At 51.2% G+C, this 70,302-nt stretch overlaps 9 non-coding genes across 9 annotated transcripts; 5 read left to right on the top strand and 4 right to left on the bottom strand.

The window, feature by feature from the left end:
* The first annotated feature begins 575 nt into the window (after window positions 1-575).
* LOC120393061 lies at window positions 576-739 on the top strand. Its single transcript, XR_005591890.1, has one exon. It is a non-coding gene; the product is annotated as a U1 spliceosomal RNA (small nuclear RNA).
* Window positions 740-11,135: 10,396 nt separating this feature from the next.
* Window positions 11,136-11,209, top strand: TRNAN-GUU. Its single transcript has one exon. It is a non-coding gene; the product is annotated as a tRNA-Asn (tRNA).
* A 7,930-nt stretch (window positions 11,210-19,139) lies between these two features.
* LOC120393062 lies at window positions 19,140-19,279 on the bottom strand. Its single transcript, XR_005591891.1, has one exon. It is a non-coding gene; the product is annotated as a U4 spliceosomal RNA (small nuclear RNA).
* A 10,930-nt stretch (window positions 19,280-30,209) lies between these two features.
* Window positions 30,210-30,281, bottom strand: TRNAA-UGC. Its single transcript has one exon. It is a non-coding gene; the product is annotated as a tRNA-Ala (tRNA).
* A 16,495-nt stretch (window positions 30,282-46,776) lies between these two features.
* TRNAK-CUU lies at window positions 46,777-46,849 on the bottom strand. Its single transcript has one exon. It is a non-coding gene; the product is annotated as a tRNA-Lys (tRNA).
* Window positions 46,850-49,058: 2,209 nt separating this feature from the next.
* Window positions 49,059-49,140, top strand: TRNAS-UGA. Its single transcript has one exon. It is a non-coding gene; the product is annotated as a tRNA-Ser (tRNA).
* A 3,576-nt stretch (window positions 49,141-52,716) lies between these two features.
* Window positions 52,717-52,790, bottom strand: TRNAT-UGU. The gene has a single exon. It is a non-coding gene; the product is annotated as a tRNA-Thr (tRNA).
* A 12,574-nt stretch (window positions 52,791-65,364) lies between these two features.
* Window positions 65,365-65,438, top strand: TRNAT-UGU. The gene has a single exon. It is a non-coding gene; the product is annotated as a tRNA-Thr (tRNA).
* Window positions 65,439-66,667: 1,229 nt separating this feature from the next.
* Window positions 66,668-66,739, top strand: TRNAE-UUC. The gene has a single exon. It is a non-coding gene; the product is annotated as a tRNA-Glu (tRNA).
* Window positions 66,740-70,302: the final 3,563 nt, after the last annotated feature.

The following is a 70,302-nucleotide window of genomic DNA, read 5'->3' as shown; positions in this document are numbered from 1 at the left end:
AGAGACAAAGAGAGGAGATGGTCCCAGGGTGTGAAAGCAGAATTAGGGGGCAGGGAAAGAAGGACTGTTTGGAAAGGTGGGTTTTTTGCGAGGGGAGGGGAGGTCAGTCCTGTATTGGACCAACTGCCGGTGGGGGGAGAGAGCGAGAGAGAGAGAAGCGACACGCAAGCTGCGCTCTTTCCCCAGCAGCAGGTGGGCCACGTCGTCTCTCTGATGGCCTGGCTTCCCGGGACGGGACCCGGCTACCACTACAGGGCAGGCAAGAGCGGCGGCCTGGGCGGGCAGGGGGAGGGGCCCGAGCGGAGGGGCGGAGCCGCGTGAGCAGGTATGCAGATCTGTGTGCGAGCAGAGCATCGTGGGAGCGGACGCAGGCTGCCAGGCAGGGCCCGACTTTGGCACCGGGAGCTCAGCGTGGAGAAGGGAGGGGCTCTGGGGGATGCGTCGGGGCAGCTGTCGGCAGTGGGGGCCGGTGTGGGCGAGGCCGGCGGTGGGGGGGGGGGGGGCGCGGCGGTCCGCCCCGTGTGTTATAAGTGTGGGGCGAGCGAGGGCGGGCGGCGGCCGGGCAGCAGGAACTCATACTTACCTGGCAGGGGAAATACCATGATCACAAAGGTGGTTTTCCCAGAATGAGGCTCATCCATTGCACTGTGGGTGTGCTGACCCCTGCGATTTCCCCAAATGCGGGAAACTCAACTGCATAATTTGTGGTAGTGGGGGACTGCGTTCGCGCTCTCCCCTGGCGATTGGTTTGAACAACAGACAATCGACAGTGGGCTGTTTAGGCTTAGTGCATTGCAAAGCAGATTCTCAGGAAAGCAATTGTTATTCTGGGCCTTGGGGAGTGCTCTTTTCCACAGGCCCTGTACTTCTAGGTATCTTTGTCACATGGTCCTCCTTGTAAGCAAAGCTCAGCTCTGAAACTTGGGTCTCTCTGCGTTCTTGGCTTTCCCTGGTCTTTTGCAGCTGATCTGCTCTCTAGTCTGTTTTTGGGGGGCTTGGACTGGTGCCTTCCTTGGCTTTAAGGGGAGCTACCTGTCTGCCTGCTCTGCTTCTTTCCCTGCTTGTAGCTTCTTGCCCGGCCCTTCTTCTCGGGCTCTTCCTCCTTTGACGGGAGGACGCCCTGTCCAAAACGCCTGTCCCACCTGGACTCCTCGTCCAACAGACAGCCTCGCCCCCTGCCCTGGGGCCGCGTTGGCTTTCGCTGTCTGTTCCTGTCTCTTGGTGGCCACCCTGTCTGTGCTACGGAGACTAGGCTGTCACAACCCCATGCTGGAGGAGGGCTTTCCGTCGCTTGAGGCCCACCCACCGCCTCCCCAAATGCCCTTTAGCTACGCTGCGGGTTAGGGCGGCGTGGCCGTGTCGCCCAGCAGCGGGTTTTCCCTTTTGCACACCTCTGACGGACGGAGCTGTTTTGACTTAACTGTTCAGCATGCACCGACCCTCGGTCCTGGGCTGCACGGGGAACGTAAATCGGCGCGGCTACATCAGTCCGCGCCTTGGTCGGAAGAATTCTTCCGTCGACCTAGCTCCCGCCTTTCGGGGAGGTGGATGGCCGGCACCAACGAGGAAAACCCTCTCCAGGACCCTTCTCCGGGAACAGTGCCCTTCCGTTTGGGGAGATTATGCTGCTTTAAAAAAGAGAAAGTGTTTAACTGCCTTTCTCTGAGACAAGGTTGACTTTGTATTGCTTCCCTCGTGGCTCCTTATAGCAGTTGTGTTCTGAAATCTTTAGGGTTTGACTTCATTTATGATGAAATCTTGCTGTAACTTTATTCTAATTTTCAGTTAGTAACTAGACCTGAGCTGTTTGGTGTGTTAGTGGAGGATTGTTTAAAAACCTGGGATTCCACTTTCGGCTGCCTTTCCATTCCATTTCCTCTGAAAGCCACCGAAAGCCTCCACTTCCCACATAACTCTCTCAAACCTGCAGTCATCAGGCATACAGAAGATGCTTACAGTTTCATACGAGTCCAGTTCCTTGCTGTTTCCTGTCTAACCACTGCACACATATGGTATCCCCTCCCTACCCGGAGCTGCTTCCTGGCTTTTGCGCTCAGGACAGGAAAACAAGAATGGAGAGGTAAGCTGTGCAGGGAACTCTTCCTCAGCTCGCACTCCACCCCCCAAGGGCCTTTCGAGGTCTTCTACGGACTTCAGGTTTCATTTGATTTCCAAGGTTTATGGGCTCATTAATTAGCCATCTCTCCTAATGCAGGGATCCCACGGGTCAGACCAAAGATTGATGGCCCAAAAGAGCTAAGAAACAGAAATAAAGGTGAGCGCTAGGCGTTACATTCAGATGAGCATCCAGAATCTGAGTGTGCCCTGGCATGTTCAACGCTGCCGAAAAGAAGGAGCTCGTCAGGTCCCTCTGCTAGCACCCAAATCTGGTGGCTAGTCAGTCTGCTGGGAAATAAGGAAAAGGAAATGAATAAAGGAGTCAGGCAATAACAAGGAAATGAAGAGGTTTGTCGAACGGGTTCTGTCTGATTTACCATCTTCCCAGCTACCCGTCCAAGTTAAAGACCTCGCCCAGTATCCTGTCTGCTGACAGCGGCCAATGCCAGGTGCCCCAGAGGGAATGAACAGAACAGGGAATCATCAAGTGCTCCATCCCCTGTCGCCCATGCCCCGCTTCTGGCAAACAGGGATACCTAGCTAGGGATACCGCTGGCAAAGCGCCATAGATGGACCTATCCTCCATGAATTTATCTGGTGCTTTTTTGAACCCTGTTATAGTCTTGGCCTTCACGACATCCTCTGGCAAAGAGTTCCACAGGTTGACTGTGTGGTGCGTGAAGCAAGACTTCCTTTTGTTTGTTTTAAAGCTGCTGCCTATTAATTTGATTTGGTGACCCCTAGTTCGTGTGTTATGAGAAGGAGTAAATAACTCTTCCTTATTTACTTGCTCCATGCCGGTCATGGTTTTATAGACCTCCCTCGTATCCCCCTTTAGTCGTCTCGTTTCCAAGATGAAAAGTCCCAATCTTATGAATCTCTTCTTAGATGGAAGCTGGTCCATATCCCCTCATCATCTTTGTTGTCCGTTTCTGACTCTTTCCCATTCCCATATATCTTTTTTGAGGTTGGGGCGACCGCATCAGCACGCAGTATTCAAGATGTGGGCGTACCATGGATTGATATTGAGGCGATATGATAGTTTCTGTCTTATTACCTGTCCCTTTCTTAATTATTCCCAACGCTCCGCTGCACATTGAGTGGATTTTTTCAGAGAACTATCCACAACGACTTCCAGATCTCTTTCTCGAGTGGTAACAGCTAATTTAGACCCCATCGTTTTACAGGGATAGTTGGGATTATGTTTGCTAATGTGCATTACTTTGCACTTATGAGCACCGACGTTCATCTGCCATTCGGTTGTCCCATCACCCAGTTTTGTGAGATCTCTTTGTGGCTCTTGGCAGTCTGCCTGGGACTTAACTCTCTTGAGCAATTTTGTATCATCTGCAAATTTTGCCACCTCACTGTTTAGCCCTTTCCCCAGATCATTTATGAATAAGTTGAACAGTACTGCTCCCAGTACAGACACCTGGGGATAAGAGAGGGCAGATCCTCTTCTGACACTGGCAGACCAGGTGCTAGCTCATGCCAAGGCCCCTAGGCCTTACTGAAAAGTGACAAATGCATGGCTGGAAACTAGTCTTGCTCACCTGTTTGTTAGTGTTGTTAAAACAGGCATTAGCTTTATAAAAACGTGTTTAGAGTTTATGACAAGCTCGTGAGTTGCTGCATGCATTATTCTCACCTATAATAGCCATAGCCCATGTTGTAAGGTGATATATAAGCATTGGCACTAAACCCCACCACCAATCAGGAGAGAAGCATTACCAAGAGACAGCCCTGACTGAGACCAGAACCGCAGTGGTGCGGGCACATGACTTTTGCAGGACATGCACCAGCTTTGTAACTAACATTTGCTATCTCACTCCATAACACCACACACAGAACAATCTTTTATCTCTAAGAACCAAAATACACTGAAAAAAAATCTAACAGCATAAGCTTATGATGAAGAACTGCATCATTAACAACAATTTTAAAAGATTTAAAACTACCTCTGTTTTTCCACATCAAGAACACCAGCAGGACCATCAACCAAACCAGGACATACAGATTTTTACCTCCCAGCATGTTTGGCTGTTAGGAACCCATACCCCTTATTGGTGAGTACTTTTCAGGCGAGGGTGACGCTCTCAGGCCTCAAATGCCAGGTACAGTTACTCTGTCCTTGATCCAAGATCAACAGGAAAATACACTGGATTACTCCTGCCGCAATAAGAAAGAGACTGGGGATCCCGCAGCAACTGAAATGGCCATTTGGACAGGCAACCCCATCATGCAATCCGGGGTGGGTGTAACCATGCAAATGACATCAGCCCCAAAAGGCCTTGACAACAGATCACCAACAGATGGCAGGGTAGACTTCATACTGACCCTGTTTCAACTAGATTGTGGTAATTAGTGTTTGTCAATAGTACAGACGCCATGGTGGACTCTAGGCTCTGCTTGAGGGATCCTGGCACAGGGGCTGGGGGGAGAAAGGATTGTAGATTCTGACCTGAGCTCTGGAGAGGAGGTAATAATGGAAGGGGGCATTATTGACTCCTTTCCTTCTCAGGGTTCCCTGGGCTGGAATTCTACATTCCACAGGGCCAAATGAGAGGGTGATGCTATGTTGTTAATGAAAACCAGTGCTACAGGTGAGGTTTGAATTCACAATCTCAGCATAGCTCCTCTCAGTACTGCATGCTAACCAACTGTGCCACTGTAGCACCTGTCAATCAGTGTTTTCTGAGACCCCCTAAGCTGATAAAGCCAAGGAGTGGCCCCAAAACATTCTCAGTGGGGTTGAGAGCAGGTAGCAACAAGTGATGGTACTTGGTGGGGTGGATTCTTCTTAAGGGTTCCAGGCCCCATTTGACCCTTTTGTTCTTCCCTGTGTAATAACCGAGCTGGTTAAGACTCAATGGAGAGTCTTGCTGCAGACCAACAGGTCTGAAATCACTGATAACCAGCACTAAGTATTAGTCCTGCTTTGGGACAGTGTCTCTCATGCAAGGAACTGCCCAGTCTGCGCTCGCAGTGAGGCTCCCTCACTAACAGCTGAAATCAGGGAGAGCTGTGTGAAGTGCAGGGCCCCAGGGGTGCCTGAACAGGGGGGAACAACACCCCAGGGCTTTTAAAAATGGGAGGGCTCTGCCTTGCCACTTTGTAATGACCGTAAGGGCGAGTGAGGGGGGGAGGGGTGGAGAGCAGTGAGCGGGAGGAGGGGTCTTGGGGGAAGAGGCAGCGCAGGAGTGGGGCCTTGGGGAGAAGGGAGGGCAGGGGCGTGGCCTCGAGTGGAAGGGGTGGGGCTACTGTTTGGGCTCTGGTGGCTGCTACTTTTAGGCAGGGCCACCCTGGTGGGGCAAGTGGGGCAATTTGCCCAAGGCCCCGGGCCCCGCAGGGGCCCCACAAACTCTGGCCAAGAATCATTTCCCTGGCAGCGCTCCGGGTCTTCGGATGCACTTCTGTGGTGGGTCCTTCAGTGCTGCCGAAGACGCAGAGCAAGTGAAGGACCTGCTGCTACTGAAGACTCGGATGCCGCCCAGTGAGTACAAGCGCCACAGCGGGTGGCTCCTTTTTTTATGTCCGCTCCCCCGCTTTGCCCCAGACCCCCGAATCCTCTGGGCGGCCCTGCTTTTAGGGAGCCTGTTCCGCTCCTGGTGGGACCACAAGACATCCCAGAGCAGAGAGGGTGGCCAGCAGAGCAGTGACTGGGTGGAACGGCAAGTGGCCGGCAATGTGGCCAGACAGCGGAGGGAGAAAGGGGCTTTCCCCCCGGGAGGTGAGAGGTGAACTCTGGGTTTCATTGACCCAGGACAGCAGCTGTGGGTGAGGTGCAGTGAAGGGAGGGGCACATCCAAAGAGCTTCTGGTGTCTGGATTTAGGAGCCCGAGGCAAAAGGCCACTGCCCAGCGCACTGTGGGGCGGGTGTTTTGCTCATAGTGTTGTGTTATGAATCCTGATTGTGGTGTTTTCCCAAGTTAATACAAGGTGATTTTCCTCCTTTTTATTAAAGTTTCTTTTCTGCACTCAGTGGTTGTGAGTGGGGAAAGTATCGCCTCTTGGAGGCACCCAGTGGCCAGGGTTAGTTTCCCCAGGTTACTGGGTGGGGGCTTAAGCAGATTGTGTGTTGTATTGTTGAAGAGGAGCCCCAAGCACCCAAACAGGGAACTGTAACTTCAGCCTTCAGAGTAAGAGCCAGAGGTGCTGCCAGCTGAGCTAGCCAGGCTGCCTAAACATATTAACCCCTTTCACCGCAAGAGCAAATACCGGGTACTTCTGTGCTTCTCAGCAGCTGGGAAAAAGCCTCTTGGTGGAAATAACTCCTGCCCCACTGCCAAAAGGAGCCCCCTGAGTGGGAAGGGTCAGAGGCCCCACTCGGGGGCTGGCCCTGCTTTCCAACCACCTTGTGATGCTGGCCGCAGACCGAATGCTGGTCTGTGGGTGGCCTTCAGTGGGGGGTTGGCATGGCAGGGAGCAGGTTGGCCAGTTGTCTTTGTGGCTGTCTGCTGGCCACGCATAGGCATGGTTCTCCCCTCCTCTTGCCCTGCCCTCAGCTGCTCTGTGGCTTTTAAGCCTTCCCTTGGAGCTGTCAGCACCAGCTGCCTCTGCTGCAGGTGCCCAGAGGAGGAGAGGTGCTGGGCTCCAGCCTGGGACTCTGCCTCCCTCCTGCCTAGCCCTGACTGTGAAGCCTGGCCCTGGAACTCCTTCCTTTAAATGCCATGTGGGCAAGAGGAAAAGTGTGGCAGCTGCAGGGAACAAAGTTGAGGACTTCAGGTGAAGCAGCGAGAAACAACCATATGGTCAAACCACAGGACTCTCTAGCCAGACTGTTAAGTTCTAGGACCCCAACCTATAGCAGCCAGCCCATTGAACCAGCCAGACCAAAGACCTATCTCCAGTGGCCCTCAGTCACCCAGCATGAGGGAAAGAATTCACTCTAGTTCACCCTGAGAGAGGGTAGCCAAGCACATTGAGCTCCAGGGCTTTGCAGCAAGCTAACATATCTCCAGCAGGTCCTACTGAGATTTGAACTCAGATTCCAGAATTCAGAGTCCTGCCAATTACATCGTAGGACCTGCTGCTGTTTCATTTTCTAGACCCCTGTGACTCTCAGCTGGCTGGTTTGCACTCTGCACTTATTGCTTCCCACCAGCGGCTTCCTCTCGCAGGACTTTCTCTCCTCCTCCAGCGACTGTGGTCCTGCTCTACCAGATCCGTGGGTCCTGCCCTGAGACCCCACATCCCCCTGCTTTGTCTCCATTCCCTGCAGGCCACAAAAATGTCAGGGGAGGCCACCCCTCCCTTCACTCGGTGCTCCCGCTCATATCAGCCAGCTGCAGCCTCATCTCCTGGAACTCGGGCAGCTGTTGCTTGATCCGGTTGTACAGTCACACGCTGACTGGCTCCCCTGCCTGGATGCTCTTGTGGAAATCCCACAGGCGATGCTGCAGGACTTGGCACCATTGGTTTCTTAAATGTTGTGGTGTTTGCCCGACTGCCACAACAAAGCCGCCAACTCCTCCCTCACTGACTCCCACCAATCCCCCTGGTTGCCATAGAACCCTCTGATGCTTTCCCGTTCTGCCAACACCATCAGGCCTCCCCCTCTGCTCCTTTATCTTGCAAGCTCTGGATGTTCAGCTTCCAATATCCTCTGCCCTGGGTCAGGGAATTGAAATCCTGATCAACACCAAACAGTCTAGAGGAAGGGAGCCAGTTCCTTCATAGAACTTTCCTTTCACGCCTTAACTGGGGGCCATATACACTAATATAGCCAGAACCAGTGCTACAGAGCACATCGCCCACCAGTAATGCCCTCCCTGGTTGGAGCTCCAGCACCTTCTGTACTCGCACCATGAATGTGAAGAACAAGACTCCAACCCCATCATTCTTCACTGGCCTGGAGGACCAGAGAGATGGGCCCTTCCACCAATCACCCTCTGCCCATCAAGCTACCCTAGAGTTGTTAATGTGCATTTCCTGAACACCCACCATGTCCAAGCCCAGCTGCTCCAAGGCAATGAACATCAAGTGCCTCCTCCTGGGCCCCCAAATCCCTTCCACCTTCCAAATGGCCATTTTCACAGATGCCCCTTCCAGGGCACTGCCCTTGCTCAGCTGCACAGAGGACTTTTCATCCCCAATCCCTGCCCGGCACCCCCTCTGGCACCATTCCTGAGGGCCACCCTGCCTCACTCTCTTCCTGCCATATTGGGTCCACCAATAACTCATGTAGGAGAGACAGCTCCCATCCCTCATTGGAAAAGGTCAGGCCAACAGCACACAGTTGTTTTTTTTTCCTATTGCAGAGCCCAAGCTCAGAGACTCACCTTGGAGTGCAGGCACCCCTGTGCTCCCAGAAGACAAACCACCACTGTACAAAAAGGGATGAAAGGGCCTGCCAAAGTCTGGGATTGACCAAACAACCTTTAGATCTTCAGCCTAATACTCTCCCAAGTGAGCTACTTTGGCAGCTATGTTGCTATATTTTGGCCTGTTGCTTCTCTTTCCGGGAGTTTTTTGCAGCCGTTGCACATAAAAAGGACGTCATTGTGAGTGGCCCATGAAGACAAGACTCGCTTTTGCCTGCCTTGCTCAGCTTGACTTGCTGCCTCACCCGGTTCCTGCCCTAGTGCCCGGGTTGACCTGGTGGTGGAAGGGGACTGGGGGCCAGTGGCACGGGGAGGAAGTTGAGCTGGACCCTGAGCTAGACTAGACCCTGGCAGTGAGAGTCTGGCCACCACTTGCTGCCCCACCCTATTGTCCTGGCTTCCCCCACTGGGCGTCATGTCGGGAGGGAAGTGGGGCTTCTGCCTCCCCTCCCCGATTTTCACACCGCAGAGGAGTGCGAACAGGAAAACGAACGGCTGCTCCACATCCCCACTGGAGGAACCCGACGCCCTTAGCTGTGGGGAGTAAGAAGTGGCTGTTGGCTGACAGGGTCTGTCCCCGAGGAGCTGGAGCAGCAGCTGCCGCCTCCCCCTCGGCTCCAGGCTGTGGGAAATGCTCATTGCCTGGCTGCATGGGCAGCTGCTGCTCCATGCTCTGGAGAGCGTCTGTATTGCTCTGTCAACCCCCCGTCTTCACTGAGCCAGTCTGGTAAGGTCCCAAGTGCCCCCTCCGGCCTGGCAGCTGAGAGTCTGTGCAGACATCAGCCCCCCTGCCAGCCCTACAGACAGCAGCAGCACCAGCCCCCCAGCACCACAGGGGCACTCAATGCACTTCCTGTGGGGAAATGGCTCCCATGGAGTCGCTGACTTGGCTCCTTTCGCACTCTAGAGAGAGGAGCAGAACCAGGGCAATGGCTGATCTATAGGGCACCAGGTGAGTAGCAGACGGTTCAGGTGCTGAGAGTTTGCCTGACCCCTCAGGGACACAGTGTGAGGGGGTGTCCCAGGCATCTCTATGAAAGGAGCAGAACAGGATTTACTTGGGGTGGGAAGAGAATTGAGAGTGTCTCGGGGGGTTGTACAGAGGTATTGCCCCGGTGAGAGACTGGCTAAAACACAGGCCTCATTGTGAGCAAGATTCCAACCTGCACAGGGGAACCCTATTGGATTTTGACTCCAACACCTTAATCACTCAGCCATCAGCACAGTAATGCCCTAATGCCAGAGAATCACAATGCCCAGGTGTGAAGTCATCTGAACTACAGAATTCCCACAGCAAACCTGGCCCCCAAAGCACAGGGGGGATTGGGGGCTCATTCTCTTTGCTTAGCCATGTGCAGTCGCACAGCAGGATGCGGCTGGTGGGACAGGGATACTGAATGCTCAAGGGTCAGACCCAGGAAGGTTGAAGCTGCATAAGCTTCTTGCCCTGCAGACAGCCTGCTCAGAGAAAGGAAACTCCCGCAGAATCCGGACTGGCTGTGTATAGCGCACTTCCACCGCATTGCCCAGCGCCCCAGCGACAAGCCAGAGCTGTGGTCTGGGAGTGAGAGGCACAGGCAGAGCGCTGACTGGTAGCTCAGGGCTGGGATAGCAGGGGCTGCGGGCAGGGAGTCAGGGGCACCGGCAGAGCATTTAATTGAACCGATTTAAATCTCAGGTTTGATCATTCCTGGGACTGGACCTGGCTAGGACTCTCGGGCATCACTGAAGTGTTCTTGAAATCAGGTTCCAGCTTTGTCCGGCCCCCTCCTTTTCTGAGCTGGGCTGCAGCCCCTGACGCAGCCGCCCGCCCGCCTGCCGCGCAGAGCGGGCCCAGCAGAGGCCCCAGCAGGGACCGGGCGGCACTTCGGCAAGGGTCCCTGGTGGGGCTGGCGGCCGGGCTCTCAGCGCAGAAGAGCCCGGGCTGGCCAGGGGAGTGCACCAGGCAGGGGTAGGGGCCAGACTGGAGGGCTGGAGCCGCGTGAGCAAGTGTGCAAGCAGAGCATCGTGGGAGAGGAAGCAGGAGTAATCCAGTGTATTTTCCTGTTTAGTTTGCATCAAGGACAGAGTAACTGTACCTGACATTTGAGGCCTGAAAGCTTCACCCTCACCTGAAAAGTACTCACCATTAAGGGGTCTGGGTTCCAAACAGCAAAATGTTGTGGGAGTTAGAAATTGATGTATGTTTTGTTCTTGCATTTGCTATTCCTGGTGTGTAAAGACAGAGGCATTTTTAATTTTTTTAGAATTCTTGTTAATGCTGCAGTGTTGAAATCACTTGCCCTAAGCTTATGCCATGCAATCTCTTTCATGGTATATTTTGGCCCTGAAAGGTAAAAGGCTGCTCTGGGGGTAGTGTTATGAAGTGAGGTAGCAAATGTTTGTTGCAGAGATGGTGCGTGTGCCACAAAAGTTATTCCCCCCCCCTGACCCTGCTCTGGTTCCAGAGTCCAGGATTTGCAGAAACCCACCCACTGACCTGTGACTAACAATCTCGCCCTGCTAACTGTTCCAGCAAAACAGGCCAAAGAAAGTGTATGCGAGCGCTGTACCACAGCCCCGTTGCTCCTTTCGGTTCCTTCCCACAGAACTTTCCCTCCATACCAGTCCAGTTCCTTGCTGTTGCTTGGCTAACCACTGCATGCATGTGCTATACCGTACCCTGAGCTGAGCTTTTGTGCTCAATGCAGGCGTGTCTCTGTGGCGCAATGGGTCAGCGCGTTCGGCTGTTAACCGAAAGGATGGTGGTTCAAGCCCACCCAGGGACGATGCTAAGCCCGTGCTACTTCCTTGCTTCCCTGAGGCCTGTGGGGGAGCCTCAAAGGTCCCATTTTGCTGCCTCTTGGCCTCAGTGCTTTCAGCTGGTGGTCCAAAGAGCGGGCTGGATGCCATTCAGAAACCCATCTGCCAGCAGCCGTGCCGGAGGCTCAGGCTTAATCCTCAAAGCCGAGCACAAAAACTTTCAGCCGGGAACATTTCGCTCCCTTCCCGCCTCCGCCCAAGCGGCAAGGGAGAAGCGGAGGAGACAGGCCGGCTCAAAGACACCTCCCTCCCACTTCCCTGTACGCTGTGCAAAGCTCTTGGCCTGCCTCATGCCTCGTCAGGAAAGCGCGGCCATGCGGCCCAAGCCTGAGTCACGTCCGCGGCCTGGCCCGCCCCGGCTGACGGCCGCGCAGAGCCACGCGAGTCAATGGCAGGTCGAGTCGGGAGCCTCGGCTCTTTCCCCTGACAGCCACACACACAGCGCTGCCTAGCGCCCCCAGAGCCTCCCTCGTGTTCTCCCGCAGCAGCCGCCTGCCGGGGTGGTGGGAAAAGGGGACCAGGAAGCACTGCACCCTCATTCCAGGACAGGAGGCCCTCCCCACACCTAGGCCTGCCTCTTGCCTTCAGCCCAGGCAGCCAGAGGTGCTGGGGAACTCCCTGGCAGGCCGCTTCGCCTCAGCCACCTCTTGCCTCATGGCCTAGGCTCTTGGTGCTCTGCTGGTCACCCGCTCGCTTGAAGGCCCAGAGGGAAAAGAAACAAGCGCATGCGTAGCAGAGGATGGTTTCGATCCATCGACCTCTGGGTTATAGGCCCAGCACACTCCCGCTGCACCACTCTGCTGGCTCTTCACACCCTCCCCCTGCCACCTAGCCGCCACTATCCGGATTAGTGCCTTACACGCTCTCGTGCTGGGAGGCAGATGCGCAGGCTGCTAGGCAGCTGCCCTGGTCACAGGATTTTACAGCTTCTACAGGGTAAAAAGGATCTATTTGGGGTTTGGACCCCATTGGGAGCTGGGTAGCTGAGTGCCGGAGACGGGAGCACTTCTTAAACTGTTTTCAGTTAAGCTTTCAAGCTTGTGAGGGACGAGGTTCAGCCTTGGACCCGTGTCTGCAGCAGGCAAGCGCGTCTGGCTCAATCGCCCCCCCGCTGTATTAGCAGACTAAAACACGCAGCGAACGCACACGCCTTGCAAAGGAACGGGAGCCGGGATCTCGAACAAAAGTCAACATTTTATTAAGATAACGTTCAAAGAAAAAAAAAGTGTACAGTACAGAGTTTCAGCGTAGAATTTCTGGTGCTCAGGGAACAACGTACAGCTTACCCAAGGGGTGCAAAGTTCGGTTTAAGATCGGGTGGCATAAGGAATACATAATCTACAATAGCCCTGACTGGGGGGTAAAAGGTTAACGTACAGATACTGAGTTAGGAGGGTATGTTGTCCATATGAGGGCTACGTTCGGGTGTGGAATATAACGAGCGGTTACGATGATGAGGATGGATTGACCCGCGTTTGGTGAGTTTTAACGTTCGGTGTTTTGGAATCTTTGCCACAATCTAGTTGAAGCAGGGTCAGTATGAAGTCTGCCCTGCCATCTGTTGGTGATGTGTTGTCAAGGCCTTTTGGGGCTGATGTCATTTGCATGGTTACACCCACCCCGGATTGCATGATGGGAGTGCTTGTCCAAATGGTCATTTCAGCTGCTGCGATATCCCCAGTCTGTTATTGAGGCAGGAGTAATCCAGTGTATTTTCCTGTTGATTTTGGATCAAGGACAGAGTAACTGTACCTGGCATTTGAGGCCTGAGAGCGTCACCCTCTCCTGAAAAGTACTCACCATTTAGGGGTATGGGTTCCTAACGGCTGCTCGTGGAGGGAGGTAGAAATGGATATTTGTTGGTGTCTTGCAGGTGCTGCTGATGTCCTTTCTGCTGTCCCTGGTGTGGAAAGACAGAGGCAGAGGTGGTTTTGAATCTCTTCAAATTGTTGTTAGTGCTGCAGTTGCTCACCCTAAGCTTATGCCGTTAGGTCTCTTTCATGGTGTATTTTGGTCCTGAGAGCTAAAAGGTGTGTTGTTAGGGAGTGAGGTAGCAAACGTTAGTTGCAGAGGTGGTGCATGTGCCACAGAAGTCGTGTGCCCCCCCTGCCCCCGCTCCTGTCCAAGAGTCCAGTATTTCCATAAACCCACCCACTGACCTGTGACTAACAATCTCGCTCTGCTAACTCTTCCAGCAAAACTTTTCTACCAGGTTCTTATGCAGCGGTATATTTCTACCAACTTTAGCTTTTAAGTACCATCAAAGACAACCTGTTTAAGTATAACTAAAATTCCTGCTTCTGCATTGAAGATTTTCAGTGTATGCTATAACACATTATTTAAAAAAGAGTAATAATTAATTCTATTTTTAAACTAAAGAGAAGAAAACCATAAGATATGTGTTTAGAGATTGCTAAAGAATCCCATGGTGCAAAACACAAATATTGATTTTCAATCTCTTTTAACTTGCTATTGTTTGGAACCCATGTGTCTTGTCTAAAGATTTTTATGTTGGTTTGGGTGAGTTCTGAAATCAAGAACTGCTAAGTACCGTTCTACTGTTCTTGATTCATGTCACCAGGATTACTACACTTAATTACTCTTGCCCTAATAAGAAAGAGTTTGGAGTTCCCACAGCAGCCAAAATCACCATTTGGACAAGCACCCCCATCATGCAATGCGGGGTGGGTATGACCATGCACATCAGCAACTAAATGCCTTTGCATCACATCACCAACAGATGGCAGGGTATAGTTCATTCTGACCCTGCTTACACCCTCCCCCCCAGCCAAGAATTGGTGGTCCTGATACATCACACTCCCTGTTATACCAACTCATTGGTATTGAATGCTGAAGTTATGGCTAGCAAAAGTAGCCACCCATCTCTGCCCTGTAGCATCCAGCTTAGCCCTTGTTAACACAGAAGTCAGTGGATTGTTCTCTGTCCATAGCTGAAACTGAGCACCGGACAAGTAGTCTGGAAATTTCTCAGTGATGTCCCATTTCAAGGCCAAGAACTGCAGCTGGTGGATGGGATAGCGAGTTTCGCTATCAGACAGTCCTCAGTTGGCAAAGGCCATAGATTTACATTTACCTTCCACTTCCTGGTAGGCGAGTGCTCCCAGACCCTCCAAACTGGCATCAGCATGCAGGATAAACCGTTCGTTTGGGTCAGCAAGGACTAGGACTGGCACATGAACCAAGCAAATAATGATTTCCCATAAAGCCCTGTCACATCTCTCATCCCACCATGTCCCCAATGGAGAGGAGAGGAGCCCCTCCCCTGTCCCAGGCCAGGCACACCAGATCTGTGCGGGGAGGTGTCCATGGCCCAGCCCAGGCGTGCTGGAGCTGCTGGGGAGAGAAGATCCTTCCTCAGCCCAAGCCCACCAGAGTTGATGTTGCAGTGGGGGAGAGGTATCTCTCATCTGGTTTTTAGATGCTCTGATGAGAGGGAGCAGGAGAAAGATTTTTCTTCTCCTTGCATTTCAAACCCTTCACCCCCCCCCAACCACTTTCTGCTCTAGCCTGATCTCTCTCTCATGTCTTCAGGGCCATCATTAGCCATAAGCAGCTGCCTAGGGCACCACTAGGTCTGGGGGCACCGCTCTGCTGGGAGCCCGGACAGATGGGAAGCAGTGGAGCATGTAAGAGCAGGGCTGCTGGGTCCTAGAGAGAGCCGAATGCAGCACAGTCTGAGGGAGGGGATTGGCTGCTGGGGTCTCTGGGAAGGGGCGGGGGTAGGGGTTGGGGAAGGAGCTCACCTGTGAGTGTGACTCTTTCCCCCCGGCTGAGGTGAGGTGAGGCAGGCTCTGCAGCTCTGGAACCAGTGTCCTTTGTTGTCCCCCATAACATCCATTCTTCTCCCACCCTGCCCCATGGAGCACCCCCTCCTTTCTCCCTCCTCCCCAGGAGGATCCCTCTCTCTCTCCTCCCTCCCCTCCGTCAGGGCTGGGTTGGGTGAGGTGCTGGGGGGTAGGTGTGGGGGAGGAGGCTGGCTGGCTGCCTGCTGAGGAATGACAGTGAAAGTAACTCACTTCCTGGGCAGTGAGCCAGGATTGGAATGTCACACAGGGCTGGGCTGGGGTTAGCCAGATGTGTGAAAAATCAGGACAGGGGGTTGGGGTAGGGTGAGCAGATATCCCTATTTTATAGGACCAGGCCCAATTTTGGGGTCTTTTTCTTATATAGGCTCCTTTTACCCCCCACCCCCACCCCCTGTCCTGATTTTTCACACTTGCTGTCTGGTCACTCTGGGTGGGGGTAATTGGTGCCTATATAAGACAAAGCCCCAAATATCGGGACTGGCCCTATAAAATCAGGACATCTGGATCTGGTCACCCTAGCTGGGGAGCGCCTCCCCCCGGGCTGGCAGCTGCCAGCGATCCATCTCATCCGGGGGGGAGCTGCACAGGGCAGGATGAGCTGCTGTGGCTTCATGGGTGACCTGTCCCTGAGATCAGATGCTGGGCTAACTTCACCATGGTCCGTAAGGCTGGTGGTGGTGCCCATTGGCGTGTGATTGGACCTGAGGGTTTGCTGCTGCTGTTGCCACTCTGCACCCCAAGAGGTGGATTTTGGGGTCTACTGCAGCTGTTGGACCAGCAGGCTGGGGGGTGAGCCAAGCATGAAAGCAGTGCTGTGTTGCCATTTAGATTGTCATTTAACAACTTTGTTTGCCAAAAATTCTTGCTAACCATCCTGAATCCAATTTCAATATTTAAAGAAAAAAAATCAATATCTTAGCCAAAAACAGAAAATTAAGTTGTTGACAATTATTAGTGACAGGTTTGGTTTGAGGCAGGGAGTAGGCCAGTTTTCATCAGAGAAACAAAAAATGTCGACTGACTTTCCTATAGCCTGTTACTCCTGATAAGAGCCCTCCAACAACTGTAATATGCTCATCTCCTTACTAGCGTATAAAGCAGGGGTCGGCAACCTACGGCACACGCACCAAAGGTGGCAGGTGAGCTGATTTTTGATGGTACGCAGCGGCAGGCTGAGCGGCTCAGCCCATCACTGCTCTGGGGTCCCGGCTGCTGCCCTATTGCCAGCTGGGATACCGGCCGCCGGCCCCACTCAGCACCTGCTGCTGGCCTGGGGACCCCCAAGGAACCCCAGGCTGGCAGCGGGCTGAGCAGGCCGGCTGAACCACTCAACCTGCTGTCAGCCTGGGGTTCCATTCACTCAGCCGGCAGCGGGCTGAGTGGGCTGGTGGCGGGCTGAGCAGGGCCGGTGGGGGGTTGAGTGGCTCAGTCTGCGGCCAGTCTGGGGTGCCGGCAGCACTCAGCCTGCTGCTACTCCGGGGTTCCGGCTGCCAGCCCCTTGCCAGTCAGGAGCCCAGCCGCCGGCCCCTGTCTGCCTCCTGCCAGCCTGGGTGAGCAGAATCCCAGGCTGGTAGCGGGCTGAGGGGGGTTGGCGGCCGGGATCCTGGCTGGCAGGAGTTGGTGGTCAGAACCCCAGACCAGCAGCGGGCTGAGCGGGTCTGGGGTTTCATTTACTCAGCTGGCAGTGGCCTGAGCAGGACCGGTGGCCGGGACCTCAGATAATAACAATAGTTTATTTATATAATATAGAGATAGAGAGAGACCTTCTACAAACGTTAAAATGTATTACTGGCACGAGAAACCTTAAATTACAGTGAACTTGGCACACCACTTCTGAAAGGTTGCCGACCCCTGGTGTAGACTGACCATATGTTGTACTAAGATTCTCCTGCTTTTTTTTTTTATCCTGTGAGTCAGTATAGCCTTTGCCAGCCCAGAAGTTGGGCAGCCAATGTTTTACGTTTTCACAATGTTTTCTCCAACTTTCATAAAGTAATTACATAGTTAATATGAGTTAAAAAGGCCAGGGACACTTCCTTGTGAAGAATCTGTACAGCAGATCATGCTAGAGCTGTGAAAATGTCAATTTTTGATGGAACTTTAGAGGCAGTGATTTATCATGTATTTTATCATGTGAATGTGCTGCTATTGCTAATGTCTTTCCAAACAAAAATAAGGCACAATAGGACTTCTGTAACATTTCTGTGCTACCTTAATCTAGATGAGATGATTCTGTGCTGACTTCATTTTGTTCACTTTGTCCTTTACCTAGCAGTAAAACTAGGGTTATATTTTTCCACTATTTGGAGACCCAGCTTATTAAACTGATTTTGCAGCCAAAAAAGCCAGAAAGATTGCTTTTAATTAAAACAAATCTTTGTTTCAATACCTCTTCATATAAATTTCCAATAAAATTTTGACAAAATTGAAAAAATTATACTATTTGCATCATTCTGTCAAATCAGAATTTTTTCTATAGTGCTACTTCTTTAGTGCCAGTGCATCAGCATTACATTGTGCTTCATTAAGTTAAACTGGTTTTAATAACGTGAATGTGGCAAGTTTTCCAATACTGTATGCTTATATTTGTGTTGCTAAGAGCAGATCAGGCACAGGGGCACCAGTTTCATAATCTCACCTAGGGCACCATAAATCCTAAGGACGGCCCTGCATGCCTCAATTCTCTTTTTCCTGGCCTTGTTCCAGAGCCCTCACAGCCCAATTCTCTGCCCTAACGTTGAGCCCTCTACTGCACCCTGAACCTCTCATTCCAACCCCACCCCAAAGCCTGCACCCCCCAGAGCCAGTGCTCTCACCCCCTGCACTCCAACTCTCTGTCCCATGCAGCCTGATTTAGGGTGTACTAATAATATTAATTTGGAAAATATGATGAAAATTTAATTTATTAGCTTACATTTAATTTAATTTAATTGAGTTATAAAGTTACAGTTGCATTACTGCTATTCAAAAGATACATATGGCATTATATGCAACAAAGTTTTGGTTAATATACTCACACCCTTCCTTGATAACCTGGTGGTAAGAGACACGGGACCAGCCTTGCAGTTCAGGTTTCTCAATTCTTGAGTGAAAGATGCAGTGCTTAGAAAAAGCTAATGTTACTTTGGGTTTACTTGAATAAGTTAAACTTAAAATCAAATCCTAATAAACAAAGAATAAAAACTTAGGGAAACCGAGCTTAGCCGAATTACTCTGAAACTTAAAGTTTAAGAACAAGTACAGCCTACTGATAGTAGATAGAGAGAGTGAAGGAAGTTAGTCAGAATGATAGAGCGACGTGCTCTAGCGAGGTGGGTTACCTCTTTTATAGGGCACAAGTGCCGGAAATCCTTCCTCCTATGCCCAAATTTCTTTCCTTACCCACAAAACGTTAGGGTACGCTTACTTCATAGGCTAGTATGTTAGTGCGTGTTGATGACATGTACATATGCACATAAGTTCCCTTGTGGTGTATGTATTAATTCTGTGGGTACAACACTGAAAAACCCCTTATGCCATTCTCCATTGTCGATTGGTCTAGGTAAAGGTCTTAGACAGGCGTGGGTACTTCTCTCTTTAATTAACAAGATAAAGGTCAATTTTCCTTTCTGAGTAAAAGGTCACACTATAGAGATGCTCACTTTGCCTTAGCTTAACATACAGGATATGGCCTGTAGGTCCTCTTAAGTCATATGCCCCAGTCCCCTAGTCATTTTTATTGCCCTCTGCTGGTCTTTCTCCAGTTTGTGCACATCCCTTCTCATGTGGGTCCCAACCCCAAAAGTCCTCACGTTTCACCCCAATGGCTCCAAAATGTACATAGGGTGCTGCCATGGTCAAGTCACTCTCGAGCTCTCCAGTGGAGCCTGCTAGCAGAGAACAAGATGAAAATTAGCCAGGACGTTGCTTAGTCAATTCCCTCTGCTCCCAGCAGGTGGTATCGGAAACCTCCAAGATCACACACTTCCCTTTCTCTCATCAGCTTCAGGCCCCAGGGTTACAAATGTACAAACCAGTTGAGATTCTCCCCTGGGCTCAGGGTGTGGGGCTGCTCTGAGGGGATGGACTTGCACATTTGGGATATTAGTGCAAAGATACAATTTCAGTTTCTCATAGAGAAAACTGAGGGCATTGGGAGAAGTTTTCAACTAGCAATAATCACGCCTCGGATTAACCTCATTGGCTATGATACTGCCACTTCTTATTTAGTGAAAGGAAAACTGCAGTGACAGCCTGGTTACTGAGATGCAAAACACTTTCCTCCTGGGAGAAACAAGAAGTTAGAATTAGAAATTTACATAGTTTGTTCCAATGTTGGCACAGGTTTAATTTTGCTTCTGTGTAGGTTTGTTTCAGGCTGTGACTGTTTTGGTTTATTGGGTTGTTTTGTTTTTTTTAATTGGAATGGAGCTTTTAATTGACATTTTCTGGATTCGAATGGCTGACCTGCAACACCAGTTTTGACATAGTTCTGCATATTTTATACAGATTTGGCCAGTATTCAAGGATGTGATTCCTTTATGGGAGGTTTTAGTGGTCAGGCTTATTTATTTTATGTTATTTTCTCATCCTGCTGTAGCACACCTTTTTGATAAAATGTTGAAATTATTAATTTATGGCATTTGTTAGTTTTTATTTTTAAAAACAAAGTTTTTCTTAATGTTTGGGTTTTAAATTAAGCATTGTTTTTTGTTTCAATTTTTCATTTAGGTTTTTGTTGTTGATGGGATCTTTAAGAACTTTGGATTTAAATAATATTTTTATCTCAAGGTTCCAAAGACTCAGACAAGGTTTTCATCTCGAGGCCAAAAGACCAAAAACATCAAGACACTTGATCATGTCCTTGGATAGACCAAGAGACGACTCACACTTGATCTGAGCTCATAGTATTAAAATTTGGACAGATTTAGATTATTAAAGTAAACCCTGTTTACTATTTTATTTTAATAAAGGTTGTATTGCTCCCATAAAGGATGGAGCCTGCCCCCCAATTTTTTTTTTGTCTAGCCCATCTCAGTCCCCCACCAAACGAGAAGAGTCTGATGCCACCTGCTGGTCACTGGGTGTCACTGCTGCTCCATGGGAAACACAATCTGTGCTTTACTGTGACCGGTCCCTGGGTGTCACTGCTCCTAGAAGGCAGACACACGCTGTGCATTACGCCACCTGGCCACTGGGTGTCACTGCTGTATCAAGGGAAACACCTTCTGTGTGTTACCCTGAATGACCACGAGGTGTCACTGCTGCTCCAAGGGAAACATGCTCTGTGTGTTACCCTGATTAGCCACTGGGTGTCACTGCTGCGCCAAGGGAGACATAAGAACGGCCAGACTGGTTCAGACGCAAAGTCCATCTCGCCCAGTATCCTCCTGTCTCCTGCCAGCGGCCAGTGCCAGGGGCCCCAGAGGGAATGAACAGAGCAGGGAATCATCCAGTGATCCACCCCCTGCCGCCCATTCCCAGCTTCTGGCAAACAGAGGCTACAGGCACCATCCCTGCCCAGCCTGGCTAATAGCCACTGATGGACCTGTCCTCTGTTCATTTATCTAGTTCCTTTTTTGAACCCTGTAATAGTCTTGGCCTTCACGACATCCTCTGGCAAGGAGTTCCACAGGTTAACTATGCAACTGCCCTGAGTTTACCCTCCTCACATACCCCGGGTTGTATCTGGAAAAGAGGATGAGGCTGAGGAGAGCCATGATGTGTCTGTCACTGGCTGGTGCCTCAGTTTCCTCTAGGCAGCAGTGCTGCAGGCTCCTTTGGTCAGTTCCCATGCAGCTGTGTCGGGGGAAGGGGGAGTAGAGGCTCATGCCCCCCCCAGCCCCGCACCCCTCCCCCAGCAGCTGGGGAATCCAGGCCAAATGTAACCCTGGTAGCTGGGCCGGGATTAGCCTGGGACGGGGTAGGGCTGGGGAGGAATTGCGGGGGGGACAGATGCACCCGCTGTGAGGGGAGATCCTCCCATTCCCTGCCAACCCCCCTCACTCCTTGCAGCACGGCGCCCCCTAGCACTTCCTTCTCTGTCGTGGGGGTGTCTGCTGCCTGCTTCTCCCTTAGCATCGTCTCTCCCCTGGGGCACTGCTGTCACCCATCCTGTGGAAACAGGCAGGCCCTGGTGTGCCCCATGGTGCTGCCCTGCAATTGGGGAGGCAGCTGTTGGATGGAATATGGGGGTGGGCAAGGCTGGGGACCAGGACTCTTGGGTTCTCCCCCCAACTCTGGGAAGGGAGGGGGGTTAGTGGGTAGAGTGAGTGAGGGAGGGGCAGGGCTGGGATCCAGGGCTCCTGCTTTTTCTGCTTTTCTCCACCTCCTGCAGCTGCCTCGGTCCTTTCAGTGCGTTTCCTGCTCCAAATTCATTTGCTGACTTGTGCAACCCACCCCAGAGGTGGCTGCATCTCAGTGTTGGGTGAGGCACCCTTGGCTGCATCACCTCCTAACCGCATGTCTCTCTCCCTGCAGGTGACCCTGCAGCTCTCGGCAAACATCCGCAAGATCATGGGGCGCTTTGAGCATTGGGCAGGCAGGGGCCAGGCACCCAGCCCCCCCCCCGAGAATGGAACCCAGCCCCCCCTACTTTTTACAGGGATTAAAGAGTGGCAAAGGGGGGCAAATCAGAGGAGGGGGGTGGCCAGGGTCCGAGCAGGGGGTGGAAATTGACTGGTGGGGGGGTCAAGCAGCTGGAGGCAGAGTTAGGAGAGGGGCTGAAGGGCAGTCAGGGAGGGGGGAAGGAGCCGGAGTTCAGCCCAGGGGGAGGCGCTGCCAGAGGGTTAAACCCCAGCACAGGCAGGGGCAGAGGGGTAACAGTTACCCCGGGGGGCTGAGACTCCAGTGTTTGCAAAAACAGCCGGGGGGGGAGCAAAGGGGCTTTTCTATTTCCCCTCCCACAGGCAGCACCTCTCAGCATGGGCTTCCCAGGGCTGGGCTCTTAAAGGCACAGGCATCCCACTGCCTAGACACTGCAGCTCCTCTCTGATGTAACCTACTGAGGTGCTGCAGTAGGAGACTCAATTCAGTGAAACCGGGCATTCCCTATACGCCCCCCAGCCAGGGGGCTGTGCACCCCCTCCCCCGAATTTCCCCAACACCCCCCAGTGGTCAGGTAGTTACATGCAGCGCTGCCAATGTTGTCACTGGTTGCAAATCTGAATGGAAATTGAAACGTTAACACACAGTTTAAAAGCAGCTCCAACGTATGACAAATACTTGTACCTGAGAAAGTAAAATAGGTTTGAAAAGTCTGGACAAAGCCGGGTTCCTCACCCAGCTGTTGTGTTTGCTGACAATGTCGGTGCATTGGCTTCGGCAATGTTGGCCAACCTCAGAATTTCAAATGATGATTTGGAAGCAAGGTGTGGATGACTCTCCCCTGACAGCTAGTGATGAGCCAGGGTTGGGGGAGGCTTTGGGACCAGACTGTATTTACATGAACTCACCTCCTCTGCCAAGGTGTCCAGCAGATAGAGCTGGGCCACCTCTGCTCTAGGTGCCCAGAGGAGGAGAGAAGGTGTGTGGGGCTCCAGCCTGGGAATCTTCCTCCCTCCTGCCAAGCCCTGACTATCAGTCCCAGCCCTGACCCTCCTTTCTTCAAGCGCCATGTGGGCCCCAGGAAAAGTGTGGTAGGAAGCACCAGGGCCAAACTTGTGGGCATCAGGTGAAGCAGCAAGAATCCCAACCATCAGCATGGCAAGTTCTAGAGCCCCAACCCATTGTGGCCACCGCAGCCAGAGACCTGGCTCCAGGAGGTGTGAGTCACCCAGCAGGAGGGGGGAGACTGGCTCTTGCACAACTGGAGACAGGGAAGTTGAGCACTGGGAGCTCCAGGGCTTTACCACAAGGTCCCACTGAGATTTGGACTCAGACTGCAGGATTCAGAGTCCTGAGTGCTGCCCGTTACACCATGGGACCAGCTTGTGCTGTTTTCTCTGCACAACAGAGACCCTCACGGGGCCGGCTTGTGTAAGGGGGCTCTTGGCCCTTTACTAAAACTTAGTGTGTGTGGGGGGGGCAGGGTTGGTTGGCTAGTTCCCAGCACCAATAGAAGGGGGAAGGGCCACTGGGAAATCAGGCCCCTGAGACTGACAGTCCCCTGGGCAATGGGGAGAGGCCAAAGCTCCAAGTTAGCCGCACTGACAGGCCAGGCAGTGTAATGAGGGAGTCACCAGGCCAGGGGGTCCCATCCTCCGTGGGAGCTGGAACTGCCTGGGCCAGAGTGGGGCAGAGCTAAGGAGAGAGCAGGAGCCCGAGAAGAGCCGGGGAGCAGAGCTGCACAGGTGTAGTGCCAGAAACTGCTCCGTGTAGGACTTTGCTACCTGCAGCAGTTACTGAGACCTGAGGTTGTTCTTATTTGCTGACTTGTCCTAATTTGCTAAAACTTGACAGTGGTGGGCGATGGAAGCATAAAGGCTTCGTCCTCCAAACGACCCTGCCTGGTGCCCATCTGTATCTATTACCTCTTAATACCGGATTGTAAAAAATAGAGTGAGGTCATTTAAACATCATTTATTTTGCAGCTTCATATGTAGTTGTATTTTAGAGCTTGGCTGTAGACAATGGACTGTGTGATGTGGTCTGGGTGAAAGCTGGAGGCATGTAGGTAAGCATAGCGGTCAGTATGTTTCCGGTATAGGGTGGTGTTTATGTGACCATCGCTTATTAGCACAGTAGTGTCCAGGAAGTGGATCTCTTGTGTGGACTGGTCCAGGTTTATGTTGATGGTGGGATGGAAATTGTTGAAATCATGGTGGAATTTCTCAAGGGTTTTCTTTTCCATGGGTCCAGATGATGAAGATGTCATCAGTGTAGCGCAAGTAGAGTAAGGGCATTAGAGGATGAAAGCTGAGGAAGCGTTGTTCTAAGTCAGCCATAAAAATGTGGGCATACTGTGGGACCATGCGGGTACCCATAGCAGTGCCCCTGACTTGAAGGTATACATTGTCCCCAAATCTGGAATAGTTGTGGGTGAGGACAAAGTCACAAAGTTCAGCCACCAGGTTTGCCGTGACATTATCGGGGATACTGTTCCTGACGGCTTGTAGTCCATCTTTGTGTGGAACGTTGGTGTAGAGGCCTTCCACATCCATAGTGGCCAGGATGGTGTTTTCTGGAAGATCACCAATGGATTGTAGTTTCCTCAGGAAGTCAGTGGTGTCTCGAAGATAGCTGGGAGTGCTGGTAGTGCAGGGCCTGAGGAGGGAGTCTACACAGCCAGACAATCCTGCTGTCAGGGTGCCATTGCCTGAAATGATGGGGCATCCAGGATTTCTACGTTTATGGATCTTGGATAGCAGATAGAATACCCCTGCTGCTTTTTTGGCCTGCTGCTTCTCTGTCTGGGAGGTTTTTTCAGCCCTGGCACACAAAAAGGGTATCATTGCGAGCGCCCACGAAGGCGAGATGAATTTTTGCCTGCCATGCTCAGCTTGACTTGCTTCCTCACCCCATTCCTGCCTTAGATCCTGGGTCGCCTGGTGGCTGAAGATGGTCCATTGTCTCTAGCGGTGCCAGAGCCTGACACAGTGCCCCGGGAAGCCTTTGCTTTGCACATGCCGGCCATGCACATTTGCAAATACTTTAAAGATCCTGTCAGTAAGTTCTGGGGACAGTTGCTCACCTTCAGAGGAAGCTCCCTAAAATTGGCCTGTCTCACCCAGTGGTACATTGACCTCTGTTCAGACTGAGCCGAAAGGTGGGGGGGCCTCCCTGCTGTGGCTGCCGCTGCTGTGAGGGTGGCCACTGTTGCGGATGAAGCCATCCTGGAAGCACCTTCCACCTAGCCACCCACTGAAAATCCTGTAGGATGTAAGGTGGGAATAGAAGAACACAGGGGGGGGCAGGGGGCTTCCTAATCTCCTCCCCCTTCCGCCACTATCGGCCATCCCATACCCGGTGCTGCACCCAGTGGGGTAAAAAAAATACGGCCATATCGGAAGAGTCAGTTGGGTTCTTTATGGTTGTCCCCTCATTCTCCTCGGGCCTGACCTGCCCTCCAGCTCAGCCACCCACTGAAAATTGAAACACAAAACAGTAGAGCCGTACAAGGCTTCAAAGCCCACCAGGCCCAACCACCATTTCTAATACAGCAGAAAAGCCGCACTTCTCCTGACTAGCTGGGGACGTCCTATAGCCCCACAAGAAGTGGAAGGCCATCGTGTTCGGTCTCAGCAGCATTCGTGGAGCAGGGGGAAACACATGGCTGAGGTTAATGACAAGGTCCCCTTCCGCCACCGGCTGAGCCACTCCTCACAGGCCAGCAACCATTTCTCCCAGTTCGCGTTCCCCACCTCGTCCCCAGCCGAATGCTAGAAGGCCCAGCCATCAACCTGCCCACTCTTGTAGCCCTCCTCTTCCGCCCTGACTGATAGGGGGGAGTATTGAGCCTCCCTCCCTTAGGCCCTTCAGCATCCCTGGGGAACACCAACGCCGCCCAAGTGACTTTGGGCCAGTAGGTCAACCAATAGGGCTGCCTCCTAGGCCAGGCTGCAGCCCAGCTTCAGGACTCAGAGGAAATGGAGCTCGCATCCCTCCCTACAGGACTCCAGGCACGGCCAGGCTTCTGGATCAAACGTCCCCTCTTGTGCTCAAGTCACAACAGCTAGCGGGTGAAAGACAGGCTTTCATGGCCTTGGAGAAAGCAAGATCGAGCCTTGGAAGACCCAGCAGGGTTTGTGGCACAGGAATTGTCCTCAGATCCCACTGAGACTTCAGCTCAGATTGCAGGATTCAAAGTCCCGAGTGCTGCCCTTACACCATGGGACCAATAGGAAACCCCCAGACCTCTGCTGAGCTCTGGTGTGGATGACCCTGTGGGGGCAGCCCTGCATTTGCTCACCAAGTTGTCATGGAGCAGTTTGCTGCAGCTCCCAGAGGCCTTTCTTAAACCAGCCTGAGAGGCCAGTGGGCATGTGAGGAAGTTGCCCCTTCAGTCCCAGGCAGTACATGGCCCTTCCTAGTGAAAAGCCAAGTACTGGGGAAAAAAAGGTCAAATAACACCCTGGAGAGATGCCTTCTTCCATTTTGAGGGGAATGGTTCCTGCTTCACCTGACCAGGGACTTGAACCCTGGACCCTCAGATTAAAAGTCCAATGCTCTGCCAACTGAGCTAGCCAGGCTCACATATGAAAAAAGCAAATTTCGTGCAGATGAGAAACTCGTCATGAAAATGAGGGCAGGAAACAATACAGAAAACCTGCTACTCTCGCTCTCTTAGCAGTCCTAGCCCCAGCCTGCTCCTCCATCCGGCACCCTAAGGCCTTATTCTTTTTTCAGTTAAATATCAAATCCCTGAGAAAACACAGTTATACAAAGCAAAACGAAATCACAAACAGAAATGTCATTGGAAATACAGAAATAAAAAAGGAAAATGCAATTCCCATCACTTTATCGTGTCGGGGCCATTCCTGTATCGAGAGCACCCGCGAAGGTCCCTGTGTGCTTACGAGAAACCTGGAGGAACTCATACCACAGCCTGAACATGAAACTCAACTGCTGCCAGGTGCCGCAGTAAAACCCTTTCCCTGCTGTGACGTTGCACTCTATAGGATTTTATGAAAGTATGCTAATGAGTGTGACTATAAAGTGACTGGACTGTGCTTCATGCAAAAGGTCTCTTGTAGGGTATCATTACAAAGCTTATAATCTACTGTGTGTGTTCATCCTATTTGTATGAACCGATCATTCTTGGATCTGAAACTAGAAATATGAACTATAACTCTGAGGTCCTGTTGTAATGATGCAAAGTGTGGGCCATTAATAGTGGTTTGGACTCTTGATGGCTCCTATTAACCAGGACAATTGACTGGAGATGGCTCTGTCCTGCACCATCTGTGAGTCAGGCCAGGAAGAATGAAGGCTTGGGGGTCTCACAGGACATGTGACCATGTCCCCTCGTACAGGAATCCATCTTAAACCTGGGGCTCTTCCCCAAGAGAGAGACAAAGAATTCCTGCCTTGTACCAAAGCTGTATAAGGGGGTGGAACTGAACAAACATGGCTGCAGTCATGAGACATCCCCCAGCTACCACCTGAGCTGGAACACGGACTATACGAGGTGAAAAGATTGGGCCCAGACATAAAATAAGTCTAGTCTGCAAAAGAAGCTTATTGAAAGATCTCTGAGGGTGAGATTTGATCTGTATTGAGTTTCATACTGTATTAGGCTTGGACTTGCATGTTTTTGTTTTATTTTGCTCTGTGAAAAATACAAGGTCCATAGAGAAGGAAAAGAAAATGCCCTAGAAAAGTCTGTGTGTGTGTGTGTGTCTGTGTGTGTTAGATGGGTGGGAGGGTGTCTAGAAACCACTCTCCTCTAGTTTCTTTTCTTTGGTTTCCTGTAGAAAATCTGAAGCAGGGAGCAAAAACCACTGCCTTCTCTGAGGCTTGAACTCAGGACCTTTAGATTATGCAACTGACACGCTGCCAACTGCACTAAGGAGGCTTGGAAAACTTTTAGGCTCAGTGTATATAGGACCCTCCTACAGCAGTGACTGGGGCAGGGAAGGAGCCAGAGATCTGCTGGAAGAAGCAGGGAGCTCTGGTGACCAGAGACTTTTCATGGCAGCTTTCACAGCAGCAAAGAAATCAATTCAGGCTGCCAGTGAACAATCTACTGGAACTAATGGCAGCACAGGGGGGATGTTTCCAAGCTGTGCACCTACTTCCATATTTTAGAACTTACTCTCCTTTTCCTAGTAGGGCACTTTCCATGGGAATTAAGCAAAGCAAGTTGGGGAAACTACACAGGTAATAAAAACCAGTGCTCCAAATAAGGCTTGAATTCATAATCCCAGCAGTAGCCCCCTCTGCGCTAACCAGTTGCACCAGTGCAGGTGCTTCTCAGGCCTTGGCTACACTTGCAAATTTGCAGCGCTGCAGCAGGGTGTGAAAACACACCCTCTCCAGCGCTGCAAATTGCGGCGCTGCAAAGCGCCAGTGTGGTCAAAGCCCCAGCGCTGGGAGCGCGGCTCCCAGCGCTGTACGTTATTCCCCACAGGGAGGTGGAGTACGGACAGCGCTGGGAGAGCTCTCTCCCAGCGCTGGCGCTTTGACTACACTTAGCGCTTCAAAGCGCTGCCGCGGCAGTGCTTTGAAGTGCAAGTGTAGCCAAAGCCTTAGGCAAAGCTGGGAAGCAGGCAGTTATCAGTCTCTGTGATTCACACCTTTGCCTGGTAATTGAAAGGCTGATGCATCAAACCTAACTCAAGATGCGGCTTTTCAGCCATGAGACTCCAGGACATTTTGACAGAAAGAAAATCTCTGTTTTGGTTTAGTCCCATTTGACTCCTTCTGCTCGTCTTCTCCCCCTCCCTCCAGTCTCTTTCCTTCCCCACTGGGGCCGTACAGAGAGGAGCCCCAGTCAGTCTCTGTCACAGAGTCTGTATCCCATAAAGGGAGGGAGGGAGGGAGGGGTTGCTCCAAAACATTGATAATGGGGAGGGGAGGGGTGTCTGTGATTAGGAGGAGAAAGGATGGAGAATTAACAGTGGGGCCCAGAGAGATTCCCCCAGATTGGGGAGATCCCCTGCTGCCCCCATCAGCCAGCTGTGGGAAGAACAACTTGGGATTGCTTGGGGAAGCCACCTTTAAAAACACAAGTGTAACATGCTAGTTACATTTTAATAAGACCAAAGCCTCCTCAATCCCAGGGTCACGATCACTAGAATGATTTTGCCTTGATATTTTACCAGCCGCAGACACAAAGCGAGTCAAATTACAGTTTCCGGTCGGAGTCAGTGCACACACAAGAATCCGGAGGCTTTTAATTCCTTAGGTTCTGCTGCCATTTCATTTCTGTCCTGTTCCAAGATTTATCATTGTGCAAAGCAACGTTAGGCCCTTGGGAGTGTCCCCCTCAGTGCTGCCTGCCACCCTTGGGCAATTTAAAAGGGCCTGGGGACCCCCGCCACCATCACCAGCAGCACAAGGGGACTAAGGCAGTTTCCTGCCCACCCTCACTCCATGTGGCACACCACTCCCGGAAATGGCTGGCACGTCCCTGGTGTGGGGGAGGTCTCCGTGTGCTGCCCCGCCCTGAGTGCCAACTCTGCCAACTGTGGCAATGGGAGCTGCAAGGGTGAAGTCTGCGGGCAGCCATGCACAGAGACTCCCCTGGCCCTCCCGCTTAGGGGCTGCTGCCAGAGGAGGGTGCAGGTTGCTTTTGGGAGATGCCCAAGGTAAATGCTGCACCCCTCACCCTCTCCTGCACCCCCAACCCCAACCCAGACCCCACACCTGCACCCAAACTCCCTCCAAGAGCTTGCCCCCTGCACACCCTCCTGCAGCACAACCCCCTGACTGAGTCCAGACCCTGCACCCAAACTCTCCCAGAGCCCAGCCCCTCTCCCTCCCACACCCAAACTCCCTCCCAGAGCCTTAGGCAGGTGTGTGTGTGGGGGGGTGGGGCAGGACTTGGTCCCATTCTGGGCACCACCAAAAATTGTACAAACCTGCCGCCCCGTCCAGCCCAACCTTCTGCTGATGCACCTCAGCCCACACCCGTGCAGGGTTTGAAGCTTCCATTGCTTAAATTCCAGGACACTGAGGGATTTCAGCTCCCCTTTGCCCAGCGGGAACTTTCACCCCACTCCCAGCCAGGTTCTTGTCCATGGGATCACTGTAGGGGGCCTGGGTCCCTCGGTGTCTTTTCTCTCTCTGTGACAGGCCAGGGTGCAATAACTGGGGCATCTGAGCACCCAGGACCTTCTGTGGGGCTGCCATTCCCCTTCCCCTTCTGTGGTCTCGGCTGTCATTGACTCCAGCCTTTTTTCTATCCATCGTCAGCACCATCCCAAGCCAGCTGCACTCGCCTCAGAAAGACAGTGTCCCCTGGTGGGTGTAAATCACTAACCTCTCTCCTCTCTGAGCACTGACTGCCCCTCTGTTTCCTTGCCTCTCAGTCTGTGCAGATGGGACCTTTCCCTCCAGCGCTGGAGGATTCGCCCTTCTCATCTACCCTTGTCCCAAGCAGCACAGCGGGTGGGAATCTTAAATGTACCAAGGTGACTTAGGAGCAGAAACCACCCCCCAGACCTTCCATGCAATTGGCACTTGCCCCTTAGTGAGCAGGATTGAAACTGGTGCAGGGAGACTGGTGGGCCACATCTCCTCTGGGCATGAGCAAAGCACCAGGGTGAAAAAATGAACTTGGAGATGCTGGGGATTGAACCCAGGACCTCATACATGCAAAGCATGTGCTCTACCACTGAGCTACGTCCCCAGAGGGTTTAGGTGGGCTATGGGTTACTCTCAGAGCCCTCCTGTTTCCACTGCATCCAGTGACCTATAAGCTTCACGAGAAGCCCATTCCCCTCTCTGAGGGCCAATCCTGCTCTCCTGGAGGTTAATTGTTCATAGGGGTCACTTTGCAGCAGGGCCAGATTCGATGTGTGGGGCAGAGAGAGTTTGTGCCCTGGACTCAGGGTGCAGAGATACGCTCAGCCCTCTCCCCTGCATTGGGTGGGGGGGTGCTGCCACCCCGTGCTGCAAGGTCATGGTGGGGGACGCTGTGAGCAGCTCAACACCTCACCCTGGCGGCAGAAGTGGGGTGGGGAGCTCCAGGTGTTTCCACCTGCCTGTGAAGTCCAGCTTTCCCCAGCACATTCACTGTGGTGCAATTGGGTCACTGTTTCCATGGCTGAACAGCAAAGAATCATTCCCAGTTTCCCTTCTATCGACAGCAGGATTAGCCTGTGTCAGTGGTTAATGAGGTGGATCTTGTGGTAGATTGTTATTCATTCCCCACCTTGACAATTCACACCGTCCCTTTCCTACTCAAATCCCCAGCACCTCGGTGATCCTGGTAGCAGGGGTTGGGTCCTGAGATTTTCAGGGTCCTTTTTCCCCTCCACCTGGAGTGAACTCAGCTTTTCCCCCATCCCAGACAATCCATGAAATAACAACAGGGGCATAAAGAAAGAGGGGAGGGAACATCTCACGGCCAGGGCTGGATGTGCCCAGGGCCCCCTGCTTGTCCATTGTTTCCATGGAATTTGGCCCCCTGCTTTGCACAAGGGACAGAGAAAGATCTTGCTGTTCCTGTGTCTGTGCAAGGAAAATTGTGCTTCCCTAGGAAAGAGAGGCGGGAAATGGCCCCATGGTGGGACAATATCCTCAGGATTAAGACCTAAGGACTCAGGCTGAGAACTGATAGAACTGCACTCATCTGGGATTTAACAAATTGTCTTCCATGGAGCAGGGCCAGATCCAGCGTTTTTGCCGCCCCAAGCAGAGGGGGAAAAAAAAAGCTGCAATCAGCAGCAAGCCCTTCCCTCCAAGAGGGCCAAACTGCTGCTGAAGCCTCCCCTTTCCATTGGTCGCCCCAGGCACCTACTTGCTGCTGTGGTGCCTGAAGTCAGCCCTGCCATGGAGACAGTGGGAAGATGGGGGAATCAGGAAAATACCATGGATTCATTTACATTGAAGCGCCAGGACACAAGGATGCGAGCAGCCCTGAGTGTGCAGAAGCGAGTGGCCATAGCCCTCTGGAAACTTGCCACGCCAGACAGCTACCGGTCAGTAGCGAACCACTTTGGCGTGGGCAAATCTACCGTGGGGGTTGCTGTCATTCAAGTAGCCCACGCAATCGTGGAGCAACTGCTCTCAAAGGTAGTGACTGTCGGAAATGTCCAGGTCATCATAGATGGCTTCGCCGCGATGGGATTCCCAAACTGCGGTGGGGCTATAGATGGGACTCACATCCCTATCCTGGCACCAGCCCACCAGGCCAGCGAGTACATTAACCGAAAGAGCTACTTTTCAATGGTGCTGCAAGCTGTGGTGGACCATAGGGGACGTTTTACCAACATCAACGTCGGGTGGGCGGGCAAGGTTCATGACGCGCGTGTGTTCAGGAACTCTGGTCTGTTTAGACGCCTCCAGGCAGGCACTTTCTTCCCGGACCACAAAATAACGGTTGGGGATGTGCAGATGCCTACAGTGATCCTCGGGGACCCGGCCTACCCGCTAATGCCCTGGCTCATGAAGCCCTATACAGGCGCCTTGGACAGTGAAAAGGAACTCTTCAACTACCGGCTGAGCAAGTGCAGAATGGTGGTAGAGTGTGCTTTCGGACGTCTCAAGGGGAGATGGCGGACCTTACTGACTCGCTCGGACATCAGCGAAAAGAATATCCCCATAGTTATTGCTGCTTGCTGTGTGCTCCACAATCTCTGTGAGAGCAAGGGCGAGACCTTTTTGGCTGCTTGGGAGGTTGAGGCAAATCGCCTGGCTGCTGTTTACGATCAGCCAGACACCCGTGCTGAGAGAATATCCCAGCGGGAAGCGATATGCATCAGGGAGGCTTTGAAAGCGAGTTTCCTAGCAGAGCAGGGTAACCTGTGACTGTCCACTTGATTTTAAGAGAGCCTGATCATAAACCAAGTTTCCCCCACTTCCGAAGGACGTTTTAAAACTAAGGACATGTTTTAGTAATTAATAATAAATCTTTCGTTGACTTTGCATTTCTCTTTCTTCGTTGAAACATGGAAGCATTCTGTGCTGGTTAAGGTGTGCACTGATGGGTGGGTTTGCAGGAAGGGGCGAGGGGTGCCGTCTTTGGATAGGGGTTAACATGACGGCTGTGGGTTTGGGCGTTGGAAGGGGTGAGGGGTGTGGGGGAAGGGTGAGTATCTGCCCCTGGATGAGGTCTCTTTTTGGGGCTCAGGGCACCGGGGAGGATCGTGACTACGGTCCAAGTGCATGTGAAGGGAAGCCTGCCTTTACATTCGGGGATGGCAGGCACCAGGACCCTGCACAAGCATACACATCAAGGAAAGACCCGGGGCAGCATACACCACACAGACTGTCCCTGGTGCCTAGTGACTGCAGTCTGTGTGTGCCCTGCAGTTGACCCTGCAGCCAAGTCTGTAGCATGGCACTGTGGGCTATGTAGTGAAATTAAAATCCCCCCCCACACACACACAGAACAACAGAAAGTCTTCTGACACCAGAAACGTGACGGAAACAGTCAGTAACACCAAACCGCTTTTAATAATGTAGTACACAGTGGGGGGTTTGAACTTGGAGTTGGGACTGGTTGATGCTGTAAGGAAAGAGCTTGTACAAATTTACAGCGCGAGAGTTGTCTCGAACATTATCTGTGTGCTGCGCTGCAGGGACAGTTCTCACGGCCCCTACCGCCCCTCCGTCTTGTCACTTTGGGTGAGGGGGGGACAGGACTTCTTGGCGTTGGAGGGCGGTTGCAGATGCACTGCAGGGGGGCTCTCTCCTCCTGACTGCGGTCTTGCAGAACATCTACAAGGCGCCGGAGCGTGTCCGTTTGCTCCCTCATTAGACCAAGCAGCGTTTGAGTCGCCTGCTGGTCTTCCTGCCGCCACCTATCCTCCCGTTCCAGGTGTGTGCGATGCTGCTGACACAGGCTCTCCCTCGACTGTCTCTGCTCTGCCGCCTCCGCTCTGGAGCTGGCCATCAGTTCCTGGAACATGTCGTCCCTTGTCTTTTTCTTTCGGCGTCTAATCTGAGCCAGCCTCTGCGAGGGGGATGGCGGGGCAGTCCGGGAAGGAGCCGAAGCTGTGTGATGCGAAAAAGTAGGTGATTTCCTTGAACAAATACATGTTTGCCAACAGTAAACACAGTCTAGTCAGTTTCAGTTAAGAAGACCAAACAGGGAACCAAGTCTCAGGAGATCTCGGAACTAGTCCGAGATTTCGGAATACGCTCTCATTGGCGGCGATTGCACTGGATAGCGCACAAGCGAGGAGAGACAGCTGCATCCCTCTGCACAAAGTCCTGGTAAGCCTTACAGTACAGAGTGCTTATCAGTTAGTGCTTAGCTGTGCTCTCCTGCTGGAGGCAATGTGCAAAGCAGAAAAGATGAGCGTTATGCGGCACCTCCCGCCAGTGAACGGGAAAGACCCCTGTATGCGTTTCCTCTGTGGCCTGCAACACGTGGCTGTTAAGCGAGGGTCATTCTTATGCAAAGTAAAACTCTGTTAAGCGAGGGTCATTCTTATGCAAAGTAAAACTCTGTTAAGCGAGGGTCATTCTTATGCAAAGTAAAAGTCTACCATGCACAATAGTAACAGTACACTAATTCCACTAATTAGATGCAGCACTTCCACAACGACATCACCCTGAGGCGTGTCAGGCGCACACAGAGAGAGCGGATGCTAACAGAAGCCCTGCACAGACCAGGACCATACGCTGCCATGCTCGTAGAGGCGATGGTCCCCCTTTACCTGAGGATGGCCTGGCGCGGAAGAGTGTGCTTCAACGGAGCACCCAACAAGGCACCTCTACCACGGAACCTCCTGCTGAGGCTTTTCCAGCTGCTCTCTGAGAGCTTTTTTGAACTGTCCCCAGAGGACTATTGCTCCATTCCTATCTGTGTAAACCTGCTGTTTGTATAGTTTCATATTTAAAATTTTTTATATAGTATTTCTATTTTTATATATATCCCTGTTTCTTAAAAAAATAAATGTTTCCCTGTTTGTAGCACTTACCGCCTGATCCTTCCCCTGATTCCGAGTCCGGGTTAATGGGCGGGGACGGTTGGTAGGGGATCTCTGTGAGGGTGATGAAGAGATCCTGGCTGTCAGGGAAAGCGGGAGTGGGTTCGATGTCGCCTGCGCCGTCCTCAAAAGACCCTTCCTCATCTTCCCCATCGGCGAACAGGGAGGGGGAACTGTCCCGGTACACTATTCCGTCCTCGGAGTTCACCGTCACTGGTGGGGCAGTGGTGGCAGACCCACCTAGAATGGCATGCAGTGCCTCGTAGAAGCGGCATGTCTGGGGCTGGGCTCCGGAGCGTCCGTTTGCCGCTCTGACTTTTTGATACCCTTGTCTTAGGTCCTTCACTTTCACGCGGCACTGCATCGCATCCCGGCTGTATCCTTTGTCTTTCATGGCTTTAGAGACCTTCTCGAAGGTCTTCGCGTTCCGCTTGTTGGAGCGCAGCTCCGAGAGCACAGACTCCTCGCCCCACACAGCGATCAGATCCTGGACTTCCCGGTCAGTCCATGCTGGGGACCTCTTTCTAGTCTGGGATTGCCCGGACTCCTCTGCTGGAGAGCTCTGCATCGTTGCAGGTGCTGCGGAGCTCGCCCCGATGTGCAACCAGAACGTCAGATTCAAACCTCCCAGACAGGAAAATGAATTCAAATTTTCACGGGTCATTTCCTGTGTGGCTGGCCAGAGAATCCAAGCTCGGACTGCTGTCCAGAGCGTCAACAGAGTGGTGCACTGAGGGATAGCTCCCGGAGCTGCTAAGTTCGATTAGCATCCACACCAAGCCTAATTCGAGCTAGCAAGTGCGAATTTAGCGTTACTCCACCTGCCGGGGTGGAGTACCAAATTCGAACTAAAGAGCCCTCTAGTTCGAATTAAATGGCTTCCTGGTGTGGACGGTTGAGCAGTTAGTTCGAATTAACGCTGATAAATTCGAATTAAAGTCCTAGTGTAGACCAAGCCTTAGGCTACTTTCTATCCACTTTCTGAAACTGCTCCATTGTCCATTCCCTGAGGGGCTAGGAGCAGAAAGTGCAGGAATCCCTGTACTCAGGGTCACAACCTGAGTCCAACCCAAGCCACTGAAACAAACTCAAATCATGCTTCCTCCAGTAGAGAGACACAAAAAACCCCATGAGGAACAATCCTCCTCTGCCTTCATTTAACCCATTGCAACCCTCTCAGCAGCCGACTCTTGCAGGAAGGACACTGAGCTGATAGGAGCTCTGGCATAGAGACCAAGGGAGGAGTGTTGCTCCCCCTGAGTGTGAGCTGATCACATTCTGATTCCATGTAACGGGGCTCTGAGCTTTGCCATCTTGTGAGTTCTGAGTGCTGACCCCCCTGGACCCTTCTGCTGGGAGCATGGTGATTGCACAACAGCTGCAAGCCCTTTTCCCGTCTCCTTGTCCTCCTCGGCTTCCCCAGATCTTCCCCACAAATGGTTCTATCAGGCGCTGGAGGGATCTAAGGACCTGCAGGTTTCCCTCACCCACCTCTTAAGGCAAATAGCAATTCCCTTCTCTGACACTCCTGGGCCTGGGCTTCTTTTGAGTTTTTCCTCAGGGGACCTGATTCCCTGTGAAAATGTGTGGGGGGGGAACTGGCTTGTCTACCCCCTCTCTGGGAGCTGAGAAGCTTTTTCAGACTCTACCCCACTAGATGAGTCCAACAGCACCTCCCACTGGTGGGAGAATCCTAAATGCCACCCTCCCCGCTGGTTACTCTGACCAGATGATGGCGACAGCATGTTAAATCAACCCCAGCTCTCTGGGCTAGAGAGCAGCATCTAACCAGCCTTGTGACAGCTCCGGTTTGCTCGCTGGAGACATAATGAACCAGGAAAGAAGGCAAATGTCAGACAGGGAACCTCAGCTCCGCAAATAAATGCCCTCAGGGCTCCTTCTACACTGCGACTGGGCACTTGACTGACTTCAAATCCGGCCAGCCCAGTTGGTAGAGCATGAGACTCTTAATCCTGCCATCATGAGTTTAAGCCCCATATTGGGCAGCAGCAACAGCTCTTAGGTGTCACTGTTATGTTTATAGTCACAGCCCAAAATGAAATAAATTCTCTGTCCGCTCTACAATCTAAGGCAGATCTGGTTCCTTCCTCTCTGAGCTTCAGTAAAACATGAAGTAAGAACAAATAGAATTTTCTCCTCTTCCATTCTACCCCAGGCAAGAAGAGGGGATAATAACCATTTAATGGATTACTGCAGAGAGAAAAGTTTGGTCTTTATAAATAGGACAATGATCAATTGTTCTCCATGTCCACTGACGGTAGGACAAGAAGTAATGGGCTTAATCTGCAGCCAGGGAGTTTCTCGTTAGATGTTGGGAACAGCTTTCTAACTCTGAGTGTAGTTAAGCTCTGGAATAGGCTCCCAAGGGTGTCTGTGGAGTCTCTGTCCTCGGAGGTTTTTAAGAACAGGTTGAACAAACCTCTGTCAAGGATACTCTGCATATACTTGGTCCCATAGACAACCTGCTCTGGCTCTGGTTCCCTCCTTCTGCTCCCTGCCTGGGCCGGCTGCTGTGGACACTTGACCCCACATGGCCCTGACACATCGTCTCTGCTTGGCCCTGCCTCAGCAGACAGGGCTGGATTTCATGACCTCTCCAGGGCCCTTGCAGCCGTACAGCTCTGTAATTCGATGCCATTGCAATATAATATAAACAACAACAAACGTGGAAACACCCCAATCTAACAATTCAGTGTGAACTGACATTCCACAGCACAAAGTGACAACATGTAGGAGTGCAAAGCCTGACAATTCAGCACCATGCAAAAGAAGGCCCCAAGGGGCAAAATGACACACTGCAAAAGAGTTCAGCTCAAACCAACGCAACACAAGGCAGTGCAAAAAACCATACAACAAGAAACAATGCGTCAGAGTGCAAAGTGACACTGTGCAAAACAGCTCAGCGTGGAACAACGACACAGCACAAACCCACACAACAGAATCCTATAGAAAGGTAGAGCAGGGAGGGACCCGGAGAGTCAGGACCAAATCTCCCTTAGGCCACCCCTGATGGTGTTTGAAGAACAGGGAAACAAAGGGCACCATGAACTTATGTTTTTTTGGATGAGTCAAGAAAAGGGAGTAGCATTGTCCCCCTCGGTCAGCCCCTGTTCAATTCCAGATCAGAAAGCAAAACTCTTCTGCAAGAATATCCAAAAAATGTTGTGTTTCACTTCACTTCATAAGTACAGTTGTGTGGCAATTAAATGATGACCCTAAAGTTTCATAAAAGTGTGGGAAATACGGACGTATCTGAGAAAATGGCTTGGAATGAAGGAAGACAAAAATTGATCGGTCGAGGGAACAGGCCCTGTTTCCCTCTGGTTTGGAGCTTCTCTCACAACAACTACCGGAATAGAAAAGCTAAGCAAATGTGGTTCTATTGTTCCAAAGGAGATTGAAGTGAGGCCATTGTCTCCGGAGAGAATTCAATGGTAATGTCAGGAGTAGGATGTGAAACCACATCTCTATGCAGAGACCAGAACACCCAAGGAACTGGAAAAAAAAGAGTTTTAAAACTAGCACTTTAGACCAGTCCACCATCCTGATACTACAAAGAATGTGACTTATCAACCCTAGTTTTCATTAATAGTTGATGGACTCTTTAGGGAGGTCGAGATGGCACATCTCTTTCAACCCCTAGAGACCTTCTACAGCACAGCTGATTTTTAGACACACTCACCCAGACCTAAAGTTGCACGTTTCCTGGAGCTCCATGACTTCTGTGGTAATCTCCCTGCTCGCGTCTTAAGTGAACAAAAGATGAGTGCTGGCATTCTGAGACAGTAATGGAGAACCTCAAAATCCTGCCCTGTGGGCCAGACAGTTAAGCAACCAGCACCCACAACCCCTACCATGATAGCATCCTGTCTGGCAACAACTCACTTACCAACAGCTGGGGCGTGAAATCCCCATTTCTTTGTTGTTCTGTCACTGTAGTCCCCACTTTCCTATTGCTTGTCTGTATAATCTCTGTCTGGTTCTGTGACTGTTTCTGTCTGCTGTATAATTAAATTGTTGGGTGTAAACCAATTAAGGTGGTGAGGTATAATTGATTAGATAATCATGTTACAGTATGTTAAGATTGGTTAGTTACATTTCAGTAAAATGATTGGTTAGGGTATAGCTAAGCAGAACTCAAGTTTTACTATATAGTCTGCAGTCAATTAGGAAGTAAGGAGGGGAATGGGAATGGGAATGGGAAATTAGAATTATGTTTTGCTCAGGGCCGGCTCCAGACCCCAGCGTGCCAAGCACACGCTTGGGGCGGCATCCCGCGGGAGGGCGGCAGGCGGCTCTGGTGGACCTCCCGCAGGCATGCCTGCGGAGGGGCCGCTGGTCCCGCAGCTCAGATGGAGCATCCGCAGGCATGCCTGTGGGAGGTCCACTGGAGCCGCGGGACTGGAGACCGCCAGAGCACCCCCAGCGGCGTGCCGCCCTCCTTGGGGCGGCGGAAATCCTAGAGCCCCCCTGGTTTTGCTAAGGGGGGGAATAGGAACAGGGAAGGGGAACAGGACACAGGCAAGCCTCTGTGGTGTCAGAGCTGGGAAGGGGGACACCGAGGAAGGAAATTGGAATCATTGCTTGCTGGAAGTTTACCCCAATAAACATTGAATTGTTTGCAACTTTGAGCTTCCTGCATTGCTGCTCTCTGGTCACATGAGAAGGACCAGGAAATGGGAAGGTGATGGGATAAACCCTCTAACAAGTACGTCTTTCAGTGTGTGAAAAACCCCAGAACCAGTATAATTAAGCTGACCTAAGCCGTGGTTAGATAGTGCTAAATGAAAGAAAAGATTGTTCTGCCAATGTAGCTACTACAGGGATGCAAAACCCCTCCAATCACTGTAACAACTGTCTACTCCACAGTGCTACAGCAGTATTTTAACTGTAGCCGGCCTCACAGTGAGACAAGATCTGGCTCCATGGATGCTCAGGCACTAACAGCATACTAATGCCTCCATAGTTGGCAGGATGCAAACCTGTGTGGGGAGACCCCAATTGATTTCTAGTCTACTGCCTTAACCACTCAGCCACAACTACTTGATGTACAAGTGCTTTACTACACAATGTTTCTGTTCTCACAGAATTGTCACTTCAAATAGCTCAGACCAGCTTCCCCAGCACACTCACGGCTGTGCATTAGTGTAAGTGTGTCCTTGGCTGAACAGCAAGAGCTCCTGCCCATTTCCCTTCCAGCTGGAGCAGGATTAGAGTGTGTTTGTGGTTAACAACATTGCTATAGATTGTTGTTCATTCCCCACTCTGACAATTCAGACAGTCCCTTTCCTATTCGAATCTCCACCATATCATTCCAATAGCCGGGGGCAGGATTTCTCTGGGGCACTGAAATATTTCAGGGGATTGGTGCGTGAGCTCAGCCTTGCATTCCATCCCTGATGTTTCATGGACTAACAACAGCAGCAGAAAGAAAGAGCTGAGCCAATATCTCCCTGCCAGGGATGCAGGTGCCACGTCCCCTCTGTCTGACCATCGCCATTGCAGGAGAGAAGGTTTCAATGGAATCGAATGCCCTGGCTCAGACAAGAGACACAGGGAGGTTTTGCGGTTCATGGATCTGTGCAAAAGAAATTGTGTCTCTGTATGAAATTGAGGAGGGAAATGAAATGTTCACATGGTGGCCCAATGCCCTAACGAATGTGGGTGAAGGACTTGGGCTGAAAAATGATTTTACAGGAGTTCGTATCGACTTATTGCCCTGATTAAAATCTATGGCTAAAAGGCAGCCACTGTTGTTAGTACTTGAACCTGTGTAGGGACACCCGAGTGGATGTCAAGTCCATTGCCTTAACCAGGGGTAGTCGATTATTTTATCAAGATCCAGATTTCTTGGTCAAGGTCTAGTCAATGTCTAGACTCCAGAGAAAATAATACACTGATGATAATAAGAAGAATTTAGAAATATTTTGCAGTCACTATGGACATAACTATAATGATCGTCTCGTGTTTCACTCCTTATATCTGGCACCACCGCCTTTACCTTTAGTCTTGTAGTTTACCAAGGGTAAAACTAAACATCACTTCAGATACAAGGGAGTGTTTGTGTTCATTCCTGCTAGCTACACAGGGGTTTGATGTAGCTGCTTTCAATCCTCCGGCTCTGCCCTGATAAGTAACATTTCAGGGTGTCACTGAACTGAAGGAGGGAGATCACTTTTTGACAGGTTACGCCTTCTCTTAAAAGTGTTTGCCTGGCTGGCAGCCCTGGTTCCCAGGTCTCTCCTGAGGGAAGAAAGTTTCTGTGCAAAATACTAAAACTTTTAACAGAGAGGAGGGAAAGGCGATGGCCACATGATGGGGCCAGTATGTACCACAACATGGTTCTTTTATGTGGGATGACTCTGAACACTGACTGATCTCCACTCCCTTGGATTTGAAGAGATGTTTAGTTTTCATTTAGGAACCTATAAGGCTGAACCAATGTTATGGATGGTGACACTACAATTGAAGGGTTATTTAATGTTGTAGAAATTGTTAAAAACACTGAGCTTAAACTGGAACTGCCTGTTATTAAAGGCTGGTTTCCCCACGTCAGTTCCATAAGCTCTGCTAGAAAGGCCCTGGGTTCTCTCCTGCCTTGGTGGGAACTGGAGGGAATCATCCCCTGCTGCCCTTGGCTCCAGGCTGGTTTTTCTGGGGAGGGGACGTGGAATTGATTTGTTTGCTGTTGAGAAGGGAGCCAGGCCAGTTCTCAGGGAACGAGAACTCCCAGCATCTTCCCAGCCCAACCCAGGCTGCTGCCCTGTCCCAGCCTCTGTTCCCCTGGGGGCCCTGCGTGTTTGACTCTAGAGCAGGCCGGGAGCAGCATCTGAGGCAGAGGACAGCCTGGGCCGGGGAGATAAAAAGGAGTTTAGCAAGCAAAAAAGGTAAAATGGCAGTGAGTATTACCTTGGACTCGACGGCATTTCTCCATTGGTCTGTCTGCTTTGGGGCAGGGACAATAACACGTCCTGCTGCATTTGTTATTTCAAAGGGCGGTTTAGAATTTTCATTCTCACACACGGTGCACGAAGCAGGACTCAACCTTTGCTGTAAACTAAACAAGCTGCTCACAGATTCTGGCAGCCACAATGAGCATTTGGGTGAGAGCTCAGACCTGCCCCTGTCCCAGAGGGAGGGGGTCATCTGTGTGGGGACTGGACCACTGACCTACCCGCTCCTAACTCCCAAATGTTCAGTAACTCTATTATCAGTGCCTGTGAGTGTTATTTAAACCATAAGAAAAACCACACTGGGCCAGACCAAAGGCCCACCTAGCTCTGAACTTTGTCTTCTCACAGTAGCCAATACCAGGTGCCCCAACAACCAGTCAACAAGGGACCCCTGGGAGTTGAACCCAGGATCTCCTGTTTACAAAACAGATGCTTGAGCCAGCTAAGCCATGGTGCCTGTAAGAGACTAAAACACTCTGTCTGCCCACACCTGACTCCCTGCCATCACCACCAGGGTCTGATAAGCTTTGCTTGTGTTTGGATTCTGCAAAGCAGAGGAGCAGGTGACGTTTTCCTTGCAAGCTGTGTGTGTGTGAGTGAATCTTTGGCCAGGTCTGCACTAAAAAGTTGTTTCAGCAGAATTATATTGCTCAGGTGTATGAAAAACACACAACGCTCTCTCGGTCGGTAGCTTGTGGCTGGTGTACACACTGCAATGCCATGTCTGGCGACAAAACTGCCCTGTTTTGGTGACAAAATAAAACGACTTCAATGAGAGGCCTAGAGCTTTTTGCAGCAAACTTAAAGTAACAAATTGTCAGTGTAGATGCTGCTGTTCATTATATCACCATAACTGGCCTTCCCCAGTATCCCACAATGCCCGCCGTGAACTTGCCTGCCCTGCATTCCTGCTACAGAGCCATGGGCTCCTCCCCTTTCATCGCTCTGGGAAGTTCTGACAGCTGAGCCTGCTGCTCTGCTCCGGCAGCCAGGAGCAAATCACTGCTGTGGATGCTGCTCTCTCCCGCCCTGCGAACACAGAGCAGGGTGGTGGGAACTTTCTTACATTGCGGGGGGTCATCCGAACTGTGACACGCCCATGACACCCCTTCCCTTGAGGAGGCCCTTATCTTCTAAACAGGGACGGCTGTTTTCTAGTAAAATCACGAAAAGGGAAGGAGAAAACTCAAAAGAGGTTCCTCCTGGCGCTCACGTGCCTGAACCCGAATACTCTCTCAGTCCTCAAAGAGAGACCTGGAGAAGGAGACTTGCTGAAGCAAAGCCACAGGGGTCTCTGAGGTTTCCCTGGCCCCTCGCCCCTGTCCTGCCTGGCTGATGTCAGCATCTCTCTGTGAGGTCACCACCTCCCCACCATCTTTGACCAATAGTCTGAGGTCCTGCAAAAGGCCTTTGTGATGTCACTGCCACACCCCTCCCTTGCTGTGCTAATGTCCTGCCCCTGGGCAGGCACTTTGGAGGTTTGAGCTACTCCCTGTGGATCACCCACTCAAGGAGCGTTCGTTCTAGGAAGCAAGCCGGCTAGACAGGAAAACATCAGACGCTGCTCCCAATGCTACACTCAGTTTTTCAGAAATTAGTTGACTTTATGGCCAGAAGAGACCATTAGAGCATCTAATCTGACCCCCTGCATATCACAGGCCTCCTGTATGACACAATAGCTCCTTTTGGGACAAACACATTCCAGAAAGGCATCTAGTCTTCATTAAATGACATCAGGAGATGGAGAATCCACCACTTTCCCTAGAAGACATTTTTCTCCAGCCCTCAGAACATTTGGTGGCTCTTTGCTATTGAACGAGCTCAACCTGTTTAGCTTATCAAAAGAAGATTGAAAGGTGATTTCACTGAAGTGTTGAATGGCCTTAATGGAGACAAAAGATTGGGTATGAAAGGGCTCTTTAATCGAGCAGAGAAAGGCATAACAAGACCCAATGGCTGGAAGGTGAAAAGAGACAAATTCATATTACAACTAAGGCACAAATATTCAACAGCGAGGATAATTCACGACAGGAACAAGCTCCCAAGGAAAGTGGTGGATTCTAATTCTAATTCCTTATGAATATTCTGTGTGTTTGTGTCTGCAGGGGAGGAACATGCTCTATGCCCAGAGGACTTTATTCCTCCAGCCTGCAAGGACAGAGGGGATGTCAAGGAGTTGCTCCTTCAATCCCCCCTACAGAAAGGCCCTTCTTAGGAAAGGCAAAATCCTGGAGAGAAAGAGTAACACTGAACAAGACTCCAGAAAGACCGATTTTTATAATCACAGTGAGGAGTTTTTCACCTGAACAGGGACTTGAACCCTGGGCCCTCAGATTAAAAGTCTGATATTTTGCCAACTGAGCTAGCCAGGCTCACATATGGAAAGTACAAGTTGGTGCAGAGGTGAAGCTAGTCAAGAAAAAGCAAGACGGCCACAATAGGGGAAACCTGCTGCTCTCTCTCTCTTCCCAGCCCTGGCCTGGCTGGGTATTAGTGCTGGTTAAAAAGACGGGAAAGTATCGGCATCTACCAGCCATTCATAGCTGTACAAGACTCAGGCACAATACAGAGGTGCCCATCTGCAAGTGCCGAATGGTTGGATTGGCTAATGCAGCCTGTAGATGTCCAGGGCACTCTGGGATATAGAGCCAAGTGTCCATCACCATCATCATTTCAAAGGGATAATGATAATGGTAGCAAGGTTCACAACTGACTCAGCAGTTGCATACAAAGGTGCACGTTTGGCAGTTACGTTGGCTCAGGTTGGCCACCCCAGTCTAGATGTAGAAGTTACAACATTTAAACTTGAAAGAGGGGCCAATTTCCCCATCATTTCCCACCTTTACATCCAAACACGATGAAGGTAGCAGATAGAGCCAGAGCAGGTTGTCTATGGGACCAAGTATATGCAGAGTATCCTCGGCAGAGGTTTGTTCAACCTGTTCTTAAAAACTTCTGAGGAGAGAGACACCACAGATGCCTTTGGGAGCCTATTCCAGAGCTTAACTGCACTCAGAGTCTGACATTGGTGAAGTAGGAGGCTGAGGAGAACAACACTGGCTGTCAGAGAAAAACAGTCTTCCCTGGTGCTTTAAGCAGTGGGTTCTAGAGTTTTAACAGCCTTGGCCTGGGTTCAATTCCCCCTAAAAACCAGAAGTTTTTCAATGAAAATCTCCATTCATTTTGCATGTGAAATGGAAAGGCAAAGAGGGCTTCTTGTCATTATCAACAAGGCAAAGAATGGCTTTTTGCTCACTAAATATTTTTAAAAGGTGCTGACTCAACCTGAAGATCTCATTGCATTTATATTTACAATGGAATGATTCTCTCTAGGATAGACAGAAATTCTTCAGCTAGACTCAGATTCCACGAGAATACGAGAAGCGATTGTGTCTAACACCTGCCTTTTTTTGGACAACAGCGATGTCCAAGTTTTCCATGGACATTTCCCTTCCAGCACCTCAGGCCCCATCCAACAATACAAGAAACTGAAATGCACAGAAAGTTTCTCACCATAGGATTCACTGACCAGGCTGGGGGAAAAGTTTTGCCAGAACACTTGGTTATAATATCCCTCCCTGACCTTAAATGGAAAGCAAGGGGATAACTCTCAGAGCACATAACCACAGCTTATGAGTCTCACATTCTACACTGTCCATGTACCCTTCTCCCTCCCCCTCTATATTGACCAGCCAAGCCTGCCCCCCTCAAGCCAGGCCAAGACTCTTCTGGGTAAGGAGCTTGGAATTTACCCAGCGAGGGGCTCTACATGCACCACTTTTGAAGATGTTTGGATTCCCTCCAACTTCTCTCATACAAATGCTGAATAGTTGGTGGTGTAATGTTACAGGAGAGATTGAAATTAGGCTATTTCATCAGATAGAAGACAGTGATTGTGTCAGGAGTGGGATGTGAATGGAGCCTAGAGCAACAAATGACAGTGTTAGGGGGCTTATTCCTTCACCCTCTCACTTCCCTGGTCCTTCTCACATGAACAGAGAGCAACAATACCCGAAGTCCAAAGGCGCAAACAATTCGATGTTTATTGGGGTGAACGTCCAGCAAGCATGATTCCAGTTTCCTTCCTCAGTATCCCCCTTCCCAGCTCTGACACCACAGAGCCTTGTCTGTGTCCCTGTTTCTGTTCCCATCCCCTGTTCCCATTTCCCCCTATAGCCAAACATGATCCCAATTCCCCCATCCCCAGTCCCTGGTCCCATTCCCCCCCGCCCCCCCGCCTTCCTGATTGACTGCAGACTATATAGTAAAACCTGAGTTCTGCTTAGCTATTCCTTAACCAATCATTTTACTGAAATGTAACTAACCAATCCTAATATACTGTAACGTGATTATCTAACCAATTATATTCCACCACCTTCATTGGTTTACACGCAACAAAATGAATTATACAGCAGACAGAAACAATCACAGAACCAGACAGAGACCATGCAAATAAACATACAAAACAATACAGAAGGGAGGATTTCACAACTACATCTATACAGACATAAGGGTTTTCCAGCTGTGTCTATTGAAAAGTGAGTTCTTGCCAGACAGGATGCTACCAAACTAAGTTTCCCTTTCTCTGGAGGTGATGGAATATCAGGACAGGATTGTATTCCTAACAGCCCAATAGCACCTTATTTCAGTGTGACTAGTTGGGAATGTGAGGATGTGACCATACACTTCCCACCTTATGGCTGCCTTTGCTGCTTAGCCGAAGAACCAGGCCTCAGACTGTCACAGTAAGAGAAGGCCATTACACAGACAGACAGTGATTTTTTATTCTTTCTTTTATATCTTTATAACTAGCTAAGTGAAAAAAATACACCTAAATTCTTAAAGTACAGGCCTCTGCAGACTGGCCTGAATCTCTGTATCCTAACAGTCCTCGAGGTCAGGCAGCCTCTGGGTAAGGGGGTGGGGACTCAGATCCTTCCCCTGGCCAATTCCACCAGGGTCGTGTATAAACCAGGGAAGTTCCCCACAATAGCCAGACCAGATGCCCCCTGTACACTTGTGCTCTGTCCTCATTGCTTCTCTCTCTCCCTTCCCCCCATCTCTGCTGCTCCCCCTCTGGGCTTTCTCAGCACCTGGCCCCACAGCGCTTCCTGGCAGCAAGAGACTGCGCTATCTGCACCTGCTCCTGCGGATGTGGCCTCTCTCCTGATTCCTGAGGAAAGGAACCTTGTCAGGAAATGGCCACAGCTTCTGGGAATCCCTGTGTGGCTGTGAACAGAGTTTGGCTCCTGGCACCTTAAAAGCTGAGCACCCAGACAGGGGCTTGAACCCTGGACCCTCAGATTAAGAGCCTGATGCTCTAGCAACTGAGCTACCTGGGCTTGTTAGGAAAGAGCTTCACCATTCACCACAAGAGTGATTATCCCAGTGTGCAGGCAAGAGTGACCAGGCAGGCAAAAGAGAGGCCAAAAAAAGTCCCAGGAACCCCTCCTCTTTTTCTGCACAGCCACTGCCTGTCAGCAGGGTTCCTCCTCCTCCTCAGGGAGACTAAATCTCTGTGCCTAGACAGCCGGTCCATCCGCTGCACCTCAATCCCCCATGCCCGAGCCTCCCTGCCAAAGCCCTGCACCTGGCCCCATACAGTTAAGTCTCACGTCTCACTGGGAACTCGACTTCTTGTGCCCAGAGAGTCTTGCCCCCCCTCAGTAGATGACCTGAGAAACACAGTGTCCGGCTTTTCCAAAGAAGTGTTTAGACCCCCTCATCATGTGGCCTAAAGGATGAGGCATCTCCCTGTGGATCGGATGATTCAGGATTTGAGTCCCCTCGTGGTTGTGCTCACTTTGTGCTGAACGTCCTGCTCCCTTCAGGGCTGGAACCTCTTCTTGGCCGCTCAGGCCAATGCTCTGGCTTCAGCTAGAGCCCCGGGAAGGAGTTGGGGGTTGGGTGTCACAAAGGCTGGGGCATGAGCCCCAGGGGCTTCCAGTCTCGCCTTGGCCATTCCTGACTTGCCAAAGAAAATGGGCGGCTCCACTGCCAAAGTGAGCACCATGAGTGGGAACGGTCAGAGCCCCACCAGGGGGGCTGGCCCTGCTTTCCTACCATCTTCTGATGTTGGCCACAGAGCATCAGCAGCCGCCCTGCAGGCTGGTCTGTGGGTGGCCTTCAGTCGGGGTTTGGCATGGCAGGGAGCAGGGAGCAGGCTGGCCTGGTGTCTCTGTGGCTGTCTGGTGGCCACGCATAGGCATGGTCCTGCCCTCGTCTAGCTCGGCCTTCCATTGCTCTGTGGCTTTTAAACCTTCCCTTGGAGCTATCAGCACCAGCCGCCTCTGCTCTAGGTGCCCAGAGGAGGAGAGGTGCTGGGCTCCCACCTGGGACTCTGCCTCCCTCCTGCCTAGCCCTGACTATCAAACCTGGCCCTGGCCCTGGCCCTCCTTCCTTCAAGTGCCAGGTGGACAAGAGGCAACATGTGGCTGCAAGCAAAATGGCCAAACTTGTGGGCATCAGGTGAAGCTGTGAGAATCCCGACCCTCAGGTGTCAGTAGCCAGTTCTAGAGCCCTGACCCACCACAGCCATAATAACCCAACAGGATGGGAAAGACTGGCTCTTGAACAACTGGAAACAGGGAAGTTGAGCACTGTGAGCTCCAGGGCTTTACCACAAGCCAACACAAGGTCCCATTGAGAATTGAACTCAGGCCTGGTCCACACTAAAAAGGGGGTTCGAATTAGGGTACGCAAATTCAGCTACAGGAATAGTGTAGCTGAATTCGAAGTAGCCTAATTCGAACTACTCACCAGTCCAGACGCGGCGGGGTCGAACTCCGCGGCTCCCCTGTCGACTCCACCACCGCCGTTTGCAGTGGTGGAGTACCGGAGTCGACCGCGGCGCTTCCGGAGTTCGAACTATCGCATCTAGATCAGATGCAATTGTTTGAACTCCGTGAAGTCGAACTCACCGCGTCGACCCGCGCGGTGAGTATGGACCTGCCCTCAGATTGCAGGATTCAGAGTCCTGAGTGCTGCCCGCTACACCATGGGACCAGCTTGTGCTGCTTTTCTGCACATCGGTGACCCTCACGGGGCCGGCTTGTATAAGGGACTGTTGTCCCCTTAATGAAACTTAGTGGGGGTTTGGTTGGTAGTTCCCAGTCCCAATAGAAGGGGGAAGGGCCAATGGGAAATCAGGCACCTGAGACTGACAGTCCGCAGGGGCAATGGGGAGAGGCTACCTGCAGCAGTTACTGAGACCTGAGGTTGTTCTTATTTGCTGACTTGTCCTAATTGGCTAAAACTGGACAGTGGTTTCTCTAGCAAAGGCCAGTCCCTGGCCCTGTGGTCCAGCCATCCTCATTCACATCAGGCTTCAAGTTGAGAATCATTTCCCCTTCCTGCTCTGTGGGACGGGAGACTTTTAAACGCGCTCTCTCTGCGACTGCACATGGCTAAGCAAAGAGAACAAACCCCCAATCCCACCTGTGCTTTGGGAGCCAGGTTTGCGGTGGGAATTCTGTAGTTCAGATGACTTCACGCCTGGGCATTGGGATTCTTTACCAGTTTCTCTGGCATTGGGGCAGTTTTGTGGTCACAGCTGTGATGGCCGAGTGGTTAAGGTGTTGGAGTTGAAATCCAATAGGGTTCCCCTGCGCAGGTTTGAATCCTGCTCACAGTGAGGCCTGTGTTTTAGCCAGTCTCTCACCCAGGCAATACCTCTGTACAACCCCCTGAGACACTCTCAATTCTCTCCCCACCCCAAGGAAATTCCCATCCCCCCAACCTCCTTCCCCCCTCAGCGCCCCGCCCCTAATTGATTCCAGCCCATTTCTCCATGGCTGGGCCCCACTTTCCCATCCCCCCACTGCCCCAGTCCATCCCCAGGGCGGGGGGTTCCTCATCTCCAATCTCTGCTGCCCCCCAATCTGCCGGGTTCCCCTTTTCAGCCACTGGGGGGGTCCTCCAACCCGCCCCCACCCATCCACTCTGGGCTCTAAATCCCACATTCCCACAATGCACCTCGGTAACCCCACCCTCCTCTACCCCTAATCCCCTTAGTCCCTTTCCTGGGGTCCCCCTGGACACCCCAGCCCACAGTCCGGCCCCCACATACACCCCAGTCACTCATCACACGCTGAGCTAGTCCTTCAGGGGCCCCCACAGCCCCCCAAACTCCTCCATCCATGAGCCCCCTGGGCCTGTGGCCGGGAAGGGGGGGAAGCTCCCACTCTGATGCCCAGAACCCCCCTTATCACCCGCTAGCTCCTGGTATTCTGGCCGGTGTCCAACTTCCCCTTCGCTGTTGGTCCTCAAACCTCCTCCAAGCAACCCCCCCCCCCAGTTCCTTAAGCTGCCACACCTCCCCTGGAGCCCAACCCTGGGGGGGGGGGCACCCCACCTGAAAACCCCACAGCACCATGGGAGTGGTAGTGTCCACTGCCTCCATCTCCCACCAGCCAGGATGGGCCTCACAGCACCATGGGAGTGGTCGTGTCAGAAGAAAGCAGGAGGAGCAGGTGGGGTCTGTGCTCCTGCGGGGAGGTGCTGCCCTTGCTGTGAAAAGGCCCCGCCATTAGGGGAGATGTCATCTCCCTGCCCTGCCACGCTCTGCACCAGCCCCTGCTTGTCATGGGAGCAGGGCTGGCTCCAGGCACCAGGGTAGCAAGCAGGTGCTTGGAGCGGCCAGTTCAAAGGGGCGGCCCGTCCGGTATCGGGGCAGCACGGCTGGGTCTTTGGCGGAAATTCGGCGGCAGGTCCCTCATTCCCTGTCTTAGTCTTTGAGCTGCTGCCGAATTGCTGCCAAAGAGGAAGGGGGGGAGGACTCGCCGCCGAACTGCCGCAGAAGCAGCAGTGTGGTTGAGCTGCCGCCGAAGAGCCACAGCTTGTCCTTTCCCCCCTCCTGCTTGGGGCGGCAGAAAAGCTGGAGCTGGCCCTGCACAGGAGGAGCAGGCTCCAGTCTGCGGAGCGGCAGCAGGGAACCCTGCAGCCCAACGCCTGTCAGGCACCCCCGTTCTCCGTGCCCCTAATCACTGCTGCCCCATCACCCATCAGTTATAAAACAGGAGGCAACTTAACTTCTGCTCACTGGTCCCGGTGGGACTCTAACAGAGCGCGTCCCGGAGCCACTTAACTTCCATTCGCTGTTCCCTTTATAGACGCACAGTCAGAGCTCTCACAGGCTGGGCAGCAAGGAGCTGATGCCGTTTGTCTCACCCCAGTGGATATTGCAGCCCTTAGTATAGAGGTTTGTTCTTTAAACATGGGGTCAATCTCCTGTGGGGTTGGGCCACGCCCCTAACCCTGTGCCCCCCTCTGCACCCCTAACCCTGTGCTCCCCCCTGCACTCCCTCCGGCACCCTAACCCCTACATCCCCAACCTCTGGCTCCTCTAACCCTGCACCCCCTCCAGCACCCTTACGTGCCTCACCCCTAACCCTGTGCCCCCCTCGAACCCTAAACCTGTGACCTCTGGCACCCCTACACCCCAACCCTGCCCCCCCTCCTGCCCCCCTCACCCTGCCCCCTAACCTCTGCACCCCTAACCCCTGTGCTCCCTCTCTGGCACCCAACCCCTGAACCCCTAACCCTGCACCCCCTCTGGTGCCCCCAAGCTCTGACCCCAAGCTCTGCACCCCTAACCCTGTGGCCCGCCTCTGCACCCCTAACCCCTGCCTCCTCCCGCACCCGTAACCCCTGCACTGTGCTCCCTTTCCCCCTAACCCCTGCACCCCGTCCTGTGCCCACTTGGGGAAACTGACCTGGATGCACGGAGTAGCTGGCATTGCTGCTCGCTCCCCCCGCCGCCCCTGAACACTGCTCCTCCGCACATCGCTAGGGGGCTGTGAGAGGGGGAGCAAGGAGCGACATCAGGGCTCCCTGCATCCAGGTCACCTTCCCCACCTGGGCTGCTGCTCTCTGTCCTCCCCTTATGCAGCCCAGGTGGTGGGGAAGGTATGAAAGGCTGGTAGATGCCAATATTTTCCCATCTTTTTAACCTGCACTAATACCAGGCCAGGCCAGGGCTGGGAAGAGAGAGAGAGCAGCAGGTTTCCCCTATTGTGGCCGTCTCGCTTTTTCTTGACTAGCTTCACCTCTGCACCAATTTGCACATTTCCTATGTGAGCCTGGCTAGCTCAGTTGGCAGAACATCAGACTTTTAATCTGAGGGTCTAGGGTTCAAGTCCCTGGTCAGGTGATAAACTTCTCACTGTGGTTGGAACAGTCTGACTTTCTGGAGTTTCCTTTGGTGTTACTCTTTCTCTTCAGGATTTTGCTTTCCTAAGAAGGGCCTTTGTGTGGGGGGGATTGAAGGAGCAACTCCTTGACAGCCCCTCTGTCCTTGCAGGCCTGGAGGAATAAAGGCCTCTGGGCATAGAGCATGTTCCTTCCCTGCACACACACACACACACACAGAATATCCCTAAGGAATTAGAATCACCTGCTGCCTTCCCCTGTCCTGCTGGATCCCCAAATGAAGATGCTCTTCAGCCTAAACCCATGTCCCCTCTTTTCCCAGTGCCCCTCAGACCCAACCCTCAGTCCCTCCTATGCTCACTGCTCCTCACTCCCAACCAGAGCCTGCTCCTCTTCACCCTTCTCCTCTGTCCCAACCCACAGCCCCCTCCTATTCCCAGTGCCCCTCAGTCCCAACCCACAGCCCCCTCCTCTTCCCAGTGCCCCTCAGTCCCAACCCACAGCCCCCCCTCCTCACGCTGCTCCTCAATCCCAACCCACGGCTCCCTCCTTCCCTCCAGCAGCAGGTGCTTCAGACCCCCCTCAGGAAGATTTTCTTGCAAGGTTTCGTGTATGAGGCTGCATGTGGATTTTACAGCATGTTGGAAATAGGTTGGGTTGCTGGCCGAAATGATCACTGGTGGCTGGTGTTGGATTCCCAGTCTCCTTGTTATAGGGGCAGGAGAAACAAAGGGTTGTTATCCCTGATGTGTGAATCAAGGACTCAACCCTGGGTGTAAACTAAATGAGCTGCCCACAGATTCTGGCAGCCACAATGAGCATTTGGTGCGAGAGCTCAGACCTGTCCCTGTCCCAGAGGGTGGGGGTCATCCACGAGGGGCTTGGCCCATTGACCTATCAGCTCTTAACTCCCAAACTTTCAGTAACTCTGTTATCAGTGCCAGTGAGTGTAATTTAAACCATAAGAAAAACCACACTGGGCTAGACCAAAGGTCCATCTAGCTCTGTATTTTGTCTTCTGACAGTAGCCAATACCAGGTGCTCTAAAAGCATCTCAACAAGGCACCACTGGGAGTTGAACCCAGGATCTCCTGTTTACAAAACAGGCATTTTAACCAGCTAAGCCATGGTGCCTGCCTGTGACTAAAGTACAGTGTCTGCTCACACCTGACTCCCTGCATCTCCATCTAGGCCTGACAAGCTTTGCTTGTGTTTGGAAAAGCAGAGGAGCAGGTGACATTTTCCTTGCAAGCTGTGTCTGTGTGTGAATCTTTGGCCAGGTCTGCACTACGAAGTTATTTCAGCAGAATTATATTGCTCAGGTGTTTGAAAAACACACAACGCTCCCTCGGTCAGCAGCTCGGGGCTGGTGCACACACTGCAATGCCACGTCTGGTGAGAAAACTGCCCTGTTTTGGTGACAAAATAAAACCACTTTGATGAGAAGCCTAGAGCTTTTTCCAGCAAACTTAAAGTGGCAGAGTGTCAGTGTAGACGCTGCCGTTCATTATATCACCATAACTGGCCTCCGCCAGTATCCCACAATGCCCGCCGTGAACTCGCCTGCCCTGCATTCCTGCTACAGAGCCATGGGCCCCTCCCCTTTCATCGCTCTGGGAAGTTCTGACAGCTGAGCCTGCTGCTCTGCTCCGGCAGCCAGGAGCAAATCACTGCCGTGGATGCTGCTCTCTCCCGCCCTGCGAACACAGAGCAGGATGGTGGGAACTTCCTTACAGTGGGGGGAGGGGGGACACCGGCATCCGAACTGTGACACCCCCAGGACACCCCTTCCCTCGAGAAGCCTCATACCTTCTAAACAGGGACGGCTGGTCTCTAGTAAAATCACTAAAAGGGAAGGAGAAAACTCGAAAGAGGTTCCTCCTGGCGCTCACGTGCGTGAATCCAAATACTCTCTCAGTCCTCAAAGAGAGACCTGGAGAAGGAGACTTGCTGAAGCAAAGCCACAGGGTCTCTGAGGTTTCCCTGGCCCCTCACCCCTGTCCTGCCTGGCTGATGTCAGCATCTCTCTGTGAGGTCACCACCTCCCCACCACCTTTGACCAATAGGCTGAGGTCCTGCCAAAGGCCTTTGTGATGTCACTGCCACACCCCTCCCTTGCTGGGCTAATGTCCTGCCCCTGGCCAGGCACTTTGGAGCCTTGAACTACTCCCTGTGGATCACCCCACTCAAGGAGCGTTCGTTCTAGGAAGCAAGCCGGCTAGACAGGAAAACATCAGACGCTGCTCCCAATGCTACACTCAGTTTTTCAGAAATTAGTCAACTTTATGGCCAGAAGAGACCATTAGAGCATCTAATCTGACCCCCTGCATATCACAGGCCTCCTGTATGACACAAGAGCTACTTTTGGGGCCAACACATTCCAGAAAGGCATCTAGTCTTCATTAAACGACATCAGGAGATGGAGAATCCACCACTTTCCTTGGTAGCTTGTTCCTCTGGTGAATCATCCTCGCTGTTGAATATTTGTGCCTTAGCTGTAATATGAATTTGTCTCTTTTCACCTTCCAGCCATTAGGTCTTGTTATGCCTTTCTCTGCTAGATTAAAGAGCCTTTAATAGCCAATATTTTCTCTCTATTAAGGCCCTTCAACACTTCAATGAAGTCACCCTTCAATCTTCTTTTGATAAGCTAAACGTGTTAAGCTCTTTCAATAGCTCACTACAAGGCATTTTTCTCCAGCCCTCAGAACATTTGGTGGCTCTTTGCTGACTAAGCTCCAATTTCACAACATCTTTTTCAAATGAGGACACCAAAACTGGAGGCAGTATTCTAATATCAGTCTCACTGATGCCGTGTCACCTTCTGTGACGTTTTTGACATAATCTGTAACTGTACAGATCACCGTTGCAACCACTGTTCTATATTTGCAGACAATATTGTAGAAAGGTTGTCGTGTAAGGGGTCTATGAAGAGGTTCTGATTGGCTGATTATAATGATGCTATCTCTAGATGTGTATCATTTTTGTAGTTGATGTTATGAATATTGGCTCTATGCTGCCCGTATTTCAAACTTGTGCTCTGCTTCAGGGGAACACCCCAGCCAGACAAGTTGGTGTCAGTTCTGCCTAGCCTGCTTGATGGCCCATTAAGGACCATCAGCTATACAATCAACCCATTGAGAGAAGGCAGATACCTCTGGAGGGACTTTGCTACAAACTAAAGCTCTATACAAGGGACTGAATGACCCATCCCAGCTGTGGATGTACTCCAGAGACTTGATTGGAACCTGCAGCGTTTGCGGCAGAAGCTGTTCACGATGGCCGAGAAATGGCGGGGAATTGTTGCCTTCTGTAGCTTCCACAGGAGCCCAGCACAGACAATCTGGAGAAAGTGTTGGAAGCTGTCTGGCTCTGTTCACGATGAGTGAGAAATGGCATGAAATGGTTAGATGAAAACGTAGCTAGAAAGAGGAGAGGACATTTGAAGTGGATTCAACATACCAGGAGACAGGCGGTGCACCGTGCTGCACCATATGCTGGCAGTATGGCGTCTGCCGTAGCTTTCACAGAGGGAGGAGTGAGTGACGGCACACACCCAGAAACACCTGTGAGAATATTTTTGCCCCATCATGCACTGGGAGGTTAACCCACAATTCCAATGGGTGGCAGAGACTGCGGGAACTGTGGGATAGCTACCACAGTGCAATGCTCTGCCACTCGATGCAGCCTCGGTACTGTGGACGCACTCCTCCAAATACACACGCTTTAGTGGGGACACATAACATTGAATGGATGAACTCGATTCAGGAAATTCGATTAAAATAACGTTGGGGCACTTCGGTGGTGGGTCCCGGAGCGGAAGGACCCCCCCGCCGCCGAAGACCCGCAGCGGAAGAATCTCCAGGGGCCCGGGCCCCATGAGAGTTTTCCAGGGCCCCCGGAGTTAGTGAAGGACCCCACTCCAGGAGCCCCGAAAAATTCATGGGGTCCCCTGCAAGGCCCAAGGCAAATTGCTCCACTTACCCTCCCCCCTGGGCAGCCCTGATTGGACCTGGAGCTACTGATATTTCAGGACTCCTGTGAGACCCTCAGCTGGTTGGTTTGCACTCTGCTCTCATTGCTTCCCTCTCAGGACTCTCTCTCCTCCTGCGTCTCTGCTGCTCTCCTCCCCTAGACATTGAACCCAGCCCTTGCTGCTGCCAACACCAACTGGCAGAAGGGCCTATAAGTCCCCTGCCTGAGGGGAGGCCAATGCATTTGGTGGGCCATAAGCAATATGATACTTTCTGTCTTATTCTCTATGCCTTTCTTAATGGCCCCCAAGATTCTCTTTGCTTTTTTGACCATTGTTGCACACTGAGTGGATGTTCTCAGAGAACTATCCGCAGTGACACCAAAATCCATCTCGAATGGCAACAGCTATTTTTGGCCTCATCATTTTATATGTATAGTTGGGATTATGTTTTCCAATGTGCATCACTTTGCATTTATCAACAAATCTGCCATTTTGTTGCCCTTTCACCCAGTTTTGTGAGCTCTTTTTGTAACTCTTCGCAGGCTGCTTTGGACTTAACTTTCCTGAGTAGTTTTGGATCATCTGCAAATTTTGCCACCTCGCTGTTTACCCCTTTTTCCAGATCATTTATGAATATGTTGAATAGCACTTGTCCCAGACCCCCTGGGGGACACCACTATTGACCTCTCTGCATTTTGAAACCTGACCATTTATTTCTACCTTGTAACCAGTTATTTACCCATGAGAGGACCTTCCCTCCCATCCCATGAGAGTGTAATAGAGCAGAATAGGGCTTCCTTGGGAGGGGGAGTGAATTGAGAATATATCAGGGGGTTGTGCACATTTACTGTCCTGGTGAAAAAGTGTGTCTGATACTCAGTCTTTGCTGCTCCTGCCGGCTGTGACTGCTGAGGACATTTTCCTTCTCTACTCCAGGGGCTCTCCTCTGCCAGATTCTCAGCAAGTCAGGCCCCCTGCAGACTATGGCAGAGCAGTTTGGTAATAGGCTGCAGGACTCACAACATAAGAATGTAGCTGCTGTAGCACCTTGACTGTCCATGGGCCAAATCCGGCAGCCCTGGATAACCTCCCACTGATGGTGATGGGAATTGAGCCTTTGTAACTAGCTGCTGGTACCTGAGGTCTCAGCTATGGATTAAACTGGTGGCAAACACAGCTTCAGCCAAAGCAGTGAAGGCTGTAAGTGAAAGAGCAAAGCCAGCCATCCGGGGAGCTGCTGCAGTCCCATCACCACAGTTGGAAGGGAGAAGAGGAAAAACTCCCTAAAGTGCTGGGAGCAGCCCTGAGAAAAGGAAGTTTGTCAGTGAGATCAGTAGCAATAACTATGAAATGACGGAGTGCTTTCTCCTCTGTGCCGACATGATTGAATTGTGTTACTTTACTGTGAGAATAAGCTTTAAAATATCCTGCTCTAATTTCAGGATGGGTCTGTAACCATAATCAGTCTCTGTGGGAAGTGGCCTCTAGATAGTGATCTTTGGGCAGAGCTGGCTGAAGAGCCTTCCTACTCACCAGGAGATCCTGGCTTGGCCTGCCAGTTCTTCCTTGCTGAACCTGGCTTGTCTGTCAGGCTCCTTTCTTTTATTTCTCCTAATGAAAAGAAAAGACCTCACTGCACAATCCTTGTAAGTGCTTGTTCAAGACACAGAGACCCTTCCTTGCAGCTAAGTCTTGGAAAGTGTTAAGTGGTAAATCTGGAGCTGATGGAAAGGTTACCATGACTCAGAGTTGAGATGAAGCTGCTGTGACTGAAACACAGAGCACTAATCAGTATCTGATCACAGCAGCTGGTGGGAGAAGCACATGTTAGAAGCCCTCTGTCAGCTCAGCTGTGGCTTTCTGTGCATTGAGCCAGCCTGCTCAAGGTCTGCAAGTCTTGAGGGAAATGGGGAACATTTTTACTTTGGAATTTGAAGGTTTAGTCTTGGACTATCAAGTAGAATGGTTGCAAATGTCTTCTTGGGGAAGGCACCATGGCTTAGTAGGCTAAAGCACCTGTCTAGTAAACAGGAGATCCCAGGTTCAACTCCCAGTGGTGTCTTGTTCTATAGCTTTTGTCTCCTCTGCTCACATTTTCCTGTGCCTTCCTAGGAAACAGAAGAGACCTCCCTTGACAATCCAAGTAATTGCTTGTGAAGGAAAAGGCTTCTTTCCAGCAGAGCGTTGGAGAGAATCAAATCCTTAGTCTGGTGTTGATGAAAAGGCTATTGGCATTGGCAAGGAGGTTGCTCCGGCTGCAATTTGCTGTGACAGGAGAGCCTGTGTTGTGCGCCCATGCGATTTGCTGGGCATATCTATGCACAGAGCCCCTTCTAGAGGATTCTCTGCAGGGCTTGCAGGAAATGGAGAATTACTGTCGTTTCACCTTTCATGTTAGTGTTGATGAAAAATGGAGCAATTAGGGGAGAAGTCCCAGAGCGTGGCACCATGGCAGAGCTTGCCAAGAGAGCTGCTGAATAAAGAGCAGATTCAGGATCCAGCATCCAGTGCTGCCTTGCTGAATGTGCCTCCTCTTGTCACGTTTTGGTCAATCTTTTTTGTTAACAGAGAAGCCCGACTCTGGCTAGCTATACAAATGCTTGCAAAAGAAACGGGTCTCTTTGCTGACAACTGTCAAAAGGAGGCTTTGGATAAACATGGAAACAAGGTCAAGGTCACTGAAACTCATCTTGCATGTGCAGCTGTTGAAGCTACAAAGCAGAGCACTAAGCACAGTATTACCACGGCTGGTCACAGCAGGGTCTCTGTGTGGTGGGGTCCATGGGGTACAATCCCAAACTGTGGAACTGCTCTGTCCTCTTATCTCTCCAGCCTGGGCTGTGTCTTACAATGCTGCACTAGTGACAAGCAGCAAAACCCCCTCCATGTGCTGTGATCACTCAGCCAACAACATGCAGCAATGCACCCAACTAAGTTGCATGAATGCTCTATAAACCACTCCTCAATTATACATAGAGAGACACCAGCATATCTCCCCAGCCCTCAGCCTTGCACCTCAGAAATGTACCGTCTTACACTGCTCAAAATCTCTTGAAAAGTGCAAGCTCATTAATTAATTCACCACTTCCTCAAAAAGAAAGTGAATATGCACCAGCCTTTTTAATCTGAGCAGCTTTCCCAAGCACTTTGGACAATTTCACAAGTAAGTATAAAACATTAAAATAAGTTTATTAACTACAGAAAGAGAGATTGTAAGTGATTATAAGTGTTAGGCAGAGCGGTCAAAGTTAGTTACATAAATTAAAATAGAATCTCAGTGTGACATTCTAGACCTTTGGGGGAGCGGCTGTAACCCCCATATTCCTCATTTTCATATAACCGTTATCTTACATATAAAGCACGACTTGTAAGGTATCAGGGGAAAGGATATGATCTGCTGAAAGTCATTTCTCTACCCATCTATGTATACCATTCATGTGTATGAAGTTATGAGAATTGTGCAGTGTGGTTGTCACTATGCTGTAAGTTGGAGGAATCAGCCATCACCTGCACGAGGCCACACACGGGGAATTGCTCAACCTTGCTTGGAGAGAGGCAGTGATGCTCACCTGACTCTGAAGAGGGCCACAAAGCCAATGGGGAAGGAAGGACATGATAAAAGGAGAGTCATTTGCCATGCTTTATCTCTCTCTTCCACCTCCACCTACAGCCACCACCACACCAAGTGACTGAAGAGCTGATCAAAGGGGAGACCCCGGCTGAAAAGCAACCAGCCAGCCTGTGGTGAGAAGCATCTAAGTTTGTAAGGGCATTGAAAGGGTTAAGATCAGCTTAGAATGTGTTTTGCTTTTATTTCATGAAAACAGCGAGGAGTCTGGTGACACCTTAAGGACTAACAAATTTATTTGGGCATAAGTGTCTGTGGGTCAAAAACCCACTTCTTCAGATGCAAGGGGTGAAAATTGCAGATACAGGCATAAATATTTATCGGAACATGAAGTGAAGGGAGTTATCTTACAAGGGGAGAACCAGTGCTGAAGGCTAATTCAGTCAGGGTGGATGCGGTCCACCCCCAATAATTGATGGGGAGGTGTCAATACCAAGAGAGGGGAAATTGCTTTTGTGGTGAGTAAGCCACTCCCAGTCCCTATTCAAGCTCAAATTAATGGTGTTAAGTTTGTAAATAAATTGTAACTCTGCAAATTCTCTTTGAAGTCTGTTTTTGAAGTTTTTTGAATGGCTACTTTTAAATGTTAATGAATGTGAATGTGTAAATGGATTGCTGTTTGTGCAAGTCCCATATGGTCTAGTGGCCAGGATTCCTGGTGTTTTCATGCAGGCAGCCTGGATTCAATTCCCCGTGTGGGAACAGTCCAGAGCTTTTGCTCAGAGGGGAGGCAGGAAATGAAAGGAATGGGAAGGGATCTGGCCAGCAGGGGAGTTGGACAGTGTTGGGAGGGGATCCCAGAAGTGGGAGTGGGGGGCAGAGCTCTGAGGGGAGATCAGGGAAGGATCCCGGCAGTGTGGGAAGTGGGCAGCATGGAGAGTCCAGGCCTGGCATGGGGAGTGGGAAGAGTGACTCTTGGAAATGACCTTTCAGTGAGAACAGAACCATAGTGTAGAAAGGCCCCTGTGTTAAGTGGTTGTGGCTGAAGGCTTAGGGAGCTGGGCTAGAAAACCATGGGTGTCTTCCTGTGGAGGCTTGATTCTTGCCAGCAAGGCAAGGCTGGTGTGTGGTATCTTCATGGTTGTACTTTCAGTGTCAGATCACCCACAGTGCACCAAGTCTAGACGTATTCAGAGGCTAAGGACAAGTCAACATTTCAAACATTGAGTCTATGTCACTGCAGCTCATTAATGGAGATGCTCCATGCCAGGGTTTCTCAAACTTCCTTTCACTACAACCCCCTTCTGCCAAAAAACTTACTACGTGGTCCCTGGGAAGGGAGGTGGAAGGATGCCATATCTTATACTGACATGTGCCAACTTCTCATAAACTCAAGGTTGGATCTGTGGGAAGAACGTCTCCCTACAGAGGGGACTAACACAATAGGAACAGGGATTCTCTGTTCAATCTGCAACTCTGAATAAGACACAATTCTTTAGTTCAGGCCTGCACAACACGCGGCCCACGGGCCGCATGCGGCCCGCAGAGCCTCATTGTGCGGCCCGTGAGGGGATTCTAAATCCCCCGCACACAGCGCTCTGCGGGCAGCCCAGAGCCCTTTGAATCCCGGCCGCGGCCAGGAGTCAGAGGGCTCTGGGCTGCCGGCAACCGCGGCGAGCCCAGAACCCTTTAAATCCCAGCTGCGGCTGGGAGTCAGAGGGCTCCGGGCTGTCAGCAGCGGCGGGGAGCCCAGAGCCTTTTGAATCTCAGCTGTGGCCTGGAATCAAAAGGCTCTGGGCTGCCTGCAGCGGCGGGGAGCCCAGAGCCCTTTGAATCTCAGCCGCGGCCTGGAATCAAAAGGCTCTGGGCGGTCTGCAGCAGCGGGGAGCCCCAGAGCCCTTTAAATCCCAGCTGCAGCTGGGAATCAAAGGGCTCTTGGCTGCCCGCAGAGATTCTCAGCCGTGGCTGGGATTTTAAGGGCTCAGGGCTCCCCGCAGCTGCGGGCAACTCAGAGCCGTTTGAATCCCGGTACAGCTGCTGTTTGCCCCCTCCCCAGACCTCTGCCCCAGCTGCCCCCCAGGACCCCCACCCCCCATCTAACACCGCTGGTCCTTGTCCCCTGATACCGCTCTCCTGGGACTCCTGCCCCTAACTGCCACCCAGAACCTCACCCCCATCTAAATGCTGCTGCTCCTTGTCCCCTGATTGCTCCCTCCCAAGACCCCTGCTCCCACTGCCCCTTGGGACCCCAGTCCCTATCTAAGCCTCCCTTCTCCTTGTCCCCAACTGCACCCTCCTGAGACCCCCCCCAACTTTCCCCCAAGACCCCACCCCCTACCTGTCCCCTGATAAACCCCTGGGACTCCCATGCCTATCCTACTGCTGCCTGTCCCCTGACTGCCCCCCAGAACTCCCTACCCCTTCTCCAACCCCCAGCTCCCTTACCGTGCCACTCAGACCAGCGTGTCTGGCTCCATGCAGCTCCAGACACATTGCTGCCATGCTCCCCCGTGGTGCCCACCGCCCCCCCCCCCCCCCCGCCTTCCAGATTTGAACACCTCAGGATTCAGGAGTGCTCAAGCTCAGTTTGGGCAGCTGTTACTTCATTTCTCCCAAATCAAATATACTGATCCACTGTAACTTGCTGTAGAAAAAGCAGGATAAAATTGAGCAAGAAATGCTTATTAGCACTGGAATGGCTATTTTCAACAGCCATTGCCTTTTTGTTTGTTTCAGGAAGACAGTGATATTGCATTGGCAAATTCCCCATAGAAAGAAAGAGTGGAACAAAAGAATAATAAAGGCACCTCAACTTTTCCTCACTTATGGAGGACAGTCTTATAATATGCATCCAGATATCCTCCAATCACACAAGCTGAAAACTGTTCCACTTTACTGCAGCTCTGTAACCATATGGGAACCAATCCTGTCTGTGTTTTGTGCACATCCAAAATTCCTGCTGAATGACCTGCCCTGGGAGCGTTACCAGTGACCCAGGGCTAGGGAGGCAGGAGGTGTGTGTGCGGGGGAGGCACTGGTGGGGGGGGGAGCCCAGGGTGGGGGGAGGGCACTGGTGGGGAGGAAAAGGGGAAGCCCAGCGCTGGGGCGGCAGGAGGTGTGGGTCAGTGGGGGAGAGCCCAGGATTGGGGCAGCAAGAGGGTACAGGGGGGAGCCCAGGGCTGGGATGGGGGGCAGCCAAGTTTTTTTTTGCTTGGGGCAGCAAAACACCTAGAGCCGACCCTGCCGCATTCCCCCAGCCGCCGGAGCCCTGAGCCCTTTAATTTAACCCTGAGGGCTCCCAGTCACCTCTTCAGCTGAGAGCCCCCGGTTGATTTAAAATAAAGTATCACCTCCCCACCCCCAACCTTCCTTTTTGGCCCACAGCTGTTTTGGTGGGGCGGCGCTGCGGAAGGAGGGTTTGTTTCTGCAGGGCTGGACGGCCCTGGGGTGGGGTGTTTCTGCGGGGCCGGGAGGTGCTGGGGGGGGGGTGTTTCTGCGGAGCTGGGCGGCGCTGGGGAAGGAGGGTTTGTTTCTGCAGGGCTGGACGGCCCTGGGGTGGGGTGTTTCTGCGGGGCCGGGAGGTTTCGGCCCTCGGCTGTTATCTTTGGAGGAATGTGGCCCTCGCCGCTTTACGAGTTGTGCGGGCCTGCTTTAGTTCTTAGCTCCAACACCTGGCAATTTGCTGACCAGGCCTATCTTAGCAAGCAAGGCTTTCTGGTTACCCAGCTTTCTCTTAGCTGATCACGATTTGCTAGGCCTCTGGTCCCTTGACCATACTCTGGATTTGGCTCTGGAAAAGAGCTGGCACAATCCATAGACCAGGTTGTTATACAAAATGCACATGGATTTTAACCCTTCACATCCAGTAATGGCAAAGTTCTTGGTTCAGGCTTGTAGCAGTGATGGAATAAACTGCAGGTTCAAATCAAGCCTCTGGAGAACATCGACAGCGGGGATGGGTCATTCAGTCCTTTGTCTAGCGCTTCAGTTTGTAGCAAAGTCCCTCCAGGGGTATGAAGCAGGATTGAAGACAAGATGGAGATGAGGCATCAGCCTTGTATAGTCTCTTGCCATGTGGTCTTTGCTTTCTTTGTCTTGAGGACACTCTATACAGCACCTGGCATAGAAAAACTTAAGAGTTCTGTCCATAGGCAGGTCCCTGCATACCTTGCTGAGGCACAAGGCGTATCTGCCTTCTCTCAATGGGTCGATTGTATAGCTGATGGTCCTTAATGGGCCATCAAGCAAGCTAGGCAGAACTGACACCAACTTGTATGGCTGGGGTGTTCCCTGGAAGCAGAGCACAAGTTTGAAATACGGGCAGCATAGAGCCAATATTCATAACGTCAACTACAAAAATAATACACATCTAGAAATAGCATCATTATAATCAGCCAATCAGAACCTCTCCATAGACCCCTTACACGACAACCTTTCTACAATATTGGCTGCAAATATAGAACAGTGGTCGCAACAATGATCTATACAGTTATAGGTTATGTCAATAACGTCACAGGAGGTGACACGGCATCAGTGAGACTGATACTGGAATACTGCCTCCAGTTTTGGTGTCCTCATTTGAAAAAGATGTTGTGAAATTGGAGCTGGGGCAGCAAAGAGCCACCAAATGTTCTGAGGGCTGAAGAAAAATGCCTTCTAGTGAGCTATTGAACGAGCTCAACCTGTTTAGCTTATCAAAAGAAGATTGAAAGGTGACTTCATTGAAGTATTGAAGGGCCTTAATGAAGAGAAAATATTGGGTATTAAAGGGCTCTTGAATCTAGCAGAGAAAGGCATAACAAGACCCAATGGCTGAATGGTGAAAAGAGACAAATTCATATTACAACTAAGGCACAAAAATTCAACAGCGAGGATATTTCACCACCGGAACAAGCTACCAAGGAAAGTGATGGATTCTCCATCTCTTGGTGTCATTTCATGAAGATTAGCTGCCTTTCTGGAATGTGTTTTCCCCAAAAGTAGCTCTTGTGTCATACAGGAGGCCTGTGATATGCAGGGGGTCAGATTAGATGCTCTAATGATCTCTTCTGGCCATAAAGTCGACTAATTTCTGAAAAACTGAGTGTAGCATTGGGAGCAGCGTCTGATGTTTTCCTGTCTAGCTGGCTTGCTTCCTAGAACGAACGCTCCTTGAGTGGGCTGATCCACAGGGAGTAGCTCAAACCTCCAAAGTGCCTGGCCAGGGGCAGGACATTAGCACAGCAAGGGAGGGGTGTGGCAGTGACATCACAAAGGCCTTTTGCAGGACCTCAGACTATTGTTCAAGGGTGGTGGGGAGGTGGTGACCTCACAGAGAGATGCTGACATCAGCCAGGCAGGACAGGGGTGAGGGGCCAGGGAAACCTCAGAGACCCCTGTGGCTTTGCTTCAGCAAGTCTCCTTCTCCAGGTCTCTCTTTGAGGACTGAGAGAGTATTCGGGTTCACGGACGTGAGTGCCAGGAGGAACCTCTTTCGAGTTTTCTCCTTCCCTTTTCCTGATTTTACTAGAAAACAGCCGTCCCTGTTTAGAAGGTAAGAGCCTCCTCCAGGAAAGGGGTGTCATGGGGGTGTCACTTTTAGATGCCGGTGCCCCCCCACAGGTAAGGAAGCTCCCGCCACCCTGCTCTGTGTTCGCAGGGCGGGAGAGAGATTTGCTCCTGGCTGCCGGAGCAGAGCAGCAGGCTCAGCTGTCAGAACTTCCCAGAGCGATGAAAGGGGAGGGGCCCATGGCTCTGTAGCAGGAATGCAGGGCAGGCAAGTTCACAGCAGGCATTGTGGGATACTGGAGGAGGCCAGTTATGGTGATATAAAGAACAGCAGTGTTTACTCTGTTACTTTAAGTTTGCTGCAAAAAGCTCTAGCCCTCTCATCAAAGTCGTTTTATTTTGTCAGCAAAACAGCCCTGGCCAATGATTCTCTCACACACACACACACACACACACACACACACACACACACACACACACACACACACACACACACACACACACACACACACACACACACACACACACACACACACACACACACACACACAGCTTGCAAGGAAAACGTCACCTGCTCCTCTGCTTTGCAGAATCCAAACACAAGCAAAGCTTGTCAGATCCTGGTGGCGATGGCAGAGAGTCAGGTGTGGGCAGACACTGTATTTTAGCCACCAATAGGCACCATGGCTTAGCTGGCTAAAGCATCTGTTTTGTAAACAGGAGATCCTGGGTTCAACTCCCAGTGGTGCCTTGTTGACTGGTTGTTGGGACACCTGCTGTTGGCTACTGTCAGAAGACAAGATTCAGAGCAAGATGGGTCTTTGGTCTAGCCCAGTGTGGTTTTTCTTATGGTTTAAATAACACTCATGTGCATCATGTGTGAGAATGAAAATCCTAAACCGCCCTTTGAAATAACGAAAGCAGCAGGACGTGTTATTGTCCCTGCCACAAAGCAGACAGACCAATGGAGAAATGCCGTCGAGTCTAAGGTAACACTCCCCTGCCATTTTACCTTTTTTGCTTGCTAAACACCTTCTTATCTGCCCGGCCCAGGCTGTCCTCTGCCTCAGCTGCTGCTCCCGGCCTGCTCTAGAGTCAAACACGCAGGGCCCCCAGGGGAACAGAGGCTGGGACAGGGCAGCAGCCTGGGCTGGGCTGGGAAGATGCTGGGAGTTCTCGTTCCCTGAGAACTGGCTGGCTCCCTTCTCAACAGCAAACAAATCAATTCCACGTCCCCTCCCCAGAAAAAGCAGCCTGGAGGCAAGGGCAGCAGGGGACGATTCCCTCCAGTTCCCACCGAGGCAGGAGAGAACCCAGGGTGGGTCTAGCAGAGCTTATGGAACTGACGTAGAGAAACCAGCCTTTAATAACAGGCAGTTCCAGTTTAAGCTAAGAGTTTTTAACAATTTCTACAACATTAAATAACCCTTTAATTGTAGTGTCACCATCCATAAAATTGCTTCAGCCTCCTAAGTGCAAAACTAAACATCTCTTCAAACACAAGGGAGTGGAGATCAGTCAATGTTCAGAGTCATCCCACATAAAAGAACCATGTTGTGGTATATACTGGCCCCATCATGTGGCCATCGCCTTTCCCTCCTCCTCCAGAGTCAGAATGTGATCAGCTCACACTGAGGGGGGTGCAACACCCCTGCCTTGGTCTCTATACCAGAGCTCCTATCAGCTCAGTGTCCTTCCCACAAGAGTCGGCTGCTGAGAGGGTTGCAATGGGGGAAATGAAGGCAGAGGAGGATTGTTCCTCATGCGTTTTCTTTGTGTTGCTCTGTGATCCTGCTAGAGGAAGCATGATTTGTGTTTGTTTCAGTGGCTTGGGTTGGGCTGAGGTTGTGACCCTGAGCACAGGGGTTTCTGCACTCTGCTCCTAGCCCCTCAGGGAGTGGACAATGGAGTGGATTCAGAAAGTGGATAGAAAGTAGCCTAAGAAAGTGTAGTGTAAGTGAGAAGAAAATTAACATCACTTCCCTGGTGGTCTAGTGGTTAGGATTTGGCACTTTCACTGCCACAGCCTGGGTTCAATTCCCAATCAGGGAAAAGTGACTTTAAACTAAATCTGCTTCAGTTATTCTTCACTTACAACATAAATAAATCCGTTGTATTTTCCTAATTCCCCCATCTTCCCAGTGTCTCCATGGCAGGGCTGGCTTCAGGCACCAGCACAGCAAGCAGGTCCCTGGGGCGGTCAATGGAAAGGGGAGACTTCAGCAGCAGAGGGAGGGACTTGCTGCCAGAAGCGGCAGAGGTAGAGCTCCAGTTGATTGCAGCTTTTTTATTTTTTTTCCACGGGGGGTGGCAAAAACGCTGGAACTGGCCCTGCTCCATGGAAGACAATTTGTTAAATCCCAGATGAGTGGGGTTAAATCAGTTCTCAGCCTGAGTCCTTAGGTCTCAATCCTGAGGATATTGTCTCATCATGGGGCCATTTCCCGCCTCTCTTTCCTAGGGAAGCACAATTTTCCTTGCACAGACACAGGAACAGCAAGATCTTTCTCTGGCCTGTGTGCAAAGCAGGGGGCCAAATTCCATGGAAACAATGGACAAGCAGGGGGCCCTGGGCACATCCAGCCCTGGCCGTGAGATGTTCCCTCCCCTCTTTCTTTATGCCCCTGTTGTTATTTCATGGATTGTCTGGGATGGGGGAAAAGCTGAGTTCACTCCAGGTGGAGGGGGAAAGAACCCTGAAAGTCTCAGGCCCCAACCCCTGCTACCAGGATCACCGAGGTGCTGGGAATCTGCATGGGAAAGGGACGGTGTGAATTGTCAAGGTGGGGAATGAATAACAATCTACAACTAGATCCACCTCATTAACCACTGACACAGGCTGATCCTGCTGCAGATAGAAGGGAAACTGGGAGTGATTCTTTGCTGTTCAGCCATGGAAACAGTGACCCAATTGCACTGCAGTGAATGTGCTGGGGAAAGCTGGACTTCATAGGCAAGTGGAAAGAGCAGATCCTAGAAACACCTGGAGCTCCCCACAGCACTGCTGCCACCAGGGTCAGGTGTTGAGTGACTCACAGCGCCCCTCCCCTCCCATTACCTTGCAGCAGGAGGTGGCAGCACCCCCCACCCAATGCAGGGGAGAGGGCTGAGTGTATCTCTGCACCCTGAGCCCAGGGCACCCACTCTCTCTGCCCCACACATCGAATCTGGCCCTGCTGCAAAGTGACCCCTAAGAACCAGCAGCCTCCAGGACAGCAGGTTTGGCCCTCAGATCAGGGAATGTGTCCTCCATGCTGCTTTTAGGCCACTGGATGCTCTGGGAATAGGACAGCTCTGAGTATAACCTATAGCATAAATGACCCATCTGGGAATGTAGCTCAGTGGTAGAGCACATGCTTTGCATGTATGAGGTCCTGGGTTGCATCTCCAGGTTCTTTTTTTCACCTTGCTGCTTTGCTCATGCCCAGAGGGGATGTGGCCCAGCAGTCTCCCTGCGGGAGTTTTAATCCTGCTTAGTCAGGGGCAAGTGCCAATTGCATGGAAGGTCTGGGGGGGTTTCTGCTCCTAAGTCACCTCAATACATGTAAGATTCCCACCCACTGTGCTGCTTGGGACAAGGGCAGATGAGACGGGCGAATCCTCCAGCATTAAGAACATAAGAACATAAGAAAGGCCGTACCGGGTCAGACCAAAGGTCCATCTAGCCCAGTATCTGTCTACCGACAGTGGCCAATGCCAGGTGCCCCTGAGGGAGTGAACCTAACAGGCAATGATCAAGTGATCTCTCTCCTGCCATCCATCTCCATCCTCTGACGAACAGAGGCTAGGGACACCATTCTTACCCATCCTGGTTAATAGCCATTTATGGACTTAGCCACCATGAATTTATCCAGTCCCCTTTTAAACATTGTTATAGTCCTAGCCTTCACAACCTCCTCAGGTAAGGAGTTCCACAAGTTGACTGTGCGCTGCGTGAAGAAGAACTTCCTTTTATTTGTTTTAAACCTGCTGCCTATTAATTTCATTTGGTGACCCCTAGTTCTTGTATTATGGGAATAAGTAAATAACTTTTCCTTATCCACTTTCTCAACATCACTCATGATTTTATATACCTCTATCATGTCCCCCCTTAGTCTCCTCTTTTCCAAACTGAAGAGTCCTAGCCTCTTTAATCTTTCCTCATATGGGACCCTCTCTAAACCCCTAATCATTTTAGTTGCTCTTTTCTGAACCTTTTCTAGTGCTAGAATATCTTTTTTGAGGTGAGGAGACCACATCTGTACACAGTATTCGAGATGTGGGCGTACCATGGATTTATATAAGGGCAATAATATATTCTCAGTCTTATTCTCTATCCCCTTTTAATGATTCCTAACATCCTGTTTGCTTTTTGACCGCCTCTGCACACTGCGTGGACATCTTCAGAGAACTATCCACGATAACTCCAAGATCTTTTCCTGACTCGTTGTAGCTAAATTAGCCCCCATCATGTTGTATGTATAGTTGGGGTTATTTTTTCCAATGTGCATTACTTTACATTTATCCACATTAAATTTCATTTGCCATTTTGTTGCCCAATCACTTAGTTTTGTGAGATCTTTTTGAAGTTCTTCACAATCTGCTTTGGTCTTAACTATCTTGAGTAGTTTAGTGTCATCTGCAAACTTTGCCACCTCACTGTTTACCCCTTTCTCCAGATCATTTATGAATAAATTGAATAGGATTGGTCCTAGGACTGACCCTTGGGGAACACCACTAGTTACCCCTCTCCATTCTGAGAATTTACCATTAATTCCTACCCTTTGTTCCCTGTCCTTTAACCAGTCCTTTTATCCCATGACAGCTTAATTTACGTAAGAGCCTTTGGTGAGGGACCTTGTCAAAGGCTTTCTGGAAATCTAAGTACACTATGTCTACCGGATCCCCCTTGTCCACATGTTTGTTGACCTCTTCAAACAGAAACCATGTTGACTATTGCTCAAGAGTTTATGTTTTTCTATGTGTCTGACAATTTTATTCTTTACTATTGTTTCAACTAATTTGCCCGGTACCGACGTTAGACTTACCGGTCTGTAATTGCCAGGATCACCCCTAGAGCCCTTTTTAAATATTGGCGTTACATTAGCTAACTTCCAGTCATTGGGTACCGAAGCCGATTTAAAGGACAGGTTACAAACCTTGGTTAATAGTTCCGCAACTTCACATTTGAGTTCTTTCAGAACTCTTGGGTGAATGCCATCTGGTCCTGGTGACTTGTTAATGTTGAGTTTATCAATTAATTTCAAAACCTCCTCTAGTGACACTTCAATCTGTGACAGTTCCTCAGATTTGTCACCTACAAAAGCCAGCTCAGGTTTGGGAATCTCCCTAACATCCTCAGCCGTGAAGACTGAAGCAAAGAATCCATTTAGTTTCTCCGCAATGACTTTATCATCTTTAAGCGCTCCTTTTGTATTTTCATCGTCAAGGGGCCCCACTGGTTGTTTAGCAGGCTTCCTGCTTCTGATGTACTTAAAAACATTTTGTTATTACCTTTGGAGTTTTTGGCTAGCCGTTCTTCAAACTCCTCTTTGGCTTTTTACACTCTTGCACTTAAGTTGGCAGTGTTTGTGCTCCTTTCTATTTGCCTCACTGGGATTTGACTTCCACTTTTT

Source organism: Mauremys reevesii, unplaced genomic scaffold (genome assembly GCF_016161935.1).
Source record: "Mauremys reevesii isolate NIE-2019 unplaced genomic scaffold, ASM1616193v1 Contig141, whole genome shotgun sequence".
Taxonomy (NCBI): domain Eukaryota; kingdom Metazoa; phylum Chordata; order Testudines; family Geoemydidae; genus Mauremys; species Mauremys reevesii.
The sequence above is the reverse complement of the archived record's forward strand: the minus strand, read 5'-3'. Positions and strand labels throughout refer to the sequence as shown.